The sequence below is a fragment of the Bufo gargarizans genome, chromosome 6, assembly GCF_014858855.1.
Source record: "Bufo gargarizans isolate SCDJY-AF-19 chromosome 6, ASM1485885v1, whole genome shotgun sequence".
NCBI classification, from domain to species: Eukaryota; Metazoa; Chordata; class Amphibia; order Anura; family Bufonidae; genus Bufo; species Bufo gargarizans.
This window is the reverse complement of record NC_058085.1, coordinates 132494529-132566617: the sequence shown is the minus strand read 5'-3', so window position 1 is coordinate 132566617 and position 72089 is coordinate 132494529. Positions and strand designations below refer to the sequence as shown.

The following is a 72089-nucleotide window of genomic DNA, read 5'->3' as shown; positions in this document are numbered from 1 at the left end:
TCTCACAACTGTGATGATACAGCTGAATATTGTACTATTATATTACTATACATATTTACTATGGTGTTCTATTATAGCACTATATTATATCCAACTTTCAGCTTTATGCTATACAATGATAGTTCTACATTGTATACATAGCAGCATATTACAGTAAATTGTCAGCTCTTTGGTGTATTGTTTTAAAAATATATCGTATTCATCTTTCAGCTGTATTCTGTACTATTATAGCACTACATTGCATTTCTCATACAGCACATACTGTTCTATTATAACACTTATGTATCAATTATTCTGCTCTATAGTGTACTATTATACAGTCCTGATCCAAAGTTTAAGACCACTTCAAAAATGGCAAAAAATCCTATTTTACATTGTTGGATCTTAACAAGGTTCCAAGTAGAGCTTCAACATGCAACAAGAAGAAATGGGAGTGAGACAAAACATTTTTTTAGCATTCAATTAATTGAAAATAACGAATAAACTGAAACAGGCTGTTTTTCAGCTGATCCAAATTTTAGGACCACATGCCTTTAAAAGGCCAATCTGTGCAAAGATGTGGATTTATTGTCATTTTCTGTCAGGTAGTCACACGTTGTGATGGCAAAGGCAAAAAAACTCTCCCTTTTTGAACGTGGTCGGGTTGTTGAACTGCATAAGCAGGGTCTCTCACAGCACGCCATCGCTGCTGAGGTGGGACGCAGTAAGACAGCCATTTAGAATTTCTTAAATGATCCTGAGAGTTATGGAACAAAAAAGTAAAGTGGAAGACCCCAAAAAATTTCAACAGCACTGAGCCGGAGGATCCAATTGGCTGTCCGTCAAGACACTGGACGATCCTCAACCCAAATTAAGGTCCTTACTGGAGCTGACTGCAGCCTCATAACCATCAGACGGCAACTGAGACTGAAGGGCTTCAAAAACAAAAAACGTCTTCAAAGACCTCGTCTCCTTGAACGCCACAGAACTGCTCGTTTGGACTTTGCAAGAGAGCACCAAACATGGGATATTCAAGGGTGGAAGAAAGTTTTATTCTCTGATGATATTTTTTTTTTACCTTGATGGTCCTGATGGTTTCCAATGTTACTGGCATGACAAGCAGATCCCACCTGAGATGCTTTCTACGTGCCACAGTGGAGGGGGCGCCATAATGGTCTGGGGTGCTTTTTCCTTCAGTGGCACAATGGAGCTTCAGGAAGTGCAGGGGCTATGTCCAGATGTTGCAGAGAGCTGGCTTCTCCTCTGTGTGGTCCTGGTATCTTATGTCTGGTTCAGACAGTCGTTGGTTTGAGGACCGAATTTTTCGCCCTCTAAGATACACCTGGGTTTTAGAGGAGGATAATAAGAAAAAAATATTTTCCATTACACCGCAGGTCAGACCAGCAATCAGACCCCAATGTTAATCAGACCTCAGCTCACACCCCTAATCAGACCCCCAATGTTAATCAGACCTCAGATCAGACCCCCATGTCAGACATCAGCCCCCATCCATCAGCCCCCCATGTCAGCCATCATGCAGCCATGTCAGCCATCATGCCGCCATGTCAGCCATTAGCCCCCATATCAGCCCCCATCCATCATGCCCCCATGTAAGCCATCAGCCCCCCATGTCACATTTCTCCCCCTCCATGTCAAATCACCCCCCTATGTCACATCAGCACTCCATGTCACATTTCTCACCCTCCATGTCACATTTTTCTGCCCTCCCCCAGGGTGCGCCTTAAGGCAGCCGCTTGGTCTGCCTTATGGTAGCACCGGCCCTGAGGACAACACAATGCCCGCAGGACAAGGGACTTCTTCTAGGAGAATAACATCACTCTTTTGGCCCATCCTGCATGTTCCCCTGATCTAAATCCAATTAAGAACCTTTAGGGATAGATGGCAAGGGAAGTTTACAAAAATGGACAACAGTTCCAGACAGTAGATGGCCTTCGTGCGGCCGTCTTCACCACTTGGAGAAATGTTCCCACTCACCTCATGGAAACGCTTGCATCAAGCATGCCGAAACGAATTTTTTAAGTGATAAACAATAACGGCGAAGCTACTCATTACTGAGTTCATGTTTGGAAGTTGGATTTCTGTTTTGGGGGGTTTCGTTTTTTTGTGAGGTGTGGTCCTAAACCTTTGATCAGCTGAAAAACAGTCTGTTTCAGTTTATTCGTTGTTTTCATTAAATTGAATGCTCAAAAAATGTTTTGTCTCGCTTCCATTTCTTCTTGTTGCATGTTGAAGCTCTACTTGGAGCCTTGTTAAGATCCAGCCATGCTAAATATGATTTTTTTGCCATTTTTCAACTGGTGTTAAACTTTTGATCAGGACTGTATTAGGATATTGTATCCATCATTCAGCTCTATAGTCTATTATATCACTATTCTGTGTACATCATATAGTGCGCAAGTAATGCACTATATTTTTTATATATCGTACAGCGCTATAGTTTACAGTTGCATCACTATCTTGTATCTATCATAAAGCTTTATAGTGTACTATTATAGCAGTATATTGAATCCATCATACAACGCTATAGTGCACTATTATAGAACTATATAGTATCCATCACATACCTCTCTAGTGTACTATTTTGGTACTATATTATATCCATCATGTATTGTTGATGTGTAGTGTTATAGCAATATATTGTATCCATCCTACAGTGCAGCATACTATTATAATTATAATGCATTCATCATTCAACTGTATAATGTAGTAATATAGCACTATATTGTATACATCTAACAATGCTGTAGTGTACTATAATATGTATTACTATATGCAACCATCACATAGCACTATAGTGTCTTGTTATTGCACTATATTGTATCCATCATATAGGTATGTGGTATGCTATTATATCCAGGGGCATAGCTAAAAGATCATGGGCCCTGGTGCAAGAGTTCAGCTTGGGCCCCCGTCCCTCAGTGCTTGTTGGCAAGGGGCAGGGGAGCACATAGCCTTCCTGCTGCCTTCTTTACCTAACCCCTTCCCTCCAGCCAGAGGTGTAAATTGACCAGTATGCACTTTCTATAGAGCCAGTGTCTTATGTAGCACAAGGGTACTTGGGGCCCCCTCAGGCTCCTGGGCCCGGTATCAACTGCTATCTCTGCACCCCCTATAGCTACACCCCTGATTATATCACTACTGTACATTGCATTTATCCCATACACTGCTATACTGCAGTATACTATTGTATCACCATATTTTATGTACTGATAAACATTAGATTTTCATATATTTTAGATTCATTACACACCAACTGAAGTAGTTCAAGCCTTTTATTGTTTTAATATTGATGATTTTGGCATACAGCTCATGAAAACCCAAAATTCCTATCTAAAAAAATTAGCATATCATGAAAAGGTTCTCTAAACAAGCTATTAACCTAATCATCTGAATCAACTAATTAACTCTAAACACCTGCAAAAGATTCCTGAGGCTTTTAAAAACTCCCAGCCTGGTTCATTACTCAAAACCGCAATCATGGGTAAGACTGCCGACCTGACTGCTGTCCAGAAGGCCATCATTGACACCCTCAAGCAAGAGGGTAAGACACAGAAAGAAATTTCTGAAGGAATAGGCTGTTCCCAGAGTGCTGTATCAAGGCACCTCAGTGGGAAGTCTGTGGGAAGGAAAAAGTGTGGCAGAAAACGCTGCACAACGAGAAGAGGTGACCGGACCCTGAGGAAGATTGTGGAGAAGGACCGATTCTAGACCTTGGGGGACCTGCGGAAGCAGTGGACTGAGTCTGGAGTAGAAACATCCAGCGCCACCGTGTACAGGCGTGTGCAGGAAATGGGCTACAGGTGCCGCATTCCCCAGGTCAAGCCACTTTTGAACCAGAAACAGCGGCAGAAGCGCCTGACCTGGGCTACAGAGAAGCAGCACTGGACTGTTGCTCAGTGGTCCAAAGTACAAGCAAATTTTGCATGTCATTCGGAAATCAAGGTGCCAGAGTCTGGAGGAAGACTGGGGAGAGGGAAATGCCAAAATGCCTGAAGTCCAGTGTCAAGTACCCACAGTCAGTGATGGTCTGGGGTGCCATGTCAGCTGCTGGTGTTGGTCCACTGTGTTTTATCAAGGGCAGGGTCAATGCAGCTAGCTATCAGGAGATTTTGGAGCACTTCATGCTTCCATCTGCTGAAAAGCTTTATGGAGATGAAGATTTCATTTTTCAGCACGACCTGGCACCTGCTCACAGTGCCAAAACCACTGGGAAATGGTTTACTGACCATGGTATTACTGTGCTCAATTGGCCTGCCAACTCTCCTGACCTGAACCCCATAGAGAATCTGTGGGATATTGGGAAGAGAAAGACCCAACACTCTGGATGAGCTTAAGGCCGCTATCGAAGCATCCTGGGCCTCCATAACACCTCAGCAGTACCACAGGCTGATTGCCTCCATGCCACGCCGCATTGAAGCAGTCATTTCTGCAAAAGGATTCCCGACCAAGTATTGAGTGCAGAACTGAACATAATTATTTGAAGGTTGACTTTTTTTGTATTAAAAACACTTTTCTTTTATTGGTTGGATGAAATATGCTAATTTTTTTAGATAGGAAATTTGGGTTTTCATGAGCTGTATGCCAAAATCATCAATATTAAAACAATAAAAGGCTTGAACTACTTCAGTTGGTGTGTAATGAATCTAAAATATATGAAAGTCTAATGTTTATCAGTACATTACAGAAAATAATGAACTTTATCACAATATGCAATTTTTTTAGAAGGACCTGTATATTGTCTTATCTTCCAACTCTCCATTGTACTATTATATTACTATATTGTATCCATGATACAGCTTTATTGTGCACTGTTCTAATACTATATTGTATTCATTATACAGCTCTATAATGTACTATTATATTACTATATTGTATCCATTATACAGCTCTATAATGTACTATTATGTTACTATATTGTATCCATTATACAGCTCTATAATGTACTATTATATTACTATATTGTATTCATGATACAGCTGCATAATGTACTATTATATTACTATATTGTATCCATGATACAGCTCTAGAATGCAATAATATATATCATTATATTCCATTGTTCATATAGCTTTATAGTGTACAATAATGGCAATATATTGTATACATGTGCTTTAATGCTCTATAACTATGACATATCATACATTACTACTGTTACCCTAGTTACCCACATACACAGAGATCACTAGATCAGCCGGCGATTGAGGTGGATCAGTGCCAGTGATTCATGTAGTAGATGGTCTCATTCATGCTGGTACAGGCACGCTCATACCCTGACACTCTGCACTCCAGAACACACACCGCATTGTTCTGCTGCTGTATATCCAGTGTAAGTGAGTGTGCTAATGGTTATTTTAAGTCTAATTTCCCATATCCCTCGAGTTACAGGAATAAGACTTCCACTTTCTGTTAGACTTTTGAGCAAATAAACACCTCATTGCACATCTGTATCTGCTTAAGACGACATCTGGCAGAGACAGCACAGGTGTAATGTGCCCATTTCCACAAAAGCATGGCTTCCCTACGCTAATGGGCATTCTATCATCTATCTTATACAGCCACAGACCTACATATCACTGAGCTTGGCCCTGGCACTGTCATAGAGAGAGTCTGACCTGCACAACAGGCACCTCAAGGGCGGAGAGATTATCTCCTCCAAGACATGAGAAACAGGCAATACAAGCAGTAGATCTCCTGTCAGGGACACTGGTATGAACCATTTGGCTTTTTTGGTACGGGCCTGCCCACCCCTATATCACGTTGTGGAGAATGTGCCAGCTTGTCTTTTTAGTATGGCTGACCATAGGTTGGATTTTGCCCTATGTAGCATTTCTTGTTGGCACTCGCCCATATGCAACCCTATTATGCAGGGTACAAATAAGTGCAGTTCCTAAGTAGCAGTGCAAAACAATGCTTAGTAAATAACACAATACAGTGTAAAAATTATAGCGACATACAGTGATCAAATAACAACGTCATACGTAATGCAAATTCATACCAGGTCCCATCAGCAGGACAGCTAATACACCCTGTACAACCGCACACACCACAGACCCTGATTATGAGTATTAGAAACAGTGAAGGTGGTAGAATATAGAAGCACCTTGAAAGGAGAAGGAGTTCTATAGGAGGACTTATACTACATCTGTACTAGATGCCAAGAGATAATATGTTGGGTTGTGTCCTGCCAGACAAACACTGGCGTAACTATAGGGGTCGCAGTGGTCGCAGTTGCGACAGGCCTCTAAGCCAGGGGGTCCCTTGCCAGTGGTACTGTACTTTTCCCTGTACTAGGGAATACTAGTGAGCACTTACATAATGGAAGCGCTCACTAGTCTGCAGGAGGAGGGGGAGAGAAGCGCTGTGAGTGCTGTTCAGTACTTACCGCTCCTCCTGCTCGCTCTTCTCAGGGCCGGCGCTGCTGTGTCCTGGCTGCCTGCAGCGTCAGGACGTACAGAGCGCACTCTGACCTGACACTGCAGGAGGTCAGGTGACTGCAGCGTGGGCCCTCGAGAATAGAAGACAGCCAGGACAAGGAGAATGGCTGCAGGTAAGTTACTTTACTATTTTACAGTCTGATCTGAGGTCTGATATGGAGGTATAATGGGGGGTCTGGAGAGGTCTACTGGGGGTCTGGAGTTGTCTATGGGGGCCTGGAGGTCTAACTGGGGGTGTCTGGAGGTCTGACTAGGGGGGTCAGTAGGTCTGACTGGGGGGGTAAGGAGGTCTGACTGGGTGTCTGGAGAGGTCTAATGGGGGTCTGAAGGTCTGATTGGGTGTCTGGAGGTCTACTGGGGGTCCGATATGGGTATCTGGAGGTCTAATGGGGGTCAGATATGGGGGACTAGAGGCCTAGTGGGAGTCTGGAGCTCTAATGGGGTATGGAGGTCTGATAAGGGGGTCTGGTATGAGGTCTGATGTGTGGGTCTGGAGGTCTGATATGGGGGTCTAGAGGTCTCATATGGGGGTCTAGAGGTCTAATGGGGGTCTTATATGGGGGTCTAGAGGTCTAATAAGGGTCTTATCTGAGGTCTGATATTGGGTCGGGGTCTGACATAGAGGTCTAAAGGGGGTTTGGTCTGAGATAGGAGGATCTCATTTAGGGTTTTATATGTGGGTCTAATCTAAAAAAAAAAATTTGTACTGACGCACTTTCTGTGTGGTACCAGTATTTTTAGGGGGACTTTTTCTACAGGAATGTATTGGGGAACACAGTGGACATAGTATTGGGGGTGGCAGGATGGAGTGTTGAGAAGGTGGGAGGATGATGGAAAAGTAGGAAAGTAAGATGTCTGTTTGTTAAACTCTGCAGAGACGAGGCGCAGCTGGAAGAAGTCACCATGGTGGTCTGGTCTGACAGGAGAAGAAGAGGAAAGAGAATATCTACATCAGAGAAGAGAAGTCACTGGATGTAAGAGGTACATATGTGGCGCTGTGTGACCCTGTATGTTCTGTAGCACTGTATGGAATGTTTTCCAAGTATGTCTGTCAAGGGGTTGTCCGCTTTTTTTTTTGTATGAGCGCTGCCTTCTCTGCTCTGTTTACCTGCTCATAACTGCAAATGCTGCGACGAGCAGGTGAACAGAGCAGAGAAAGCAGCTCTCATATGAGCCCTGCCCTCTCTTCAAACGGCTGATCGTTGGAGGACCCCGGCCGATCTAATATTGATGACCTATTCTGCGGATAGGTCATCAGTAGTAAAAAGAGGACAACCCCTTTAACATTAGGACTGGAGGGAACCGGTTAGGTTGAGAATTTGGCATGGGGGGCCATTTCAATATTTGCCTCGGCAACGGAAAAGCTAGGTTAGGGTGTTACATTTTGTAATAAAAAAAAGAGTAAAATTTGCAGACTTTGCATATGCTCCAAGTCTCGGTGATTTAAAGGATATATATGCCAAATTTCAAGAAGATGGGAAAATATTTAGAGGCTGCACACTTTGATCAGTTTTGTAAAAGTATGCAAAAAATAAGATTTTTCAATGTTAATTGCTTTTATTGGGAAAACTAGAAATCACAAACTTAAAATAATATTAAAACTAGACACAAGATTAATCGGTAGTATGATATTAATCAACTTTGAACGATGCAATCCCTTCTTTTATTAGCTTGGTGACGACTTTTCTGTGATGCCCGACTACCCTCAACAAGAATTGTTTTTGTTGTTTTTCCCTGACCGATCCGTTAAACTTTTTTATCAGAGCAATTCCTTTTTCTGCGGTATCATTGACCACCTTAAGAGCGTTCACATGGCTTCTTAGAGAATGATTGCAGTATTCTGTCACGTTGTGGATCCCAAACAATTCCAAGAACGTCTTTGTTTTATTAGTAACGAAATGGCTCAGGTCTTTTCCTTCAAAAGCTTGGTTTTTACCCTCTAATCGTTTCATTTCCTTTTACTTTGCAGGTTTGGTTTCTAAATTTTTTGTCATATTTTCCTTAACAGCCTGAGTAATAAGTTTGTCCAAAAAAACAATCCTACGTTTGTTTCTGACAGATACCAAAGGTGTCTCTTAGCAACTGTCAGAGCACTTTTTTTACGTCTGCATGTGGGTAAGTGAAGAAGCTGTAGCATATCCAAATCATTCTTTGGAGCCCATCGACTTACAATTGCCTCGTGCAAAAAGTTAACATATATGAGGCTGACAAAATGTGCAACCCGTTTCATTCCTTTCAATTCTCGTTGAGGAGTATTCAACTGTTTAGTGAAGAGGACAATTTTAGGTGCATATATTTCCTTTGCCATCTGCTTGATTCAGAGCCCCTGGGATCCTGAAACTGAAGTCGCTTTTAGACCAACCTCCTAGGTGCAGGAGTGAGAGTAGTAATAAAAGTGATCAATGTGTGCAACCCCTAAATATTATCCAATCTTCTTGAAAATAAACAGTACAGACCAAAAGTTTGGACATACCTTCTCATTCAAAGAGTTTTCTTCATTTTCATGACTATGAAAATTGTAGATACAAAAAACAAAATGGCTGCACACCATTATATATGCAAACAATAGAGCTAAGAAATGGGGGTCATTCTAGATAAAAGTGGTACAATACCAACTATAAATGAGTAATGGAAGCTCTTAGCGCACATACGTGTCGGGCCCACCTACCAAGCGTCAAGGTGGCTTCCGCAGATGGGTCCCTATCACTAAATATACTGCCTCACTTTGGACTTACTAAAGCCTCCAATATTCAGGGCTGTGTAGGAACCAGCTACAAAAGTACTCTGCTCAGAAGTCCCAGGTAGATGGGCGTGTCCAGTCTAAAAGGGGTGCCACCCCCAATATATTGCAAGAAAATTTAGACTAAAACCTTCAGAATCACAGGTGCATATCCATGAAGCAAACATAATTACAAAGTGGTACAATACCGACTATAAATGAGTAATGGAAGCTCTTAGCGCACATAATGGTGTGCAGCCATTTTGTTTTTTGTAATTACGTTTGCTTCATGGATATGCACCTGTGATTCTGAAGGTTTTAGTCTAAATTTTCTTGCAATATATTGGGGGTGGCACCCCTTTTAGACTGGACACGCCCATCTACCTGGGACTTCTGAGCAGAGTACTTTTGTAGCTGGGTCCTACACAGCCCTGAATATTGGAGGTTTTAGTAAGTCCAAAATGAGGCAGTATCTTTAGTGATAGGGACCCATCTGCGGAAGCCACCTTGACACTTGGTAGGTGGGCCCGACACGTATGTGCGCTAAGAGCTTCCATTACTCATTTATAGTCGGTATTGTACCACTTTTATCTAGAATGACCCCCATTTCTTAGCTCTGATGTTTGCATATAATGGTGTGCAGCCATTTAGTTTTTTGTAATTATGTTTGCTTCATGGATATGCACCTGTGATTCTGAAGGTTTTAGTCTTTGAAAATTGTAGATTCACACTGAAGGCATCAAAACTATGAATTAACACATGTGGAATTATATACATAACAAAAAAGTGTGAAACAACTGAAAATATGTCATATTCTAGGTTCTTCAAAGTAGCCACCTTTTGCTTTGATTACTGCTTTGCACACTCTTGGCATTCTCTTGATGAGCTTCAAGAGGTAGTCACCTGAAATGGTTTTCACTTCACAGGTCTGCCCTGTCAGGTTTAATAAGTGGGATTTCTTGCCTTATAAATGGGGTTGGGACCATCAGTTGCGTTGTGGAGAAGTCAGGTGGATACACAGCTGATAGTCCTACTGAATAGACTGTTAGAATTTGTATTATGGCAAGAAAAAAGCAGCTAAGTAAAGAAAAACGAGTGGCCATCATTACTTTAAGAAATGAAGGTCAGTCAGTCCGAAAAATGGGGAAAACTTTGAAAGTGTCACCAGCCTCAGAAACAGCAGGTTAACAGCAGCTCAGATTAGAGACCATGTCAATGCCACACAGAGTTCTAGCAGCAGACACATCTCTAGAACAACTGTTAAGAGGAGACTGTGTGAATCAGGCCTTCATGGTAGAATATCTAGGAAACCACTGCTAAGGACAGGCAACAAGCAGAAGAGACTTGTTAAAGAACACAAGGAATGGACATTAGACCAGTGGAAATCTGTGCTTTGGTCTGATGAGTCCGAATTTGAGATCTTTGGTTCCAACCGCCTTTGTACGACGCAGAAAAGGTGAACGGATGGACTCTACATGCCTGGTTCCCACCGTGAAGCATGGAGGAGGAGGTGTGATGGTGTGGGGGTGCTTTGCTGGTGACACTGTTGGGGATTTATTCAAAATTGAAGGCATACTGAACCAGCATGGCTACCACAGCATCTTGCAGTGGCATGCTATTCCATCCGGTTTGCGTTTAGTTGGACCACCATTTATTTTTCAACAGGACAATGACCCCAAACACACCTCCAGGCTGTGTAAGGGCTATTTGACCATGAAGGAGAGTGATGGGGTGCTGCGCCAGATGACCTGGCCTCCACAGTCACCGGACCTGAACCCAATCGAGATGGTTTAGGGTGAGCTGGACCGCAGAGTGAAGGCAAAAGGGCCAACAAGTGCTAAGCATCTCTGGGAACTCCTTCAAGACTGTTTGAAGACCATTTCAGGTGACTACCTCTTGAAGCTCATCAAGAGAATGCCAAGAGTATGCAAAAAGCAGTAATCAAATAGGTGGCTACTTTGAAGAACCTAGAATATGACATATCTTCAATTGTTTCACACTTTTTTGTTATGTATATAATTCCACATGTGTTAATTCATAGTTTTGATGCCTTCAGTGTGAATCTACAATTTTCATAGTCATGAAAATAAAGAAAACTCTTTGAATGAGAAGGTGTGTCCAAACTTTTGATCTGTACTGTATATCTTTTACATCACTGAGACTCGGGGCATAAGCAAAGTCATATGACAATTACATCTTTGGAAAAATGAAACACCCTAGGAGGTGCACCAACGCACAGTGAAGGGGGGCCCAAGCTGAACTCTTGCACCAGGGCCCATGAGCCTTTAGCTACGCCCCTAGGGGGATCTGAAAACATGGAGCTATGTTTTATGGTAATGAGTCGTGCAGTAACTAACTTGCACTGTGTAAGTTGAAATGCAAACTATCTGATTAAGAAGATGTAAGTGGTACCAGTTACTGCTACTGGATATAAGCTTCATAATAAGCACTGGTCAGCTGAAGGCACCAGAATAGACCAGGTGTGGTCAAACTGAGCCTTAAAATGGAGGAGTATTGTGAAATGTACTGTACATGGGCATGTATTCAGCACTTGCTGAGGACCATGAATGGAGATCGCAAAAAGGGACACCAATCAATCACAATGTCCTCAAATATATTGTGGGGGGAATGGCAGGGACCTCCAGTGTAGAATAGAAATTTCCCTCTGGATTTTAGCTTACAGTTCTTCAATAGGTCATCTTTTTATCTTTTTGTCTTCTTCCAGTGGAAAAAGGGAATGGGTATGTTGAATCCCAATACTCCCAATCCATTTCCCCCAAATATCTGCAGTCTGGGCTGTTCTTCATATACTCAGGAGAGTACTCCAAGGTTAGCAAGTCCAGACAACATTTATTTTAGAGATTGAGTAGATGACCAATATTGCTGCCACAAAGTGATCCTAATAGAAAATAGACACTTCAAAGGTGGTCACGTCCTTTTAAATGCTTCTGCAGGATCTTATGGTTGAAAAATAGTATTCATTTTGACCAAACTGAATAATACCAAACCCTTCATATACTATAATTTGTTAACTAGAAAACGTCTTCTGGCTGTCGTTCTATTGACTGATTACTTATTTAAAGGGTGACTGTCATGTTTTCATCCAAAAAATCAATTTTAGCATATGTTACTGCTGCAGCAGCATTATGCATAAAGCAATCTTTAGGTTACATACCACTGTTTTTCTTAAGTTTTTCCCTTAGTTTACAATATGAGGACCTTCTCAAGATGGCTCCTCTGACAGTTCTCTGAGGTCAAACCTGCTTTCCCTCACTTCCCATACACACTTGCTGTAGCCAGCAGCTTCCTGCCAGCCAATCAGATTGGAATACTGAGAGACACGCCTCCTCACTCTGAAGCCTAATGCAGGCATGCAGCGTGAAGGACCGCCCCTCCGTCTTCTGTTTATACTAAAAGAAAGACAGACAAGCCTCAGCAATGGTCTTTTAAGGGAGCAGTGGAAAGGGACAGAGGACATTAATGAAAGCTGTTATTATAAGGTAATTACAGATCTTTTCACAATCATTGACAGACTAACTCAGGTATACATGCCTAGCTCTAATAAACTAGCAAATAAAAAAATATGACAGTTACCCTTTAAAGGGGTTAGGCAATGATTGATGTAACATCAGACATCATCTAGTACATGACAATTTATTTCTAACAAAGCTAGACCCAGCCCTGTACCTCACATGGATCCAGAGATCTCCCCATTCATTGCTCCAGTTGCTCTGCTAGTTTCTCTTCAGGCTGGAAGATCAGGGGGTGTGTCCTTTCTCAGGGGGCATATTCTTTCTGCTGCAGTATCTCTCCTGTCGTAGTTTCTAACAGAAGGCATGGCTGGTAGGGGTAGAGGGATGAAACTGATCATGTGTGACCACCTCAGTATGTAGACATGCAAATTACTATTCAGATTTAACACCAGGGGGCACCCTTACATGGGAAAGAGAATATTTCACAATTCAAGAATTTCTGTAACAGAAAGGAAAATACAAAAGTATCTAGTTTTTTATGCGGAATTATATTATAATAACAGTAAATGGTGACACAACCCCTTTAAATTAACTATATCTACTTGCATTGTTGTCAGCAAAGAAGCATACTCTTTCCTAAATTCCTTGTTTTTCAGGTTGTTGACTTATAGTTATAGGGGAAAGGATATCGCCTATAGGAGGACACTTTTTCACTGGTACTAACTTCTTACTTAAGACCCAGTCTCTAAAGTTGCAAGATGGTGGTAATTTTCAGGAGCATTTTTCTCTATTTCCTGTAATGTAGGTAGAGTTAAAATCCACATAAAATAGTACAGGAACAATTAGACAAGATTGCTTGCAGTAGTAGTAGTGGCAATAGTAGTAGTAGTAGTAGTAGTAGTAGTAGTGCAGTACAAGGTTGAGTCTGCTTTTTTCCAAGAACAGCACCCCTTTTGTCTTTAGGTCACGACTGGTAGTGCAGCTCGGCACTACTTATTTGAATAGGGGAGAGCTGCACTACCAGACATATTGTATGCGGAGCTGTTTCTGAAAAAGTAGCCCCTTACTAGAGAACTGCTAGTAAGTTAAAAGGTGTACATTCTACCGCAGCAGGTGGGTGTCTGTATACATAGCCTGCAGCATCCCTGCCGCTCCAGCTAAATATGTTTCCCACATGGCAGAGGAACGCCTCAGAAGAAAGCCAGCAGTGTATGGGTTAAACCTGCCCCTGGGAGAATTCCTTACTGATGTGAATTCCTCCTGTACTGTGTACTCCTCCCTCTGCAGTGACATAATGTAATGGCCTTTTAACCATTTCCCTCCTCTAGACGCTGATCATTCGTAAGCTACCATCACACTAACACAAAATTTTTACCTTTCGAAAAGGCTGCAAAACCCAGCAAGACCAGCCTCGTAGTTTTATATACTGATTTATGGCCCATTACTTGTATTAGTGCATGTTAAAAACAGATGTGAACTTTTGCAATTTCCTAGTGATTGTGGTTCACGAGGTCCCACTAGAAGCAACCATGGCGTGCCTAGATGGGTTCCCTAATGCAGTGGTCTCCAACCTGTGGCTCAGCAGCTGGTGCTAACGTACCCTGACATCAGTAAAGGGCCCCCGCCTATCATGTGGTATTTACAATACTGTACTGGTATCCTCGGTGCCAGATCGGCTTCTAGGTCCCTGAAGCCCAAGGCCCAGGAGTGACTTCTATGTCTGCCCCACTATGCAGATGTAGTTACCATGTTCTGTATTGGTCCTTGATGACCACCATGATCACTATCAGATCATCAGTGTCACTCACATTCAGTCATAGATTGTTACATTGTTATTTCTTTGTTTAATGGCACAGTCATTAATGAAAGGGGTTCTCCAGGACAACTCTCAGAACCCCACCGATCAGCTAAGTGAAGGGGTCTCTTCCCCTTCATTGTTTGCCAGGAATAGCTCCATACTTTTTGTAGTGGATGTGCCTGGTATTACAGCTCAGAGCGACTCGGGGTCTGATTCATGTGAGACTGAGATGTAATGTCATCAATTTCTTAGTCTTCATTCAAAGTTGATTCTGAAATGGAAGAGGCAGATACATGCCACCAGCCCAGTGCTGATGAGGATCAAAGGACAGAAACAGATCTGGCCAGGGATGGACGTCTCTGGTTAAAGAGGTTTTCCGAGATTTTGATACTGATGACCTATCCTGATTAGGTCCTAAAATCCATGCAATCCATTTGTCCCTGAATCAAGTACTTATCGCGCCCTGCACACTGTCTTCAAAATAGGTGCAAAATAGGAAGATAGGGCTTTGTAACCTTTTGAGCTTATTTGTAAAGCATTTGAGACATTTTACATTTTTACACCACTCACTCGTTTTAAAAAGTGGATGGAAAAGTGGGCTTTGTTGGCTACGTTAATGAGTTTCAATCCAGAATCATTACTGCAAATTTTTAAAAAGCTGCAAAAAAAAAGTGCAATCTCACTCCAGTGGGGTAGTGCGGTCGGAAAACTGAAGTAACATCTCTGGACAAAAGTGCCAACTTTAGAGATGCAAGAAATGTATCAATGTGCAACATGTGATAAATCTGTTGCAACTAACTTCAAGGTTCACTCATGATAAATTCCCCCTTCATCTCCTCTGTGCCCAGGAGGTCCACAAGATGCAAACAGATCTGTCCATGAAAGAGTATCCCTGGGTCAATAGTTAGACTTTCTGTCCACAGATGGATGTCTCTGGAAATAATGCCTGAGTCATGTATATAGTGCTGTGTAGGGGATGTTTTTTGGGACTTTTTACAAAACTTTTTGATGGAGTTCTCCAAATACCTAAAACATCACAGAGCAAAATGGACGATGGTGTCAAGACTGAAGGTTCTAACCTTAGGTCAAATTAGTTACCCCTAGATACTAAATAAACCTTGATTATTATAGGGATGGAGTGAGTGGCAACTTGTGGGAACTACAACTCACAGCATACCCATGAATAGGAAGAGACAAGATACATAGAGGCTAAAAATGTAATACAGCTGAGCACTGCAGTCATTTTTGAAAACTGTATTTCTTTGTAAAGATCATATTGTGATGGAAAGTTGTACTTCTGAGAAGTTCCATTGTTCACATCACGCACTTTCTAGCATAGCTCCACATCATCTAGGTGCTTCAGGCAGGTGGCACTAACGTTGAGAGTGAGTCCTTACAGGGCATACATGCTGTGGATAAGTCATTGGTGTAGAAAACTTGCAAGTCATTGGAAATGTAATTAAAGGTAGATATTTGGTGCTAAGTATTTAAAAACAAAGTCTGATTAAGGATAGGTTCACACAGAGTTTTGCTGCAGTTTTCAAGAGCCATAAGAAGTCATATACACCGTATATGTTTATTCACAAACAGATGGACGATAGATGATTGATAGATAGATAATAGATAGATAGATAGATAGATAGATAGATAGATAGATAGATATGAGAAAGGTATGAGAGAGATAGATAGATAGATAGATAGATAGATAGATAGATAGAATATACAGATAGATGGATAGATAGATGGATAGATAGATAGATAGATAGATAGATAGATAGATAGATAGATAGATAGATAGATATGAGATAGATAATAGATAGATATGAGATAGATAGATAGATAGATAGATAGATAGATAGATAGATAATAGATAGATATGAGATAGATAGATAGATAGATAGATAGATTGATTGATATGAGATAGATAGATAGATAGATAGATAGATAGATAGATATGAGATAGATATGAGATAGATGGATAGATATGAGATAGATGGATAGATAGATAGATAGATAGATAGATAGATAGATAGATAGATATGAGATAGATAATAGATTGGATGAGCCCATTGTGTAGATGGGAATCATTGGAAAATAAAAGGCAAATTTTGTAGCTGAACATGCGGAGGAAATACATTTGATTCACAAGTAATTACATACACAGGAGATCAAATGAATTAATGGATAGATAGATAGATAGATAGATAGATAGATTGATATGAGATAGGATAGATAGATAGATAGATAGATTGATATGAGATAGGATAGATAGATAGATAGATAGATAGATAGATAGATAGATAGAATAGATAGATTGATATGAGATAGATAGATAGATAGATAGAGTAGAATAGACATTCCTTCCTCCAGTCTGGGCAGTCAGACTGCTAGTGGTGAGGTGGCAATGTCTGTTTTCTGCTTCTACATATAGAAGAGAATGCATTCTTTTCTTTGCTGTCATACTTCAAAAATTAAAGACACATCTCTGCCCTGGACAGCCTCCAGCTGCAAAAAAATCACAGGGAGGGCCAGGGAAATAATCGTGCAACGTGTCTGTGTGGATGTGTGGGGCTGGACCTAGTTTGACTTGGATGGGATTTCTGGGCTGTGCTGTGGTTCCAATTACACTTTATATTATCACACAATAGTCATAGCTGAGGACACCATCCCCCCAGTACAACGTGTCAGTCAGAGGGGGAGGAAGATCTGTCCAGCTAGCATTTTATTTCAATTATATTATCTATCTATCTATTATCTATCTATTATATATCTACCTATTATCTATCTATTATCGATCTCTAATACTTCTAATATACTTTATTAACATTTTCCTTGTGAAGTTCCGGTGTCTATAGCGCTGTGGAATCCGTACATTCATGCACACTGACATGTCTATAGATTTCCCTGTGGGACCACAGTGAGCAATGTACAGGCAGGAGCCCATCACTGCTCCTTCCTGTGCCAGTCCCACTCTGCTAAAGTCTAGCATAGCACATCCGATGTGCTATGCCAGGCTTTAGTTGAGAAGGGCACAGCCGAAGCAGTGATGTGCTATGCCAGGCTTTAGTTGAGCAGGCACAGCCGAAGCAGTGATGTGCTATGCCAGGCTTTAGTGGAGCGGGCACAGCAGGAGCAGCAATGTGCTATGCCAGGCTTTAGTGGAGCGGGCACAGCAGGAGCAGCAATGTGCTATGCCAGGCTTTAGTGGAGCGGGCACAGCAGGAGCAGCAATGTGCTATGCCAGGCTTTAGTGGAGTGGGCACAGCAGGAGCAGCAATGTGCTATGCCAGGCTTTAGTGGAGCAGGCACAGCAGGAGCAGTGATGTGCTATGCCAGGCTTTAGTGGAGTGGGCACAGCAGGAGCAGCAATGTGTTATGCCAGGCTTTAGTGGAGTGTGCACAGCAGGAGCAGCAATATGCTATGCCAGGCTTTAGTGGAGCGGGCACAGCAGGAGCACCAATGTGCTATGCGAGGCTTTAGTGGAGCAGGCACAGCAGGAGCAGTGATGTGCTATGCCAGGCTTTAGTGGAGCGGGCACAGCAGGAGCAGCAATGTGGTATGCCAGGCTTTAGTGGAGCAGGCACAGCAGGAGCAGTGATGTGCTATGCCAGGCTTTAGTGGAGCAGGCACAGCAGGAGCAGCGATGTGCTATGCCAGGCTTTAGTGGAGCAGGCACAGCAGGAGCAGCAATGTGCTATGCCAGGCTTTAGTGGAGTGGGCACAGCAGGAGCAGCAATGTGCTATGCCAGGCTTTAGTGGAGTGTGCACAGCAGGAGCAGCAATATGCTATGCCAGGCTTTAGTGGAGCGGGCACAGCAGGAGCACCAATGTGCTATGCGAGGCTTTAGTGGAGCAGGCACAGCAGGAGCACCAATGTGCTATGCGAGGCTTTAGTGGAGCAGGCACAGCAGGAGCAGTGATGTGCTATGCCAGGCTTTAGTGGAGTGGGCACAGCAGGAGCAGCAATGTGGTATGCCAAGCTTTAGTGGAGCGGGCACAGCAGGAGCAGCAATGTGCTATGCCAGGCTTTAGTGGAGCAGGCACAGCAGGAGCAGCGATGTGCTATGCCAGGCTTTAGTGGAGTGGGCACAGCAGGAGCAGCAATGTGCTATGCCAGGCTTTAGTGGAGTGGGCACAGCAGGAGCAGTGATGTGCTATGCCAGGCTTTAGTGGACCGGCACAGCAGGAGCAGCAATGTGCTATGCCAGGCTTTAATGGAGCGGGCACAGCAGGAGCAGCAATGTGCTATGCCAGGCTTTAGTGGAGTGGGCACAGCAGGAGCAGTGATGTGCTATGCCAGGCTTTAGTGGAGTGGGCACAGCAGGAGCAGCAATGTGCTATGCCAGGCTTTAGTGGAGTGGGCACAGCAGGAGCAGCAATGTGTTATGCCAGGCTTTAGTGGAGTGTGCACAGCAGGAGCAGCAATATGCTATGCCAGGCTTTAGTGGAGCGGGCACAGCAGGAGCACCAATGTGCTATGCGAGGCTTTAGTGGAGCAGGCACAGCAGGAGCAGTGATGTGCTATGCCAGGCTTTAGTGGAGCGGGCACAGCAGGAGCAGCAATGTGGTATGCCAGGCTTTAGTGGAGCAGGCACAGCAGGAGCAGTGATGTGCTATGCCAGGCTTTAGTGGAGCAGGCACAGCAGGAGCAGCGATGTGCTATGCCAGGCTTTAGTGGAGCAGGCACAGCAGGAGCAGCAATGTGCTATGCCAGGCTTTAGTGGAGTGGGCACAGCAGGAGCAGCAATGTGCTATGCCAGGCTTTAGTGGAGTGTGCACAGCAGGAGCAGCAATATGCTATGCCAGGCTTTAGTGGAGCGGGCACAGCAGGAGCACCAATGTGCTATGCGAGGCTTTAGTGGAGCAGGCACAGCAGGAGCAGTGATGTGCTATGCCAGGCTTTAGTGGAGTGGGCACAGCAGGAGCAGCAATGTGGTATGCCAAGCTTTAGTGGAGCGGGCACACCAGGAGCAGCAATGTGCTATGCCAGGCTTTAGTGGAGCAGGCACAGCAGGAGCAGCGATGTGCTATGCCAGGCTTTAGTGGAGTGGGCACAGCAGGAGCAGCAATGTGCTATGCCAGGCTTTAGTGGAGTGGGCACAGCAGGAGCAGTGATGTGCTATGCCAGGCTTTAGTGGACCGGCACAGCAGGAGCAGCAATGTGCTATGCCAGGCTTTAATGGAGCGGGCACAGCAGGAGCAGCAATGTGCTATGCCAGGCTTTAGTGGAGTGGGCACAGCAGGAGCAGTGATGTGCTATGCCAGGCTTTAGTGGAGTGGGCACAGCAGGAGCAGCAATGTGCTATGCCAGGCTTTAGTGGAGTGGGCACAGCAGGAGCAGCAATATGCTATGCCAGGCTTTAGTGGACCGGCACAGCAGGAGCAGCAATGTGCTATGCCCGGCTTTAATGGAGCGGGCACAGCAGGAGCAGCAATGTGCTATGCCAGGCTTTAGTGGAGTGGGCACAGCAGGAGCAGTGATGTGCTATGCCAGACTTTAGTGGAGTGGGCACAGCAGGAGCAGCAATGTGCTATGCCAGGCTTTAGTGGAGTGGGCACAGCAGGAGCAGCAATATGCTATGCCAGGCTTTAGTGGAGTGGGCACAGCAGGAGCACCAATGTGCTATGCGAGGCTTTAGTGGAGCAGGCACAGCAGGAGCAGCAATGTGGTATGCCAAGCTTTAGTGGAGCAGGCACAGCAGGAGCAGCAATGTGGTATGCCAAGCTTTAGTGGAGTGGGCACAGCAGGAGCAGCGATGTGCTATGCCAGGCTTTTAGAAAGCGAGGGCAGGCAGGATCCCTGCCTAGCACATTGCTTCTCCTGCCTGCCCCACTGCACTTAAGCCTGGCATAGAGCACCAAATGTGCTATGCATGTGCTATGCCAGTCTTTAGCAGAGTGGGGTTGGCACCGGCAGAAGCAGAGAGGCGTGCTCTTGCCAGTACATCGCTCAGTCAGGCCCCTGCGCCTGCAGCACAGTGGTATTTGTACACCAGTCACTGGTGACATGTCAATGGTGCACAAGTGGATGGAGTTGAAAGCAGTATAGACACCTGAACTTCACGTGCCTATTTTGCAAATAAAACATCAAAAAAAGTATATTAGAAATATTAATTTTATGATATATACAATTGGTTTTGATAAGGTATATACAAATATGCTGCATAGGTAAGTACTAGGAGGGAGTACAGGGTGAGATAATTAGGGTACACTTAAATTAGTCTGGGTTCTTCTTTTTGAAAATCATTCATATTGTTTTGAAAACCCATGTTCTTATACCCTGTTAGAGAATTCATAGCTAAATCGAGGGGTCCTCATCTCATGGCCATGGTTGAGAGCGGTTATACAGCGCATCTCTTGCTCTGGAGGACCTGTCCTGGCCTGATACACAGACAGCCCATTGATTTGATTGGACACTGTCACGATTACTTTCCCCTGTGGAGGCGCTGTGTGGCCTCCTCAATTGCCATATGTACTGGCAATTGACATTTAAGCAGGCCTAACCTGGATTTACCAACAAACAGAATTTTGATGGTGTAATGCTAGTGTTCAATTTCACACTAAAATATTTATCAGCAAACGTTTGCAATTTCATGTTTTTTGTTTGTGGTTCACAACATACAAAAGGTTGGGGACTTGCGGTATAGAGCATGTCATGTGCCCCCCAACACCAATAGGCCCCAGGAGCAAAACTAGTGAGATTCATGAGAACCACTGGTGTTGGAACAAATTCCATCTCAGATGGACTTTTTACTAGCATTATGCAAAAAAAAAAAAAAAGCTGACAATTTATATTACTGTTTATCCTACAAAATGTGGCTTGGTTTGGATCTCCATCATCGTTGGTAGCTATGATATCCTGTCCATTGATGGGACACTAATATTACCAGAAAATTGCAAGGAATTTTATAAAATATCACATCCCCCTACTCCATGTAGAGTTAGAATGGTCCACAAGAGGACATTGTTTGATGGACCTATGCTCTGCACAATATTGAAGACCAGCCACAACAGAGCTTCCAAGGGACAATCCGATGCTCTTGGGGTCCAGATGTATGATCTGTGTGTTCAAGCATAATACTACAGGTTACAGCACAAAAAATTGGGGTTTAATGTTCTAGATGTGCTGATGGGCAAACCCTTCGAACAATTTAGTCTGTTGGGCACAATGTCCCCCCGGTTTGACTTACTCAGTGTCACACTCAAAATATGCCAGAAAGCTGAGATGTAGGTCATGTTTGGTGGGTTCCATAGGCAGTGACTTATGATTTGCCTGGGCCTAATGTTCATATTGAAGAAATATGATGTTTATTTTGACAGTTTGACCCCGTACAGCTGCTATTTTTGATATTGGGGTTAATAGCCGCCATACATAAGGCCATCATCCTCCATGCACAGAACGAACCAAGCAAGTTCTCCAGACATAAACAATGTAAAGAAAGTTCCAGCACTTGTAAATCGTTCCGTTGCTTCGTAACAAATTACAGCATGTAGACACCACCTTACACCACCGCACATCTGACGCGTTTCAAACTGTAGCGTTCTTAGTCGTAACCGTTATGACTAAGAACGCTACAGTTCGAAACGCGTCAATTGTAAGGTGGTGTCCACATGCTGTAATTTGTTACCGGAAATAAAGATGAAGCAACAAGATGATTTTCAAGTGTTGGAACTTTCTTTACATTGTTTAACCCTTTTTTATGAATGGCGGCTGCCATGTTAAATACTCAGCAGACATACCTAATAAAAATATATTTATCCAGACCACATTATACAAGTCTACCTGGGTGGCCTCATAATGGGGCAACTAACCCCACAGACATCCTCCTTAATTTGGACACTGATTGCCACGCCTCCTGACACCACCCAGATGATTATGCCACAGAAGCCACTTCCAGCCAACCATTTTCCAATCACTAAACCAACGTCTCAAACCCCAAAATCCATCAGCAAGTGAATGACCCCAAATAATTTTTTTAAATAAAATTCTAAAACACCAAACAAATTATTCTATATCGCCCAGAAATGCAGACGGTTCATAAAGGAGTCACTGGCGGATAAACATACACTTCTCCCTATAATTGCTGCCTGGAGAAAAGAAATGACATATTTCATATATCATTATGAAGTGTCCAACGTGGCTCTTCTTAAACAGAAACAAATGTGAGACACTGCCAAAAAAAAAAAAAAAAAAAAAAACTGAGAAGGAAAAGAGCAAGATTTTCTATGGATTGTTTTAAAACAGAATAGACAAATGTAGCAAATCTGACTTGGTCTTTCAGGTGGTTTTTGATGCTACCTGTGCTGAAGGTTAACCAGCACTCCTGTAGAACACTAAACAGTGTGTCAATTAATAAAATCAGCTCTGCTTCATCTGGTATATTTATTTGAATGTTTTAGTTGTAGTATATGGGGGAAAAAACATTTTAAAATATACCAAAAACATTGTTGGCCAAAATGATCCCAAGTATAATTCTAAATAAAAACCTATAACTACACATTGACCTGTCATTTATAGGTTCCTATTGTTATATAGTGAGCTTTGTATGTACATAGTACCGGTATACTGTTGCAGTGGAATTTATATGATTGTTAGCTCCTTGTTTGCAGTTTTTAACTTCTTTTCTTACTGAAATAAATCTTCAGACATGATGCTGCTATAATACAAGGTGTGCCAAGCGACTAAACTCAGCTCTGCTTTATCTGACAAACTCAGCCCTGCTGCATATAAACTTTCACATTGACAATGAAAAGGCAAGAATTAACTGGAGAATCCTAAGTAGGACCAGTGCAAGTCAATGCCACCACTAAGAAGTGGAGACAGTAATGTTGCCGGTATAGGAACCCCAATTTTAAGTTCTTCATTAAGTACAATGTGAAAGACAAAGTATCTTGTCTATGCTAAGAAAGACTAAGCTAGAATAAGACTCCTCGGGCTTCTGCACAGGGAGGAGCTGCCTTTGTTTGAAGTCCTTTTTTTTTCCTTTGGAGTCTATGTATGAGATTGGTATTGGTTAAAGGGCTGGACCAATGTTCCAACCTTAAAAAAAAGGAGAGAGTGCAAGATCCCAGGACCCCACCTCTCAAAGTGTAGGATAGATATAAAAGGGGACCCTATCCAGCTGGGATACAGTAGGAAGTTTCTGCTGGGGTCTGCACAGGAGATATACCACTAAACCTACCCCTGTATGACTAGGAACTAAGAAGATCTAGACAGGACCACAGAGAGTCTACATGTCTAATATCTAGACATGTTCAGCTTTGTGGATACAAGACTACTGCTAGTCATAGCAGCAACCATCCTAGCAGCAAAATGTCAAGGAGAAGATGATGGTGAGTGCAACTCTTATTAGCTACTCAAGTTTTGCATTGTCGTTTACATCACCAAGGACGGGTGCACCTAAAATGTCCACTTGATAGATGATACTGCTAAATGTCATAGTCATAAACACAAGTTTTGGATGTAAGCAACCTGTTCAGATATTTTAGATCCTGGTGCAATCCTGGGAGTTGTAGTTCTGCAGTTTTCCCAGAGCTACAGGTGCTAAGATACTTCTCAGAAGTTAATATTAGCAGTGATGAATATTAGTTCAGAATTGTAAATGAGAAATGATATTTAATGCATTGAGTGTTTGATAGGTTAAATGTATGTGGGGTCTGTGAAGGTGATGGGAGGGACTTGAGGGGTGGGCTTCTTCTTTATCCTCTTTTCCTGTATGAGTTAATGCATTATTTTTATTGAAAACATATTATCTCATGAGTTCCTTGAGTGTCCTGCTTGGAAATTGGGCTTGGGGGGATAGAAAGCTGCATCTGGCTTTCATTACATTCTGTTAACCTCATCAGGCGGGTGGAGGCGGGGGGGGGGGGGGTGTCTGGATAATAAAACATGGTAAGGAGTGATTCATTTGGGAACATTAACAGATTCCAGTATATAAAAGTCTAGACATAACTTCAGAACTTCAGCATCAGGATGCTAACTTAACATACTGGTCCAACATACTACTCTGCTGCCACCTGGTGGCAACTATGAGAACTTCAGGCAAGATGCAAAATCTACTGTCCTGTTAAACGAATCATAAGTGTTAATCATTTTACTGTTACCATTTCTTTATTTATTTGAATTTACCAATGGTAATTCACTGGTAATTCTGAAATGGAATGATGACATACAAAGCCTCATTTTTTTAATTCTTTTTCTTGTTTTTAATTTTATTAGTGTTTCATGGCATTATAAATTACTGCTCCCTAGTGGCAATAGGATGTATTACAATGACATGAATGGGTGTGGTTCAAAAAAAAAAAAAGTTTTGCAACTATTGTTTAATGGCCGCATGGGGTTTCTAAGTCATTATAGGATAGTTTTACGTCATTATATTTATGTATTATGTATTGTTAGATATTTTGTTTGCTATAATTTTTTAATATATATATATATATATATATATACACGTGTGTGTGTATAAATATATATATACATATATATACAATGTGTGTGTGTGTGTGTGTGAATATATATATATATATATATACATACACACATTTATATATATATTTTTCTTGAATTTTTATATTTTAACATTTGGATGTTTTTTTGTAACATGAGGCCATAAATGTATACATGTCACTTCTTTTCTGCCCCCTATTAACATTCCACTTGTACCTGAACATGTCTAATCCTGTACATCCCCATCTGCTTGAAGGCCACAGGTTCCGCCTCCAGCACAGGATCTCACCACCAGCCTCTACTCCCACCCAGAACATTTTCACCTTCTCAGATTCCCTTATTCCTCCTCCTTCTTCTCCTCCCTCTCAGTGCAAAATTATCCCCCTCTTTTGTCCCTCATGGAACAGTTATGATGCACATTGGTTTGGAAAAGACCCTAGCCTGGAAAACACAGATCTATTCCAAATATTTTGTTCTCCTTTCTCCTCCCACCCTCAGTATTTTTGGCAGCATACACCCTTGTCACTGAGCCTGGTTGATGGGAACCAGATGATTTTTTTTTTCTTCTGCTTCTTGCTTTTAATCCAGATGTGGTTGAAAAAGCCCAGCTGGACCCCCACCCCCACCACCCCCCCCGCCCCCCCCCCCCCCCCCCCCCCCCACACACACACACACACATCTGTATGTGAGATGAGTCAGGGACAGGACTCATCTCGGGTTAATTTGCATATGTATCAAATCAGGTTTTTTCCACAATAAAAGCACACAGATCTATGGGGACTGGTTATTGTGGATGTGCTAGCAGCGATCTAGCAACCAATGTCCTCAGCTCTATACCCTAAATTCCGGTGACAGGTTCCCTTTAACATGGTTGCTATAGATATGCTTCTTCACAGGTCAGATTTTATACTGACATTAGATGGTCAACTACTGATGTGTTCCACACTAGATGCAATATCTAAAATGGTTCTTAATTGATGTAATAAACCCTATGTTATGTTTTTGCAGCCAGCAATTCTGAATGTATCCATCGAGGTACTTATTATGGTGACAGAGAAGTATGGAAACCTGAACCCTGCTTGATCTGCGTATGCGACCACGGAAATGTTCTTTGTGATAATGTGACGTGTGAAGAGTCAGATGTCCCCTGCACAAATTCAGAAGTCCCATTCGGAGAATGCTGTGCAGTTTGCCATGACTATGACGGTAAGCAATTAAAGAAGATCTACTTTGTTTTTCAATGCATTGATATGAGGGGTTGTGGCCAATGTCGTGGCTTGAAGAACAGTAGACATTAGAACTTAAGACACCATCATTTGATTTTATTACAGACTTCTCCAATATATTAAAAGCAACAAAAAAAACATTATATACCCCTAGCTTGCTTGTATGTGCATAGCTGATAAATAGTATCTGAACTTTTTCTCTCTCTCTCTATCCAACAGTCCCACAATCTCAAGTTGAGGTGAGTCATGCTTTGGAGAACATCTGATGTATAATCTTCCATGTATTAACTCTTCTTGATTTATATTTGCATTGTTTTCCTAAACTTTCTAAATTTTCTTTACCAGGGTCCCAAGGGAGAGACCGGACTACAAGGAGAGAGGGTAAGTGTCAGAGTTTCGGCCTAGATTTTATAGCTGACCCTATCTTGCATCTCCTATAGACAACAATTGATGTATGTAATAAGCTGATGATCTTAATGACAAGGTTGAGGAACCTTGCCCTTTAAGCAGGTCCTTACCTGTAGGAGAGTCTAATTCTCTTAAGAAATCCCAAATGCACAGCTTAGAATTTCTATCATTCTATCAGTTACTTCATTCTGTCCAGACTCGTACCCTAAGACATTCCAGACTTTATGGGACAATAACTATGAGTAATTGGTTTTTCTGTTTACGGATGCTTGCTCTGTGATATCTTATTGCCTTCTAGTAATTAGGCACTTATGTTTTTTTTTTTGTTTTTTTTTTCAAAGGGCCCACCTGGCCCACCTGGCAGAGATGGCATTCCTGGACAACCTGGACTCCCAGGTCCCCCTGGTCCAGCTGGCCTTGGCAGCGGAGTAAGTGCTCCACTAGATCATACATTTTTATCTCCATTTTGGCAGACTAATGTTCAAGTCTAACTAAAGTATCTTTGTTTCTCCTCTACAGAACTTTGCTTCTCAAATGTCTTATGGTTATGATGAGAAATCTGCTGGTATCTCCATGCCTGGCCCAATGGTAAGAAGCCACCTGATTTCATTTCACAGTTGGCATGATAGAAACATGGAACATCTAGAATAAAGGAATGCCATAGGTTGCTCCATGGCACATTAAAGTATAGGTAGCTCCAATATTTTGTAGCTTATTTATACTGAAATCCAATAATAGAGTTTTTGGTATTTGAGGAGATGTAAACTCAACTTCTTTTTCTTTTCTTTTAGGGTCCAATGGGTCCCCGTGGTCCCCCTGGTCCTTCTGGCTCACCTGTAAGTATCTTCAGTTTATAGCTACACATTGCTGGTAGGCCTCATGCCACCAATGCTCTTTGAGCAGAACAGTGTGTAGAAATGATCTAACCTTGTACCATTTTTACTTCCACAGGGACCTCAAGGTTTCCAAGGACCCCCTGGTGAACCCGGTGAACCTGGTGCTTCTGTAAGTATATATTCACCCTTTAGACTTTGTGCCAAATTTTTGGATAAAATGGAAAAGGCTGTTTCCTCCTAAATCCTATGTGGCAAAATGGTACAAATCTAATGAGCCTCTTAATATACTTTGTTCCCAGTTGTATGCAATATGGCACTAAGGTAGATACTCATTTACTGTTTAGGCCTTATACACAGAAAGCCAGTAAGGCCCTAGTCCCACCAACTTTCATAATCAATGGTTGTACTGAAAACAGTATAAACCCCAATGGTGACCTTGCATTTATTTTGGGTTATATCTGCATTGAGATAGACCGAGATAGATTATGAAGGCCAACCTGACATACTGTAGAGCCCCTGCCATAGACAGTGTTGAAAAATCTTTGTATTAAGTGGACAACTAGATTTTATATGCCCAGTGGGATAGCACTTGAGCATAAAAATAAAAGTTTTACCCCTCTCTTTTAGGGTGCTATGGGACCCCGTGGACCCCCAGGACCTCCAGGAAAGAACGGTGAAGATGTAAGTATTGGAAACTTAAAAGGCCAATTTATTTTATTTGTATCCAAATAGGAGAGAAGGCACATTATAATTTGGAGGCATGCAACAGGCTTATGCATCTTTGTATAGTTTCATATTATAATGTCATTCAGAACTTGACTCAAATAATATTATTTGCTAAAGCTATAATGGCATCAGTGTAGTCCATGCATGAAGATCTTGCTCTTCTGCTGCTTGGCTCAGGTCTAAACCATGGGCTACATGATTACTATTAGTTATGTATCATAAGATCACAATGTAATGCTACTACCTCACAACCAATGTGACCTGCAAGTTAAGCAAGCGACATTATATTCGCAGAAATCCAAACCTGCTGGATTTCTACACTATCACATTCAAAATCATTAGGTGCAACTGGCAGCACAACAAGTTATTATGTAGCCCTAGCTAAAGTGTCACATTTTTGCATTCTAATATTCTAAACAAAAACATGTTCAAGTCTAAATCACTAGCTAAACTTTAAGAGGCCTTGAGTATTTTAGTACAAGGATAATGAATATACCAGGGAAGGATAACAAATTGGATCCACTGGTAGAATTTTGTAGGTTTCCTTTGTCAATAACTTGACATTTTTTTCCAATAGGGTGAAGCTGGCAAACCTGGCCGCCCTGGTGAGCGTGGACCCTCAGGCCCACAGGTAAGATTATTATACTATTATCATCATACTCCTTAAGGATTAAAATATAGCAACTTAAAGGTCTTCACTGGAGTTAACACGATAGTATGTGCACAAGTTCAAACTTCTGAGATATATCCATTCATAACAATATAATTCCTATAATTGTGAGATTAATTTAGTGTCTCTATTGGACATTATCCATTGGTTGTTAAGACACCATTAAGTCACTTGGGAGACATTATCCTATTTTCACTGTCTGCTGTTCTTCTGTACCTAATATTCTACCAATTACATTTTAGGGTGCTCGTGGTCTTCCAGGAACTGCTGGTCTTCCAGGAATGAAGGGACACAGAGTGAGTTCAATATGAAACCATCATCCAGATGCTTCATTGTCCTTTAAAACTAGTGCAAGATCTTACAATTCTTCTCCTTACATAGGGTTTCAACGGTCTTGATGGTGCCAAGGGTGATACTGGTCCTGCTGGCCCTAAGGTAGGATTATGCTTACATAGCAGCATGAGTAATGGCAGTATGGCCAAAGTCTTGAATATGGTGACCTAAATTAGTTCCATATCTGCTTTAGGGAGAACCTGGTGCCGCTGGTGAGAATGGAGCTCCCGGACAAGCGGTAAGTAGTATTTTTGGGAATAAGGAATAGGGAAGTTGATGGTGTTAGGGTTGTCAGGGCAACACAACTCAGATAATCAGGATATATGTCTCTTATCTGTATAGATAGAACACAGGTAATGGGTGACTGACCAGGCCATTAGTGGATCACTAGGTCCCAACAGCAATATGTTTTCTCTTATGTCCTAAATCTATACAGGACAAAAGTATTTGGTGATGATAAAAAAAATGCTTAGGTTAAATGGGAAATAGTAGAAAACAAGGTAACATCAGGTCGTATGGTCCAATAGATAGGGAATTTTGTTGTATCATTTATGGTTGGATTTTAATCTTGTCTTCTTGTTCAGGGTCCTCGTGGTCTCCCTGGTGAGAGAGGTCGCCCTGGCCCCTCTGGCCCAGCTGTAAGTACATTACATCTTCCCCTACAAAATCCTGATGTTGTACTCAAGAATTATCTAAGTGGTATTAATGGGAACCATTCCTTCTCTTCTGTAGGGTGCTCGTGGTAATGATGGCGCTCCTGGTGCTGCTGGTCCTCCTGTAAGTAGTCTTGGATAACTTTGAATAAATTTTATGATAGTCTTCATTTTTACAAATCTCACAGGAGCTAAGATCAAGCGTATGCGCTTATGCGCTTGTTTTGGTGTATCAGTCTCAGGACTCGGCCTCAGCAGTTACCACTGTTGAACAATTTCAGCACTTGACATGGAAGCAAATGTCCTCTACTGTGACTCACCAATGTATTTTTTTTTTCTACTAGGGTCCCACTGGCCCAAGTGGATCCCCTGGATTCCCTGGTGGTGTTGGCCCCAAGGTAAGAGTTCATACACCTGCAGATAACACAATAAAGGTATCAAATTTGAATCCATGTGTTATATAAAAGTTATATATACATTGCAGGTAGATTGTTAATTGAACTGAATAGTATACAGATTGAACTGAAGCCCAGTAGTGTACATCCCCCATATCCACCAATAATTATGGTCGTTATATGAAAAGTGGACACACTTGTCACATTATCCACATTTTAGAACACTAGATTTATGCACCACAGTGACCCATATTCTTTATCTCACAGGGTGATGCTGGTCCCCAAGGATCTCGGGGTTCTGATGGTCCACAAGGTGCTCGTGGTGAACCTGGTTCTCCTGGCCCAGCTGGTGCTTCTGGCCCTGCTGTAAGTGTCACTGGCATCTTCATACTAAAGATTCTGGAAACATCATCTGGAATACACTATTGACTAATGTGTTCTTTATTTTAGGGAAACCCTGGTACTGATGGTCAACCTGGTGCCAAAGGTGCCACTGTAAGTTTCCATAATAATGTATCAAGTTGTATCCCTCAGTAGAACCCACCTATAAATCTGTAGTATTGTCTACTCATCATTTTAATCTTTTACTACATCTTCCATATATTCTTGCTCTCACTAATAAGCTATGTTTCTTTCAATAATATAGGGTGCTCCTGGTATTGCTGGTGCTCCTGGTTTCCCTGGTGCCCGTGGTGCTCCCGGACCTCAGGGCCCTGGTGGTGCTCCTGGTCCCAAAGGTAACAATGTAAGTATAAAACTAAATATATGTCACCTTTTTAGCCTTTGGAATACATCTTCTGAAAAAGTCAGTTTTGTTACACGTATTTGCAATCACTTTGATTGTCTGTGCATAATTACATTAGTCTTGCATAAATGCTAAAGATAGCCTCTAATTTTAGTATAAGATCTAGGTTAATTCTGTTAAACATTGTCTAAAGTATTACATTATCTCTATTCTAGGGAGAACCTGGTGCCTCTGGAAACAAGGGCGAGCCTGGTGCTAAAGGAGAACCTGTAAGTATCTTGTTGATTTTATTTTGAACTGGTATCATGGGGGGAAACAAAATTCTCACCTTAATAATCTTCTTCAGGGCCCCGCTGGTGTTCAAGGACCCCCAGGTCCCTCTGGTGAAGAAGGAAAGAGAGGATCCCGTGGAGAACCCGGACCTGCTGGAGGTCCTGGACCTGCTGGCGAACGTGTAAGTGACTCACAAATTCTTCCAGGGCAATTTCACCATTTCATTTAGGACTTTGGTGACCCGATGTGAAAAATATATACTGACCTTTTCACATTCATTTACATATTTTCTCAGTTGATTCTCTATAGCATGTAAGTCCTACAAAAAGATTAGTATATAACCTACTATATGAGGCCAACAAAAAGATTAGTATGTAACTGGGAAATGTCTACCATGAAATTTCATTCTGAATCAACCCTTAGCAACTTTAATTGTAGGCACATACATCTGAATGCTTAGCATGTAAATAGCATCTATTTCTGGGTCATCATACCAAACAAGTATCAGTTGGTCTTCTGTGCTTTTATATATGCACAGTATATTGCAAAAATCACTTACACAAGATAATAATTGAGTCACTATTGTGGTATTCCACAATATATATTCCAGTTATATGAGATCAGACAACTACTATTAGTCTATCCTTTGGTTAAGAGAAGCCTAAAAATAAACATATCTTCAGAGTTACAGCCAAAAACGGTGGTCATTCCAATAGAAAGTATTGAAAGAAGTAATTTCTTAGGTGGGCCACTACAAGGTTACATGAAAGTGACATCATGTAAGTAATTTAGTGATGTCACTAGTTTCTGCTGAAATGATTGTCTTTATTTTATAAATATTGATCCAACCCACAAAGTTGCTACCTACCTTCATATGTCAATTTAAGAACAAGAATCTCAAATCCTGCTCACTCTTTAGCTTAACGGGGTCTTGCTAAAATGATTTATCACATATCCATAGGATAGGCAATAACTATCAGAGTGTTCCATTCAATTGTATTGGGCTGATATAGACAGCACACTGCCAGGCCAAGTGAATGGCGCGGTGGACAAACATGCATGTTAATGCTCCAATTCACAGAAAGGATCCAGCGAATCCTCAGGGAATCCAACATTCAGATACCCAATGATCTTGTATTTTTCACCTGCCCTGTAGATAGAATGATAAATAATTTTTGTGGGAATGATAGCATACACCTAATGTCATACAACTACTCAACTACTAATATTATTGTCTGAATATATAGATGTTCTTCAGATGAGATATTATATCCTTGGCCATTTACTTATAGCTTATTATACTCATTAAAGAGTAATGACCATATACATACAAGATAGGATAATGCCCATCTTGTCAATATTACTTCATGAAATTGGAGTAAAAAAATTATTGAATGATTGGCATGACTTGGTGGATCTCGGGCATTGTTTTGTAAAATAAAGGCCTACCATTAGATTGTGTCCTTTAATCAATCTTAATTATTTTGCATACCCTTTCAGGAAGGCTTGTTTGACTTTGTCTCTTTCCTTAACAGGGTGCCCCTGGTAGCCGTGGTTTCCCTGGTGCTGATGGTGCTTCTGGACCCAAGGTGAGACTTCTACTCCGTGGTCAACTTAATGTTGACATTCTTTGTGGTTATTACAGAAATGTATTTACTTTGAATGTACCACATGAAGGGACATATAAGACTCCATTGACAGTTGACTATCAACTACTATTACACATTGTATATGTTTGCTATACAATGTTCACTTGTTGCAGACATGATATTTTACTACTGTACTCTACTATAGCCAAATTCTAGACTCTTTAAATGACCTAAACATTTATTCCTTATCTAATCTAGGGTCCCCCTGGTGAGCGTGGTTCCGTCGGCCCTGCTGGTCCCAAAGGATCTGCTGGTGAATCTGGTCGCCCTGGTGAGCCTGGTCTTCCCGGTGCTAAGGTGAGAGATTATACCAGTACAAAAAGCCAGTATGGTCTCATATTAATAGAATAAATATATGAGTCTCAGTTTACCTGTAATTACAACTTAATCTCTCTATTCTATCATTATAGGGTCTAACTGGTAGCCCTGGTAGCCCTGGCCCTGATGGCAAGACTGGCCCTGCTGTAAGTTGCTATCCTTGCCTTCCATAATTTAATCTACCCTAGCTATACTTAACAATTATTGTGTTCAAACTTGTGATTTATTTTCCCTCCATGATATAGGGAGCCCCTGGTCAAGATGGTCGCCCTGGACCTCCTGGCCCACCTGGTGCTAGAGGCCAGTCTGGTGTAATGGGATTCCCTGGACCTAAAGGCGCTGCTGTAAGTGATTTTTTACATTTTATTATTGAGTTCCTTTCTTCACAGTTCTGACTGTTCTGTATAACATGCTTAATATATTTTGTTACTTCCATAGGGTGAGCCTGGAAAGTCTGGTGAGAGAGGTGTTGCTGGTCCTCCTGGTGCAGTTGTAAGTATCCTGATTGTTGTCCAATTATGGGCATAGTGAGTTGTCGTAAAACATAAACAAAATCAATAGTCAAACACAGAAATTGGACATGCTCATACAGTATCCCAGATATATCATCAAAGTTTACAGCTACTACCATCTCTATGGGAGCTTTGTACACATATCACTTTACCAATTAAGAGTAATTCTTAAGTATCTGCAGATATTATAAGTAAGTACCTACCCACACCATATATCAGTAACATATTAGGGGTCAGGCCAATTTTGCAAATAAATTAACTGAACAGTGGGTTGATATTCATAGATAGGTCTTCATTAATAATGAATTGTCCTGCCTCTTTTAGGGTGCCTCTGGCAAAGATGGTGAAGTTGGTGCTCAAGGTCCCCCTGGCCCTTCTGTAAGTATTATCATTTTTCACAAATGCTTACCACTATCCACTGAGTATTTGCTTCACAGTAGATGCAACCAGTGCTTCTATTCTTTTGTAGGGCCCCGCTGGAGAGAGAGGAGAACAAGGCCCCGCTGGTGCTCCTGGATTCCAAGTAAGTCATTTTTTTCATGATTCATAGTTACTAACTATCCTTAATTTCCAGGTCGGGAATGTATATGCACTGATTTTCATCACAGCCTTACATAAGAGCAGAGGTAGCACAACCTTATTTGCTCTTTGTGGTGGATGGTAATCATGTTTTGACCACTATCAGTAGTCATGAAATGATGGCAGTACCATGCAACCAATTTAGTTCAAAGTAATAGTCCTGGATATTATTATTTAGTTATTGACAACTATCTTGTACAATACACTTAACTATTGTAGCCATTCAGAAGAAACACAATATTTCAACTGTCATTTCAATTTGGTAGGGTCTTCCCGGATCTCCAGGTGCTCCTGGTGAGAGTGGCAAGCCCGGTGAACAGGTGAGGATATATATGCAAGATAACTGTTTTAAATATATATATATATATATATATATAGTTACATTGAGGATTAATATCAATCCTTTTCATCATAGGGTGTTCCTGGAGATGTTGGTCCTTCCGGTCCTGCTGGCCCAAGAGTAAGTATACATAAATGTCCAGCCATTGACTTTGTAACATCAAATAGTCAGCCCTTTGCTACTTGGTTATTGCAAAGAAATGGGTTAGTCTAGAATAGTAGGGTGCTATACCTGACTACCAAATATGCATTTTCTTCTTCTGCAGTGGAACATTTAGGTTCTGATTAGTAATACTAGGATATTCCTAGTATATAAATGTATGAACTCTAGTAAGACAGTCTAGTTCAGTGGTGGTGGACCTAGAGCACGGGTGCCAGAGGCAGCACTCAGAGCCTTCTCTGTGTGCACCCGCACCCTGGAAAAAGTCTATGGTGTACCAATATGCCTTAGGCTTTTCCTGCCATTTATCAGCGCAGGGCGTACTATGAACAGCACAGGCAGCGCATTGAATGTAGGCAGGTTATTATAGCTAAATGATGAAGTACATGGAACATATACTATATTGGACTGGAATATTCAGGTTAAATTGTCATGTTGGCACTTTGTGATAAATGACTGGGTTTTGGGTTGCAGATTGGGCACTTGATCTCTGAAAGGTTTACAATAACTGCTCTAGTTGGTACTTCAACTAAAAACAATTATTGTGTATGTATTATGCCTGCCATGATGACATGATTGTTAAATTTGAACATATGCTGATTATTCAACTAGGGTGAAAGAGGTTTCCCTGGTGAACGTGGTGCTCAAGGTCCTCCTGGCCCTCAGGGACCCCGTGGTTCTAATGGAGCTCCTGGTAACGATGGTGCTAAGGTGAGTTTACCTTCTCATGACCACAAATGGAAGGGAACAATTGCATCTTTATAGGGTTCAATAGTGGTTGGTTTGAAGGTAGCAGGACTCTACTTGTTGATAGTTATAGCAATTGTAGACATTTTTAGATACATAGTTGATGAGGTTAAAAAAAGACATAGGTCCATTAAGTCCAAAGTATAAGGCAGGATTCACATCTGCACTGTGAACTCCAGCACTCTGATCCTGTTACTATATCCAGCATCTATGTAAGCTTTCGGCTGGACAAAAAAATACTACATGCATTTTGTGTCCAGCTGAAACATACATGCCGAAAAACATCCGGATCCGCACCAAATCCCATTACAGTGAATGGGGATCCAGCAGTGCATGCCAGAACAGACTGCTGGAGTTTACTGAGCAGATGTGAACTCGGCCTAATCCTAATGTGTTGATACAGAGAAAAACAAAACCCCTCATGAGATGGCTACCAATTACCTCATATTTAGAGGAAAATTTCTTCCCAACTCAAAATATGGCAGTAAGAATAAATCCCTAGATCTACCAAATCTGGAGGATTCATTCGTTTTATGTAAAAACATAAAATGAAATTTGAAACATTAAAGGGATTGCCTCATCAAAAACATTGGTTGGATATCACTAGACTATGCCAGCGATATCAGATAGGTACAAGTCCCACTTCTATGTTCAGAATGGGACCCTTCAAGTTAGCGGAGAGAAGCTGTGCATGCACAGCTAATCTCCATTCAGTTCTGAAAATAGAGATAAGTTCGGGGCTCAGAGGTGGGACCCGCACCTATCTCACTTTGGTGGCATATCCTAGTGATATGCCTTCAAATTCCCAGATTACGAACCCCTTTAAAGACAAAACATTCAGATATCTTAGTGTGGAATATCAGAAAACCATTAAATGTTGTCAGACATGGGTAGTTTAGGCAGTTTACCTGATTTTAATGAGACATCCTGTTGACAAATGCTTAGCTCCTCATGTTTTCTTATCTTTTCCATATAGGGTGAAGCTGGTGCTCCAGGTTCTCCTGGTGGTCAAGGACCTGCTGGTCTTCAAGGAATGCCCGGTGAGCGTGGTTCTGCAGGTCTGCCTGGTGCTAAGGGTGACAGAGTAAGTTCAAATCCATGGTTAATGTCTACAATAAAATTTGAATATTGTAATTTTTTTATTTAATGATGTTTTCCTGTTCTTTCTACTATTCCATCTCTTATGTTGTTTCTAGCCTTTGTGATTGTCAATTTCATCTCTTAGAATAAAGTATCACATTATACTGTATTTCTCAATCCTTGAATTTCTCCACTACTCCTTTATGCAGGGTGATCAAGGAACTAAAGGAAGCGATGGTGCCCCTGGTAAAGATGGAGTTAGAGGTCTGACTGGCCCCATTGGTCCACCTGGCCCAGGTGGTGCTCCTGGTGACAAAGTAAGTGGTTTCTAACTAGGTGGCTACATAGAGTTTATCATGGCCAAAAACTGATATAAAAGGGCTTCAACCATCTCATTAAGTGATGACATATTGATAGTATATGTCATCCCTTAATGATTTGAGGAGATCCTGGGAATGAAAGGGACACAGCACTAGTAGCACTGCATCCCCTTCTAATTTTCCATGTTTCTGGACAAAAAGTTGGTCTGCCCTACAGATTACCACCAAACCAATTTTTTCACCATGGTATATTTCCTATAATTAAATAATTTTAATATTAAGGATATACACCACCTATCCTGTGTCCATTATTGGGTTCCACCAGTGGACCATAGTTATACTATTCAAAATTCACCACTGAAAATGACCACTTATTCTTCTGTACAGGGTGAAGCTGGTCCTGCTGGCCCTTCTGGCCCCACTGGTGCCCGTGGTGCTCCCGTAAGTATCTTCTTCAAATATCATTTCACCACCATTTTCAAGATCAAGCACACAATGTCCTATGCCAATGGTCTACTTATTTCTATCATAGGGTGAACGTGGTGAGACTGGTCCTCCTGGCCCTGCTGGATTCGCTGGTCCTCCTGTGAGTATTCTAGATTTATTTCTGTTCTTGCACACATCAAAATATTATTGCCACCATTGTCAGCAGATAGATACTCTTACTTACTTCAAGACCCACCAAGCGTTCACAATTTTATGCAAACTAATTTGCTAGATATTATTATATCTTTGGTAGTACTTATATCATAGGTCCTAACCTCATCTGTTAATTGTCATTGTCAAATTATTGCGGCCTAAAGGTTTGGCCCTTCCTCAGAACTGATACTAAATTAAATTAGTCAACCGCCTATTAGGATAACTGCTTGCATACAAACCAAGTGACAGCCACAGAAATGTAGACTTTACCAAGCTACTACTTATTGCTACTAGTTATCTGTACTTGTCTCTTTTTAGGGTGCTGATGGTCAACCTGGTGCCAAGGGTGAACAGGGAGATACTGGTCCCAAAGGTGATGCTGGTCCTCCAGGCCCTGCTGGTCCCACTGGTGCTCCCGGCCCTGCTGTAAGTTCATGTGTAGATCCATAAATCAGATGAAGTAATTATTATCCATAATATCTGTAAATTAATGCCAATATGTGTGCTTTTCTTTATTCAGGGTGCAATTGGTGCTCCTGGTGCCAAAGGTGCTCGTGGTACTGCTGGACCTCCTGTAAGTTTGAGTATTCCTTAAATCCATTGATAATTTTTTTTTTAACTCAACAGTTCTCTGATCTGTAAAAATACATACTGGGGTTAGGTATTGGGTTCAATATAATATTTTAGCCACTAATAATTTGTTTTAACCAAATTTCCTGATCTGTGACTTTCCTTTTTGTAGGGTGCTACTGGTTTCCCTGGTGCTGCTGGACGTGTTGGACCCCCTGGCCCCTCTGTAAGTATCCCCTTTGGGCTCTTTACCCGCATTTAACAACTACATATAGAAATGGATACATAAATGTTACAAATGTCTATGGACCTCACAAACACTGTATACTGTAGCACTAGTGATACAAAGGATGTGGACATGCTTCAAAGTACCTTTCTCATCTTTAGGGCAATGCTGGACCTCCCGGCCCATCAGGCCCCTCTGGAAAGGAAGGACAAAAAGGACCCCGTGGTGAGACTGGCCCAGCTGGACGTTCTGGTGAACCTGGAGCTGCTGGACCTCCTGGACCTCCTGGCGAGAAAGGTTCTCCTGGTAGCGATGGCCCTGCTGTAAGTATATTTTAAATGTACTTTCTGCCCTTATTTATGATGCAACAAAAATGAAGGCCTTCGTGGAAACTTGGAAAGTACTACAGGTTTTTTCCTAAGGTGTACCTACCCCTCAGTGTACCATATATGCCCTTCCATAAAGTACCAACATGGGCCAGACCATAATGCGTAGTGATATATGTAAAAATTAATAGTTTTTTTCTTTGGTGGCATTGTTCAAATACATATTTCTAAAACTTACCTGATTTTGACTTTGTAGGGTGCCCCTGGTATTCCCGGACCTCAAGGTATTGCTGGAACCCGTGGTACCGTTGGTCTTCCAGGACAGAGAGGAGAAAGAGGTTTCCCTGGTCTTCCTGGACCCAATGTGAGTATTATATTGACATAGAATGAAACACATCAATAGTACATTAAGATTTTCATTTCTTGTTAGACCAGAACATGGGCAGTGATTCTCCATGTTATTGTACATAACATATATGAAAACTTACAGTGCTTCGAAATTAATATATTCTATGAAAAATGGAGACAACATTTCAGACATAGTATCTCGCAGTATAATTGTAACTCATTTTACAATAAAGCATAGAGAAATACAAGGTTATAACCCTCACAACACACACCATAATTGAATAGATACCTACACACACATCATTGAGGGCTATGTAATATTACTTATTTAATTTCTTCTCTCTTTTACCTTACGTTTTAGGGTGAACCTGGCAAACAAGGTCCAGGTGGTCCAAGTGGTGAACGTGGTCCCCCAGGTCCTTCTGGCCCACCAGGCTTAGCTGGACCTCCTGGTGAATCTGGTCGTGAAGTAAGTATTACATAATATCAGTTAATTTAAGCATTTCTAGAATGAACACTCTTACATCTCCACCAACATCCTCTGTACTATTTCTTGTCCATTGATCCCCTAATTCAGTATTTGCCACTGTATGATAAGTTTAGTAAAGTTCCACCTAGAATCATATAGAAATCAGGAACGCTGGGCACTACAGTCAATACCACACAGTCAATCTGTTTAATGAAAACCCACTCTGACTTAGTCAGTATACATAAGAAGGTTTCAGTAGTAAAAAAAAAATGCAGTTCACCACATAACATCGCTAGCCTGGACAGTTGATAAGAGCCACCAAAAATGAAGAGCTGTCTCTTCTTCAGAGTTGTCATAATTATACCAAGAACCATGGAGAAAAAAATGACTTAGCTTCTACTGGTCCAAACATATAGTCTGTTCTTCAACTTTAGGGCTCTCCTGGAAATGAAGGTGCCCCTGGTCGTGACGGTTCTGCTGGAGCCAAGGTAAATATCACCAATATAGCAATATTTAGTTTAGTTAACTTTGTGTGATAAAAATGGTGCCCTAACTTAATCATTTCTTCCCCTACAGGGTGACCGTGGTGAGTCTGGACCTGCTGGTCCTCCTGGCGCTCCTGGTGCCCCTGGTGCTCCTGGCCCAGCTGGCCCTGCTGGAAAGAATGGCGATCGTGGTGAGACTGTGAGTATGCCCTTTATTGGACTCCCAATAAACTTCCAACTTACATACTATTTAGGTAGTGCTACCTATATTGACGGACTACTGGTGCTAGTTTATGTTTTGGTCATTTGTAATACATACATTTTAGAAGTAGGCCATATATGTATTGATTAGGCCACAGAATGTATTACTTGTTAAGAGGGTGCCCTGTTACAGATGTAGTATGAGAGCCTAGGAATTTCAAGGTGCATCTATAAATCTAAGAGCATTAATTTGACAATGGTTATTGGTTACAAAAATTGCCATCTTATTATTAAAAGTTGCTAAATGTAGCTCAGTTTACATCTCTGTAATGTGTTGTTTCCCTTCCTGTTTTAATACTAATTGCCCTTAAAGGAGTTATTCAAGTTTTTAAAACTGATGGCCCATCCTTAGGATAAAACATCAATTTTAGATTGATGCAGGTCCGATTCTTAACAATTTCCCTGATCAGCAATTTGTAGGGTTTACAGTGCCCAGGCGAGAGCTGCAGCCCCTTCAAACAGATTACCTGCAGGGTGCTGAGAGTCAGAACATCACCGATTTCATATTGAACATCCCAGTAGTAGTTATGTTGCACCTATAATCCATTCAATTCAGGCCCATTCATTACATGTCGGGAAGGATTTCAACCCACAAAGTCAAGCAACACTATTCTCATATAATGTCATGCAGTCTGCTACCCAGACGTAAAAATATAATGCTTGATGTCAAGCTTTGAAGATTCTAACTCACTAGATATATCCCTGATTTCTTTGTGTTTTTCTTTCTTAGGGTCCCGCTGGTCCTGCTGGTCCCGCTGGCCCTGCTGGTGTTCGTGGTCCTTCTGTAAGTAGTCCTTCTCTGTCCACCAGCTATTATATTTAGCACTTTTCATACACACATTTCTGATCGCCAATATTTGTCTATATTTTCTATTTTTAGGGACCCCAAGGCGCACGTGGAGACAAGGGTGAGGCTGGTGAACAAGGAGAAAGAGGCATGAAGGGACACAGAGGATTCAACGGTATTCCAGGACAACCTGGTCCACCTGTAAGTATAGGATACATTTCAGAGTTTATTACAGCTAATCCTTTCTAAGTCTTAAACCCTGTAGCTAGTGTTTCATTTACTTATAACCAATCTCTGTTTCAGGGACACTCTGGTGAACAAGGTCCTTCTGGAGCTAGCGGTCCCGCTGGTCCAAGAGTAAGTATTATTTTCTAGCACTTCACCATCAGCACAGGAAATATAATCTGTGATGGCAAGATATGTGCTATGTACTTAAAGTTCATATGATTAACTGTATGGCTTATAAATTGTAGGGTCCACCTGGAGCTTCTGGCAACCCTGGAAAGGATGGTGCTAATGGTCTGCCTGGTCCCGTTGGTCCTCCTGGTCCACGTGGTCGTACTGGTGATGTTGGTCCTGCTGTGAGTATCCTTATTTCTTTCTTAACTGTAGTCAAATTATAATGGTCATACAATTTTCCCTTGACTAAAACTTTCTTGACTCCTGTAACATATTCTAGGGTCCCCCTGGACCTGCTGGTGCCCCTGGTCCTCCTGGCCCCCCAAGTGGTGGATTTGATTTCAGCTTCATGCCCCAGCCACCTCAGGAGAAATCTCACTACCGTGCTGATGATGCCAACGTTATGCGTGACCGAGATCTTGAGGTAGACACCACCCTAAAGAGCCTCAGCAAACAGATTGAAAACATCCGCAGTCCAGAGGGTACCAGAAAGAACCCTGCCCGCACCTGCCGTGACCTGAAGATGTGCCATTCTGACTGGAAGAGCGGTAAGTCTAGAAACTAACCATATATACATGTATCTTGACCTATCATATGCATATATTCTCTGAGAAAAAGTTTTTTTTTCTTATTTCATATTAGTATATTTATAATTTTTTGACACAGGTGAATACTGGATTGACCCCAACCAAGGCTGCACTCTTGATGCCATCAAGGTCTTCTGCAACATGGAGACTGGAGAGACCTGTGTGTATCCCACTCAATCCACAGTTCCACAAAAGAACTGGTACACTAGCATGAACGCACGTGATAAGAAGCATGTCTGGTTCGGAGAGACAATGAGTGAAGGATTCCAGGTAAGTAGGAGCATAATACAATTCAATGGATTATAGTAGGCCCATAAAATGTGTTCTAAAACAATGGTACACCAATCAAGAAGCATAATAACCCTATATAACTTTCCTATTCATAGTTTGAATACGGCAGCGAGGGATCTGACCCAGCTGATGTTGCCATCCAACTTACCTTCCTCCGTCTCATGGCCACTGAAGCTTCTCAGAACATCACCTACCACTGCAAGAACAGCGTGGCTTACATGGACCAAGAAACTGGCAACCTAAAGAAGGCCCTTCTCCTCCAAGGCTCCAACGAAATTGAAATCAGAGCAGAGGGCAACAGCCGCTTCACATACAGTGTCACAGAGGATGGTTGCACGGTAAGTAAAAGTCTGAGAGGACTTTTACTTACTTGTGTCAAAGAATTCTAAAATGTTATCCATTCTATTCCTGAAACTAGTATTCTGTTGGATTCATTACACTATATTATTACCTTGTACTACACCCGGTTCTATCTGAACATCCTATGTTATTTGCTTCTATAATATACTAATGATCCTTATTTCTTCCACAGCAACACACAGGAGAATGGGACAAGACCGTCATTGCATACCAGACATCAAAGACATCACGTCTGCCCATCATTGATGTTGCACCCATGGATATTGGAGCTGCCGACCAGGAATTCGGAATTGAGATCGGGCCAGTCTGCTTCGTGTAAAAACAAAAGACAAATTCCAGGACAGGAGAATATCTCATGCGGACTTGAAATTGTTGTTCCTCTCATCTCTAAAACTTTTCTTGTTTCCATAAGCATTACACGAAAAAACAAACAGATAGCCATGCTTTGAAGAACATCTCTCAAAGGACAGACCATGCCCGTGTAGTTGTGTTCACGGGATGGAGATTTATCACCTCTCCCAATATCTGTGCCCCTGCTTATATTGGCCTTCCCAGAACCCTGAAGATGTCCTTTTCCCTTTGGAAAACAAAAGGAAATTATGACTGTCCTCGGATTTGAGATGATGAGATTGTTGGATCAATGATCCTAAAGTGAAGAGGAGTAAACAAGATCAATTCATGTAATGCACCTTTTTTTAAGAAAATGATTTTTTTTTTGTTTTTCATTTGTTCAGGTGGCAAAAAAATAAATATGAAAAAATTAAATTGAAGGTGTGTGGAGAGTGTTTTGGCATCATGAAAGACTTGGGTTTTGTCCTCTGGGTGTGAGTGTCTCCTTTCACTTCTTCTCCATCATTTCTTGAAGTTTCTTCTCCATGCTAAGCATCATCCTTATCATACTGAAGGCCCCATAAATGGTTCTTCCAGTATTATAAGGGTGAACAGTGTAGAGTATTAATGTGTGTTTTTATTTCCTGAGACTACCTCACTGTTTTTTCTCATTCATTTGGTGCTAAGGTCTCACTGCGTCTTTAATGGTCTTCTCCACAATAGCTTCAGTTTTCGGTGCTAAGCAATAGAAGGGATCTATTGTCCATATTTATCCCCTGACCCTGCCTCAATTAAAGGTGCTATTTTCTTCCCGTCTTATCTCTTTTAAACCCATTTCCCGTGAACACAAGGTCAAAAGGTCCTGTCTGTATTGGTGTAATTCTCACCTTTTTGTTTTGCTTCGTCCTCTTTGTCTTGACCATTGCTTCTTCTTGTTTTCCTCCTTCCTTCTTCTTTTCCAACTTTTTGTCCAAACCAAAACTAGACAGTGATACTATGGGGTTTGAACTGAAAAAAAAAAACAAGCAAACGGATCTGTACCTGTTTTGTAATTGTATAATAATTTGAGATGTTTTAATTATTTTGATTGCTGAAATAAAGCATGTGATATGGTCCAAAACAGTCAATGTGATGGTCCTTCTCTGTCCAATACTGAAAATTACCCCATGAACTCTAAACTGATTATAGATGTAGCAACTGAAAGTAAGGAAGTGATAAGAGATAATATTAATCTACTGAGAGTTTACTTATGACTTATACATCTTAAGTAGTCAAGGGAAAAGTTTTTCAAATACTCAGTGCATTTGGAAATTTTTCAGACCCTTTCATTTTTTTACATTTTGTTATATTGCAGCCTTGTGCTAAAATAAAAAATATAACGTTTTCCCCTAACAATTTGCACTCAATCCCCCTAATTGATAAAGTGAAAACAAAATTATAGAAATATTTTCAAATTTATTACAAAGGAAAAAATAAAATTTCACATGCACATAAGTATTCCGAAACTTTGTGATGACACTTGAAATTTAGCTTTGGGGATCTCATATTTCTGTTAATCTTCTTTGAGATGTTTCTACACCTTGATTGAAGTCCACCTGTGGTAAATTCAGTTTATTGGGCATGATTTGGAAAGACACACCACTGTCTATATAAGGTCTCACAGCTGAAAAATTCAGAGCAAAAACCAAGGCACAAGGAGGAAAAGACTGCCTGTAGAGCCCAGAGGCATGAGTGTGGATGCACAGGTCTGGAGAAGGATATAAAAATGTCTGTGGCACTGAATGGAGGAAGTTTGGAACAACTAGGTCTCTTCCTAGAGCTGGCTGCTCCACCAAACTAATTAATGGGTGGGAGAAGGGCCTTAGTAAAAGAGATGACCAAATACCCAATGGTCAGCTCCAAAGATCCTGTGTAAAGATAGGAGAAACTTCTATAAAGGTCAACCATCACTGCAGCATTCTAGCATTCCATCTGGGCTTTATTGAAAAGGGACCAGAAAGAAGCCTCTCATCAGTAAAAGACACATGAAAAAATAGAAACCATGATTGAACTTTTTGACTTCAATTCTAAGCATCATGTTTAGAGAAAATCAGACACTGTCCGAAACCATCCCTACACTTAAGAATGGTGGTAACATCCTGTAGTGGAGGTGTGTTTCACTGGCTGGGACAAGGAGACTAGTTCACCTTCAAACAAGGCAATGATTCTAAGCACAGAGCCAAAACAACACAGGAGTGGCTTAGGGACAACTTTGTGAATGTCCTTGAGTGGCCCAGCCAGAGCCTTGTCTTTAACCCAATTGATCATCTCTGGAGAGACCTGAAAATGGCTGTCCACCGATAGTTCCCATCCATCCTGGCAGAGCTTGAGAGGATCTGCAATAAAGAATGGCAAGAAATCCCAGAATTCAGGTGTGCAAACATAACCATAACCATGAAGACTAGAGGCTGTAATCGCCGCCAAAGGTGTTTCAACTAAGTCCTGAGTAAAGGGTCTGGATACTTATGCAATATTTTCATTTTATATTTTCAATAAATTAGCAAAGATTTCTAAAATTCTGTTTTCACTTTCTCATTATAAGGTATTGACTGCAGAACAATGGTGAAAAAGTAGAAGTTTTTTTTATTAAGGCTGCAACATAACAAAATGTGAAAAGTAAAAGAGTCTGAAGACTTTCTGAATGCACTGTAGACTAAATGGTCATCTGATGTTTTATGTTCAATCTTGGGATGTCAGTGTCCATCAAGAAAATGGCATTACTCTCTATTCCCCTGGCACCATTGAGAAAAACTGAGCTATCACCAGAAATGCCACCGTTTCAATGGACTTGAAATCAACAAGCAGATATAACAATATTGCTCTCAAGAGAATCAACTCCAAAAAATAGAAGCCATCATTCACTCCTTGGCTTTGTGAAAGATATTAAAAGGTTTTCCGGGAATTAGATATTGATGACTTATACTCAGGTCATCAATATGAGATCAGTGGGGGTCTGACTCTCAGCACCCACCAGCACTGAAAATTGTACTGTGGACAGAAGGCTCAATCCACTGTGTAGATTATGGCACTGGCATACTGCATTTTAGCCAGTCAAGGCCACTACACAGTGGAGTGAACCTTCTGCTTCCAGCTCCACCCACTGTAAAGTTTCCAGCACCAGTAGCTTCTCAAAACAGCTGACTGGTAAAGGTGCCAGGTGTCAGACCCCACCGATTTGATATTGATGACCTATTCTGAAGAGTCCCAGAACACCCAATTAAGTAGGTTCAGTCTGCAAGACTTTATAGATCGTCTTTAGATTTACATAATGATATGTCATGGCCATAAACAAAAGTTAATAAATTGCAGGTTTATATAGCTGAATGCCAATAATTTGCCATTAAATTAACAGTATGCTAAAGATTCTATGCTCATGAAGGCATTATCTTTCTGCTGCAAGTAGTTTCCATTCCAGTTTGTTTAGAATCAGAGGAAGACAAGAAACCGCTCCCTATTCATCCTTGATAATCTGAATGTTTAAAGGGTTTCTGTCACCCTAATTTTGGCTATTAAACAGGCTGACATTATAGGTGTGAAAATGTCGCCTGAATTTAATTCTGCATTTCTCTTATTTAAGTATACCCCTGTTTTTGTGTAATTTTAACTTTTATTATATGCAAATGAGCCTCTAGAAGCAGGGGAGTAGTTGAAATGAGGTGGGCGAACGGAGCCTCTAGGAGCAGGTGCAATGCCACCCCTGCTCCTAGAGGCTCATTTGCATATACAGGGAGTGCAGAATTATTAGGCAAGTTGTATTTTTGAGGATTCATTTTATTATTGAACAACAACCATGTTCTCAATGAACCCAAAAAACTCATTAATATCAAAGCTGAATATTTTTGGAAGTAGTTTTTAGTTTTAGCTATTTTAGGGGGATATCTGTGTGTGCAGGTGACTATTACTGTGCATAATTATTAGGCAACTTAACAAAAAACAAATATATACCCATTTCAATTATTTATTTTTACCAGTGAAACCAATATAACATCTCAACATTCACAAATATACATTTCTGACATTCAAAAACAAAACAAAAACAAATCAGTGACCAATATAGCCACCTTTCTTTGCAAGGACACTCAAAAGCCTGCCATCCATGGATTCTGTCAGTGTTTTGATCTGTTCACCATCAACCCTGCGTGCAGCAGCAACCACAGCCTCCCAGACACTGTTCAGAGAGGTGTACTGTTTTCCCTCCTTGTAAATCTCACATTTGATGATGGACCACAGGTTCTCAATGGGGTTCAGATCAGGTGAACAAGGAGGCCATGTCATTAGATTTTCTTCTTTTATACCCTTTCTTGCCAGCCACGCTGTGGAGTACATGGACGCGTGTGATGGAGCATTGTCCTGCATGAAAATCATGTTTTTCTTGAAGGATGCAGACTTCTTCCTGTACCATTGCTTGAAGAAGGTGTCTTCCAGAAACTGGCAGTAGGACTGGGAGTTGAGCTTGACTCCATCCTCAACCCAAAAAGGCCCCACAAGCTCCCCTCCACCTTGCTGGCGTCTGAGTCGGACTGGAGCTCTCTGCCCTTTACCAATCCAGCCACGGGCCCATCCATCTGGCCCATCAAGACTCACTCTCATTTCATCAGTCCATAAAACCTTAGAAAAATCAGTCTTGAGATATTTCTTGGCCCAGCCTTGACGTTTCAGCTTGTGTGTCTTGTTCAGTGGTGGTCGTCTTTCAGCCTTTCTTACCTTGGCCATGTCTCTGAGTATTGCACACCTTGTGCTTTTGGGCACTCCAGTGATGTTGCAGCTCTGAAATATGGCCAAACTGGTGGCAAGTGGCATCTTGGCAGCTGCACGCTCGACTTTTCTCAGTTCATGGGCAGTTATTTTGCGCCTTGGTTTTTCCACACGCTTCTTGCGACCCTGTTGACTATTTTGATTGTTCGATGATCACGCTTCAGAAGCTTTGCAATTTTAAGAGTGCTGCATCCCTCTGCAAGATATCTCACTATTTTTGACTTTTCTGAGCCTGTCAAGTCCTTCTTTTGACCCATTTGGCCAAAGGAAAGGAAGTTGCCTAATAATTATGCACACCTGATATAGGGTGTTGATGTCATTAGACCACACCCCTTCTCATTACAGAGATGCACATCACCTAATATGCTTAATTGGTAGTAGGCTTTCGAGCCTATACAGCTTGGAGTAAGACAACATGCATAAAGAGGATGATGTGGTCAAAATACTAATTTGCCTAATAATTCTGCACTCCCTGTAATAAAAGGTAAAATTACACGAAAAGGGGGGCATACTTAAATAAAAGAAATGCAGAGTTAAATTCAGGTGACATTTTCACATCTCTAATGTCAGCCTGTTTAACCACCTCCCGACCGCTGTACGCACGGATGCGTCCGGGAGGTGGTTGATTTATTCCTCCTGGACGCATCCGTGCGTCATCTCGCGAGACGCGAGATTTCGGTCACAGCCGGCCCGCGCATGCGCATCGCGGGCCGGCATTTCGTCAAGGAGCATTTCGTCAGCAACCTGCCAGCCAATGATCGCGGCTGTCAGGTTGCTGATTTAAAAAAAAAAACAATGACAAGCCAGATAGCAGATCATATTTGTAAATATGATCTGTTATATGGCTGGCCTGCACCTCTGCTGGTCGTTTTCGTCGGTTGGATCCAGCAGAGGAGCAGGCTACACAGTGAGTACACCAAACACCTCATACTAGCCCCAGATCACCCCCCTGAACCCCAATTAACCCTTTGATCGCCCCTGTCAATCACTAGTGAAAGGAAAAAAGTGATCAGTGCAAACTGTCACTTTTTTTTTTCACTGGTATTGACCATTAGGTTTTAGGTATAGTTTAGGCCCCTTAGTTAGGTAGTTTAGGGATCAGTTAGCGCCCAGCCCACCGCACCGCAGTCCGTTATTCGCTGATTAGCGTATCGCTAATCAGCATTTGTACTTTTATAGTATCTGGAAGTGATCAAAACTGATCACGGTCAGATCTATAATTGTATAAGTGTCACTTTAGTTCGCCCTCCACCCAAAACGCAGTGTTTGCCCGATCAGGCCTGATTGGTCGCCCACACGTGCGTTCACCCACGCCCGCCCCACCGCAGTGACAAAAAATTATTTTTTTTGATCACTGCACATTCACTTTACACTCGCTGCGGCGATAAAAAAATCAGTTTTGATATTTTTATCAACCGCAGCGGCCTCCGGTACTTCGCTAGCCTCCCATTTGTAAGACAGGCTTGCTTTTTTTTCTTGGGTAGTCTCAGGGAATACCCCTAAATTTAGTTGCCCAAATGTCAAACAGGGGGTATTCTTCTGAAGAGGCCTACAGGCTTCTGACCCAGTCGGATGAGGAATGGGAATCCTCATCTGATGAATCTAGCGGGTCAGAATACGAACCTGTAGAAAGCAGTGGCTCTCTGACCCAAAGTTCGGACGAGAAGGCTGAGGTCCCTGATAGCACCAGGCGTACCCGGCCCCGTGTCGCTAGACCGCAGGTTGCGCAGGATCCGCTTCAAGAGCAGCAGAGTGGGGCTGGTGCTGTCGGATTACGTGGTGAGGCATACACCAGCAGCGCAGCCCTTCCTGGACCTAGTACCAGCACTGCCGTAGAACATGGTGAAGTAGCGAGCACCAGAAGGGCAGTTGAAGCTGGTACGGTGGCACGAGCAGTAGTGACCCCGTCGCAGCCACCGCAAAGACATGCCCGTAGAGCCCCTCGAATCCCTGAGGTGCTGGCAAACCCTGATTGGCAGTCCCCAACTTCAGCCGCACCAGTAGTTCCCCTTTCACCGCCCAGTCTGGAGTTCGGGTTGAGACAGCTCAGATCGGTTCGGCCCTGGGATTTTTTGAGCTGTTCTTGACTGCGGAGCTCTTAGACTTAGTTGTGGCAGAAACAAATCGGTATGCCACACAATTTATAACCGCTAACCCGGGAAGCTTTTATGCCCAGCCTTTCCGGTGGACACCATTCCAAGTTTCCGAAATTAAAATCTTTTTGGGCCTTCTCCTCAACATGGGTCTAACTAAAAAGCATGAATTGCGGTCATATTGGTCCACGAACCCAATTCATCACATGCCCATGTTCTCTGCTGCTATGTCCAGGACACGATTTGAGACCATCCTGCGTTTCCTGCACTTTAGTGATAACAGCACCTCCCGTCCCAGAGGCCACCCTGCTTTTGACCGGCTCCACAAAATTAGGCCCCTCATAGACCATTTCAACCTGAAATTTGCAGATTTGTATACCCCTGAGCAAAACATCTGCGTAGACGAGTCCCTGATACATTTTACCGGGCGCCTTGGCTTCAAACAATACATCCCAAGCAAGCGCGCCCGGTATGGGGTCAAATTGTATAAGCTCTGTGAAAGGGCCACAGGCTATACCCACAAATTTCGGATCTATGAGGGAAAAGATCAGACCCTGGAGCCGGTCGGTTGCCCTGACTACCTGGGGAGCAGTGGGAAGATAGTCTGGGACTTGGTGTCACCCTTATTCGGCAAGGGGTACCATCTTTATGTGGACAATTTCTACACAAGTGTGGCCCTCTTTAGGCATTTGTTTCTAGAACGGATTGGCGCCTGTGGTACCGCGCGAACTAGTCACGCGGGCTTCCCCCAACGGCTCGTTAGCACCCGTCTTGCAAGGGGGCAGACGACCGCACTGTGTAACGAAGAACTGCTCGCGGTGAAATGGAGAGACAAGCGTGACGTTTACATGCTCTCCTCCATTCACGCAGACACGACAATACAAATTGAGCGAGCAACCCGTGTCATTGAAAAGCCCCTCTCAGTCCACGACTATAACCTTCACATGGGAGGGGTGGACTTCAATGACCAGATGTTGTCTCTGTATTTAGTTTCCCGCAGAACCAGACGCTGGTATAAGAAGGTGTCTGTATATTTAATTCAATTGGCTCTGTATAATAGTTTTGTTCTCTACAGTAAGGCTGGGAGAACACGGTCCTTCCTCAAATTTCAGGAAGAGATCATCGAGAACCTCCTGTACCCAGGAGGTTCCGTGGCCCCATCCACCAGTGTAGTTAGCCGTCTACACGAGCGACATTTCCCCAATGTCGTTGCTGGTACCTCAACCCAACTGTCACCCTGAAAAAGATGTCGTGTCTGTAGCAGGAGTGGAATAAGGCGTGACACCCGCTATTTCTGTCCTGACTGTCCTGACCACCTGCCCTATTTCCGGAAGTACCACACACAGGTACACCTAGCATAGAGATCATCTCACCAGGACAGGCACACAGGGCTATTAGGGCCCATTCACTCACACAGCTGCTGCAAATGTCTCCTTTCACCTGGGACAAAGTGCATAGCGCACTTCGCCACATCTTTGTTCTATAAAGGTAAAAAAAAAAAAAAAAAAACACCAGTAAGCAAAAAGGTTATGTTTAGTTCAAAAAGTGAAAGTTTATATGTTCTGTTCCAAAGTTAATAAAATTATTGCGTTGCGGCCTGGTTTTTTCTTTTTTTTTTTTTTTACCTTCCAGGTGGACCAACCGATCGACTAGCTGCAGCACTGATGTGCATTCTGACAGAAGCATTGCGCTGCTGTCAGATTACACGCAAGTCGATGTATGCGGCGCTGCAAGAAGAGATTTCTACTCTGCAGTAACAGATACGTTTGCCAAGGCATACGAGCTGAGGAGGAGGCGTCGTTCCTATGTTATGGCAAACACTTTGTATATAAAAAAAAAATAATAATAATTCCCGGCAATGATTTATTCATCAACATCGATTGTTGTGAATGGAGAAATCTGGTTTGCCAGGGCATACGAGCTAAGTGGGTATGGATGTTGGGCGGAGCTCCTATGTCCTGGCAGACGCCTTTCCCCTCCTTTTTTTTTTTTTGGCAGAGATTTTTTCATCCACATTGATCGATGCGAATGAAGAAATCTGTGCCGTTCATTTTTTTCTTTCAGCCCAGAGGCTGAACGGAAAAAAAAATCTCATTACCTGTATGCTCAATATAAGGAGACTAGCAGAAACTCCTAATGCTGGCCATACATGTAATGATTGCGGAGACCCTCAAATGCCAGGGCAGTACAAACACCCCACAACTGACCCCATTTTAGAAAGAAAACACCCCAAGGTATTTGCTGAGGGGCATATTGAGTCCATGAAAGATTTAAATTTTTGTCCCAAGTTAGCGGAAAGTGAGACTTTGTGAGAAAAAAAAAAAACTATTTCCGCTAACTTATGCAAAAAATAAAAAATTCTATGCACTCGCCAGGCCCCTCATTGAATACCTTGGGGTGTCTTCTTTCCAAAGTGGGGTCACATGTGGGGTATTTATACTGCCCTGGCTTTTTAGGGGCCCTAAAGCGTGAGAAGAAGTCTGGGATCCAAATGTCTAAAAATGCCCTCCTAAAAGGAATTTGGGCACCTTTGCGCATCTAGGCTGCAAAAAAGTGTCACACATGTGGTATCGCCGTACTCAGGAGAAGTTGGGGAATGTGTTTTGTGGTGTCATTTTAACTATACCCATGCTGGGTGAGATAAATATCTTGGTCAAATGCCAACTTTGTATAACAAAATGGGAAAAGTTGTCTTTTGCCAAGATATTTCTCTCACCCAGCATGGTTATATGTAAAATGACACCCCAAAACACATTCCCCAACTTCTCCTGAGTACGGCGATACCAGATGTGTGACACTTTTTTGCAGCCTAGGTGGGCAAAGGGACCCACATTCCAAAGTGCACCTTTCGGATTTCACCGGTCATTTTTTACAGATTTTGATTGCAAACTACTTCTCACACATTTGGGCCCCTAAATTGCCAGGGCAGTATAGCTACGCCACAAGTGACCCCATTTTGGAAAGAAGACACCCCAGGCGAGTTCCTAGAATTTTTTATTTTTTGTCGCAAGTTAGTGGAATATGAGACTTTGTAAGGAAAAAAGAAAAAAAAAATCATAATTTTCCGCTAACTTGTGACAAAAAATAAAAAATTCTAGGAACTCGCCGTGCCCCTCACGGAATACCTTGGGGTGTCTTCTTTCCAAAATGGGGTCACTTGTGGCGTAGTTATACTGCCCTGGCAATTTAGGGGCCCAAATGTGTGAGAAGTACTTTGCAATCAAAATGTGTAAAAAATGGCCTGCAAAATCCGAAAGGTGCACTTTGGAATATGTGCCCCTTTTCCCACCTTGGCTGCAAAAAAGTGTCACACATCTGGTATTGCCGTACTCAGGAGAAGTTGGGGAATGTGTTTTGGGGTGTCATTTTACATATAACCATGCTGGGTGAGAAAAATATCTTGGCAAAAGACAACTTTTCCAAAAAATTTTATACAAAGTTGGCATTTGACCAAGATATTTATCTCACCCAGCATGGGTATATGTAAAATGACACCCCAAAACACATTCCCCAGCTTCTCCTGAGTACGGCGATACCAGATGTGTGACACTTTTTTGCAGCCAAGGTGGGCAAAGGGGCACATATTCCAAAGTGCACCTTTCGGATTTTGCAGGCCATTTTTTACACATTTTGATTGCAAAGTACTTCTCACACATTTGGGCCCCTAAATTGCCAGGGCAGTATAACTACGCCACAAGTGACCCCATTTTGGAAAGAAGACACCCCAAGGTATTCCGTGAGAGGCATGGCGAGTTCCTAGAATTTTTTATTTTTTGTCGCAAGTTAGTGGAATATGAGACTTTGTAAGAAGAAAAAAATAAATCATCATTTTCCGCTAACTTGTGACAAAAAATAAAAAGTTCTATGAACTCACTATGCCCATCAGCGAATACCTTAGGGTGTCTACTTTCCGAAATGGGGTCATTTGTGGGGTTTTTCTACTGTTTGGGCATTGTAGAACCTCAGGAAACATGACAGGTGCTCAGAAAGTCAGAGCTGATTCAAAAAGCGGAAATTCACATTTTTGTACCATAGTGTGTAAACGCTATAACTTTTACCCAAACCATTTTTTTTTGCCCAAACATTTTTTTTTTATCAAAGACATGTAGAACAATAAATTTTGCAAAAAATGTATATATGGATGTCGTTTTTTTTGCAAAATTTTACAGCTGAAAGTGAAAAATGTCATTTTTTTGCAAAAAAATCGTTACATTTTGATTAATAACAAAAAAAGTAAAAATGTCAGCAGCAATGAAATACCACCAAATGAAAGCTCTATTAGTGAGAAGAAAAGGAGGTCAAATTCATTTGGGTGGTAAGTTGCATGACCGAGCGATAAACGGTGAAAGTAGTGTAGTGCAGAAGTGTAAAAAGTGACCTGGTCATTAAGAGGGTTTTAGCTAGCGGGGTTGAAGTGGTTAATAGAGAAAATTGGGGTGACAGAAACCCTTTAGATTTGAGTGACCCATATGCCAGTTGTTTACTTGGGACCTTCATTAAGTAGGTTCAGTCTGCAAGACTTTACAGATCAAATTCTTTAGATTTACATAATGATATGTCATGACCATAACAGTTCATTTATCATAGGGGTAGGCAACCTCCAGCAGTCCAGCTGTTCTGAAACTACAACTCCCAGCACACATACGTACTCTGCTCTTCTCCAAAATCCAATACAAATGAATGGAGCATGCTGGGAACTGGAGTTTCACTGCAGCTGGAGTGCCAAAGGTTGCTGAAGCCTGATTTATCAGATCAGATAGATCTACTAGTTATTATGGGTCAAGTAGATTTAAGACCACCAATCTTGCAGATAACAACCCCATGTTCCCCTTTTACCCACAGTACATGTTTGCAGAGGCAGAGATGCTTTACAAGGACCATGCAAAAAATAGATACTATAATACAACTAAGTGATCAGACCAGTATTTATTACAGGTGTGCTCTACTGACCACAACCCCCAACCCCTCCCAATGAAGATCATCGTCGGACATCTTACGTTGCATCCTACTCGTTTTATTTCCTACTATTTATACCCAACCAAGGGCAACATCTCTATAGAGTTTGTATGTTCTCCAATACTCCAAAACATACTAAAGATATTTTTGGGATTACCACCATTGAGTTTCAGTGGTGCTCCATATGGAACCTCCCACCACGATCTGAATAGAGTTTTGTTTTGATGGCTCTGTCATAGACATTCTGCAGTGAAAATCCTTGAATACCACTATAGATTAATAATAGGTGGAGGTGTGAACTCATGGACTCCACCATTGGAATCTTTTAATGTGTCTCAAAAACATGCTAGAAGATCACAATACTATAATGGTATATGTAATAAAGATCAAGCCAACCCTCACACTTATCAATATAATACACCACAACTAGTAATTCAGTAAAACAGTCGAAAGATGTTAAAGTGGCCGCCTGCCCACTAGAAGAGGGGGCAATATTACAAGAATAGCTGGCCGATCTTGAGGATGGTAAACGGCAAGTTTTTTTCTGTAAAAAATCTTCAAATAAAGATTAAATATTTCTTTGAAGTATCACATCTGCAGCTCTGTCCATCTTTTTCTGCAGCAGCTTTTCTCCGTCTGATCCCTTCTCTCCTTTCAATCCCACAGCAATCTTCCAGAGAGAGATTACAGAGGCCCCATGCTACAATCACACTGCTGATTAGAGATGCAGAACAGGGAATTAAACTCGTTCGAATTATTGTGGAAGGGGCCATCTATGAACGTCAAAGGGATCCCTGTTAATATAGGAGGCTATGGGCAAATATCTTTTACGGTCAGCCTGAGCCAACTGCCCATGTATAAAAATAACTTCAGGGGTACAAAGAGCCTTAAACAACAGAACATACTGTAGTAAAAGCTAAATTCATGTGAAGGTTTGGTTAAAGTGTAACTGCCATTTTCCTTTTCTTCTAATTTGTAGGGACAATGATAGGGAACATTGCCCATCCACTGAGAGATGCTGGGCAGACAGGGAGTTGCTGATTTACAACATATAGGGCTTGTATATACTATCAATCAGCTACTCCCTGTATCTCCTCCTCAATAGCCAGTGCTGACCTGCCCTGCATCTCTCGGTGGCTGGTTAGTTACTCAGCACACCAGAAATACTAAAGAATTATTCGCTGTCAGCGATGGCCACGCTTATCAGTGTCAATATAGCAGAAGGGCAGAGCAAATATATATGCATAGTACAGATGTTCATTTCTAGAAATATATACGAGCCAGCAGGGAGAGAAAAAGAATTAACCCCAGCAATTTTCACAGTGAGCGCAGCTCTGTAGTGTGTAGACGGACATGCATTAGCAACGCTCATTTAGAGAGAAATTTCAGGGCAATTTTTCTCAAATAAATGTACAGGTTCTCTGAATAAAGTATATTAGAAAAATGTTCCCCATCACTGTTCCTACACATTAGAAGGAAAAAAGGGCAGTTACACTGCCCCCGAATTTGTGCAATTACATCAGAAAAAGGCCATCTATTACCACCTCGGTTATATTTTAGCCCAAAGTTCAAACATAATAAATCAAATTTCTATATATTATACCTGACATGAGGGTAAGTCTAAACATAGCAGAATTTTTTAAAAATATTTGTTGCAAATCCATAACAATTCCATAGTTAAACAAACATTCGCTGGTGTTGTACTAGAAACTGCTGTGGATGTACAGTGCAGAATCAACACCACAACTCTAAAGCAAATCTGCCTTGTCTGAACATGACCTTATAATGACACATCATAATGCAGGGGTATAAACAGGGTTGCATGTAAGGGTTTCAGGCCTTACCAAGGATGTTGTTAGCCCCTTAATGGTGTGTGTGACACCTCAGTCTAACAGCATCATAGTGCACTGCCCCTTTTACATGGGTCGACAGAGCAGTAGTTTATACTCAATCATTGCCCACATTTTAGCTGAATTTACATGCAGCAATCATTGCTGCTGTATGGGGATAAACAATCACTACTATGATCATTCATCCCCAGACAGTTTTAGTGTTTTTCATCAGAACATTGCCCTGTATAATTAAAGATGCGCTGCTGACAAGTGACAATATTCTTTGCCCCATAATTGATCAGGTCAGTCCGCAAACAAGAATTTGTTTGTTTGTCTGCTGACTGCCAGCCCATGAGGCATCAATGTTGGCAGCAATGAAGATGGAAGTAGCTACACCACACTGTTTCCTTCTCTTGTATGATCCTGCACAGTCTGCACATAGAACACAGATTATGATATCTCTTTCTGCAAGTTCTGAAAGCCACTGCATAGCATACTAAGTGGTGGCTGACTGGTCTCGGTCACAGGTCTTCCCTTTTATGAAAACCAGGCTTTCATCAGGATGCAGGATCTATTTGGCTACTTCTCACCTACATGTCAGGCCTCAACCTCTCTGCAGCGCTCAGTTGCCTCTTTGCTCTATCCTTAATGGTTAATGCCACTCACCTCTACTGGTAGCTAACTACATGCAGAAATCTGCAGCACTTCCCAGGTCACACCCTCAGAAATGTATCTCATGCACCACGAGGTCTACCTGCACTCATATATCCCTAGGGCCTGTGATAACCCTTTCCAGCGTACCCAATTTGCCATTATATACAGTTCATATTACAGACCACACAGTCCAACTTTCACAATAAACAGTGTGCTTACATTAAAATGCCAATTGACATCCTGCCCAAGGTTGATGACCTCAAAAGTATTTGTAAACCACCACAGGTTACCCCTGTAGCATCCTAAATACATATCCCACCATACCTCTGTAGTCACAGGACCCTTTATCCACAGTAGTGCATATCCGATCTGGGGATCACCTTGCTGGCTTATCCCAGCAGTTTAAAGGCACATTACATGACCTATCGCATAGAATCCCAACATGGCGAATTATGATGAGTGCAAGCTGCATGGCACATATAACTGTCATGAGATGTGATAACATGCATAAAAGTAATACATTTGCAATACTAGTGTGTCCTTAGCAATAATATAAAATAAAAAGGTTGGCACTCTCTATCCGGCTCTGTATGGATCGATCACATAACTATATAATATATGTAAAATATTGTTTTATTGTGATTGAGATCTCACTTATAAAAATAGAAACAAATGACTAAATAAATAAAATAAATACTGTACAATCGTTAAAATCACATATAATTCCACTTGCAAATATAGATTTATATCTGAATAGCCACACTTTTCTTATCATTATAGGTGAAGAGAAATAGAGATTAGTTGTTTGATTACTGTGTCAGTAATGGTTCTCTCACTAGATTACTGTGCCGACAATAGTTCTCTTACTTTCAATATCAGGAATCACAGTATAGTTAATATTGTCTGTTCCAGCAGAAATATTCAGAGTGTGACAATGAACTAAAATGTAGTTCACAGTATGAACTTTTAAACTGAAGTTTGTTAAATAGGTTATTTGCGTAACATCAATGAACAGTTTGTATACTGTGTTACCAATGAGTCATGTTTGTCCTTAGCAATAGTCACATAGCAGTTCAACAGTTTAACGTATGGGGTACTGCCACTGCAAAAGGATCAATGGTAACCCACAGCAACATAAAAAGGAAGGAAAACTGTATACTTTGCAAAAATAACAATGCTATTTTCAACCTCCTGATATTGGAGCATGTTTAAGTGTTGCAGAGGGTGTACAGATGTTGCAGTCATAGCCAGGCCCTTGTACCCGAGAGGCCCCAAAGGCTCCCCTGAACATAAGAAGTATAAATCAGTGTTTCTCTACTTTTCAAAAGTTTCAATCGAGTATCTCTATAAAGCATTCAGAGCCTCTGTCAGCATTTCCATCAGATACGACAGGAGAACAGCACAGACCTGTTTGTCCAGAAGCAGGTCAGAGGTAACTGAAAAGTGAAGAGAAATCTCAGAATAGATAACCTGTCTAGAAGTACTTATCGATGCTACGGTATCCTTGTATTGACTCCAGTGCCTGGGCATTCTAACACTTTGGCCCGCTGTGAGAAATACTCACACCCCAAGATGGATTCTGTGGACATGTACTGTACATACAGCAACCTGTTCAAAAAAGGTGCAGCGTTTGCCTCCTGCTAGGGGGAACCAGCTAGCTTTACAAGAAGTATTACACCCTATGCCTGGATGCTTATGTGCAGTCCTGTAACAGACCTGTAACATCTGTGAAAGTGCATTCTGTGTACCAGCTGCCAGTCCATTGCATGCTAAGAACTGATCTGTTTGTTTTCAAATTCTTCAGCAAAGAACTGTTCTGTTGACCCAATTGCCTCCTCATTGCTTCCTGTGCTACTAGACTGAAAAGTGTTGGCATCACGAACCAGGACCCTGCCTTGCACCTCAAAACCTGCAACACCAAGGTCACCTCAACCATTATCAGGGAGGAGAACCCCAGAAACCAGAGTGTGCTCCAAAGGGCATCACTGCACAGGCCCATAGAGTGTCAGAACTGTGAGTACTACTAATACTCCCATCCGACCACCCACACTCACACACACCCCTGAGGCACACTGCTATGTGCATGCTATAAACAAAAATAACCCACAATGTTCTGCCACTTGTAGGAACTGTTACCTCCATTGTTCTGAGCATCCGCCAACCGGCTTACAATGGCCCTATATTATCTGCCACAGCCATCAATACTGCAGATTGAATCCTCCCTCAACCTCCACACGCCTAGTACCCTTTTATTACTAGCACAAGGCTCTAACCAGAGGACTCCTCTCTATACTCTAATACAGGTCTGACAATTACTTTGCAGCCTGCTGGCCCAGGAGGGTGGTGGGCATCCCATAGCTGAGAATCATTGTTTGACACCTATGGACACGGTTACAAGTACACCCTGAGGCTGGGGGGCATACACCCCCCTCCCCTGGTGTACACATTACGCAGGTTGAGAACCACTGGTATAAATGGCACAAACTTTAGTAGGTGAAGGGCCCTTGTTACAGATTCTGCATGGGATCCCTGGAGATTCAACTTATGCTTTAGCTGCTGGAGTCTCATCCTCCTTCTGTGCCTTTCTGTGACATAAATATTAGGTGAGAGAGAATAACCATGGAAAAGTTTTAGAGGATCATTTCCATATAAAGCTTTGTGAGTACTAAACCTTTAGTATTCATGAGTGGACAAGTACCTTATAAAGCTAATATAGCTAATTGAGATTATATTCTCATTTATATACTTTATAAAGCTACTGTTTTTGTACTGTAAGGAGAGAATTATAGACATGTAAGCTGCAGTACACAGTGGAAAAGTGTTTCCCTACCTAAATACAAGGGCCATGTGTGTTTGCAGTATTATAAGGGAGGAGGGAGGCAGAGCATATGCACAGCATTCCTTGTCTCCCTTAAACTCTGCCTGGTATGAAGAACATGGTATAATGGGGGCATTGTACCCTGAGCTCCACCCCTGTGATGACACCTGATGAGAAGGCTAAAAAACACTCACATTCTGACCATTTGAGATTAGCCAAGGCCAGGAAAGGAAGCACAGAAGAAGGGTCTTACACAGCAAAGAATACAAAGATAAGACCCACTGTACAGGACAAGGCATCCAGAAGACCCATCACATGGATGGTACAGAACTTGTGCTGACCTGTATGCAGGACCCACGCCATGGGATAAATAAAAACAGCATTCATAGAATCTTTTACCGGAACCTAGGCATCCACGTGGCCATGGATGTTTTGCACAGATTGTATAGAACCAGGATCTATATCATGGATTATAGAAAATTAGTTGCACACTGGATGGAAGAGGAATTATACAGAACCAAACATCTTGTCTATGTGATCCACTGAATGAGTGATGGACAAGCAAGCAAATACTACTAGACTTGGGATGTGGACTGTAAAGACCATTATATAAGAACCAAATGGAAATGGATATGATGAATCTATCAATAAAAGTTTAAGATCTTTTTGGAGTAGAACCTTCAAAGATGAAAACCTTCATATCTGCAAAACAGTGTGTGAGGATGGTCATTATTATGTTTCTACTGGTCATCAAGAAGAGAGAACATGGTGTAAAGGGTTTGAGCTTTCCAGATTTCTACTCAAGCTACTATATGTGCATTTGGATCATATTCCTGTCAGAGGCTTCTGTTGTCAACCAACATCCCACAATGCATTGTGGTAAAAGAATGGCCCTCCCATCAGTAACAATGGAAGCCAGCAATCCATCTCTGAAGTCCACAGCTTTGTAGCTATAGGTATAGCTATAGCATATTATTAGTAATATTCTTCAGTAATTGTAATTTCCAAAGGTCTAGATGGAAAGCAGGTGCCAAAGGTAAGTTTCTACAATCATTCGGCAGCTTTCTATGTAAACACTGGACTCCTAATTATCAGCTGAATGATAAGAAATAGGCTTTTCTGGCACACTGCAGCTTCTTTACTGCCCACCGACAGCATCACATGTCTATGGTACAGTCTCTAGTACTGCAAGTTAGCCTTGTTCTCAAGCTTCTTACCCAAGCTGCAGAACCAAATATGGCTGCATGTGTATAGACATACTGTCTTAGCTACTACAGTGAAGGGTCTATGGTGCTTCCGCGAGAGCTGCTAACCATTTTTCTGCTCATTGGTGAAAACACCACCAAAGATAGGCCATTTATGTGGGTTCCCAAAAAAGCTCTTTTAACTATTTAACTTATAGTCTAGACATCTAGATTGTTGGAAGCTATGGATAACTTTGAAAAACTGATGATGCTGTGTAATGTCAGGCCACGATGAATACTTATCAGAAAGTGTAAATTGTGGTGAATCATATTTAAAGAATGATTAATGCAGTAGTACCTCAACTTCCAATTGTCAAAGCCAATATTACACTGTGCAACAATTAGGAGATTTGCCTAGGATTACAAAAAAAGTTTTTTTTTTTTCAAAAACAGAAAGGTTGGGTTTAGAGAAGTGCTGTCACTCTGGTAGGTGTCAGGACTTGCTAGAAGTTGTAGTTTGACAACTACAGGAGTAACATAGGTTGGAACCACTGTTCAAGAGAAACTTAGTTCTATAGTCCCTATAAAACTAGAGAAAGGGTCTATAGATTTTCATGATAATGTGCCACAAGTGTTGTTGCCCCATTCACCATTGAAACCTTTTTTCATATTCCAGATCCCTTTAAGAAAAGTAACTTTTCATTGTAGTGAAGACCTTAATCCCCGGTTAGTTTCCTGGTTATGCATTAGTTAAAAATTAACGCACTAGTTTGGATGCTGAGCATATTTTAGACTGTTAATGTTGGACATTCTCCAATTGAGAACTTTAGACTGAAGCTTTCTAAATAAAAAGGCTTTTTGTTGTATTTGACTGAGAGCACACTGTGTATGCCTGGGAGGGAGTGGGGGTCTATAAAAACAGGAAGCAGTGGGGGAGGCAGGGTTGGAGAGAGCAAAGGCCAGTAAGACTAGAAGGAGAGAGGAAGGATGAGAGTATCTGGAGACTTGAAGAAGAAGGATTTGTGCACAGACATAGGGAATCCTGGTAAGATGTAATGTATAGCGGCTTAGGTTATGAGACTAAAGAGAAAGATAAAAAAAAATGTGAAATAGATGGATAAAGATAAATTCTAAGTGTAGGAAGGGAATGGGGTCTTCAGAGACATGGGGAGGATCTAGGAGACATCTATCAGGGTTAATTTAGAGTAGTAGTCTCCAACTTGTGGCTCCCCTGCTGTTGCAAGACTACAACTCCCAGTATGGGCTGGAAGCCTGACAAAAGTGATCAACATGAAGAAAGGGAGTAGGGTCTGCAGAAGCAGGAGAAGGATCTAGGAAGGAGGAGACAAACATGTGGTCTAGAGCAGTGATCTTCTGTAGCTTCCTGCTATCGCAAAACTTTCAGCATAGTCTGACAGCCTGGACATAGTGGTCTAGAAACAGAAAGGGAGTGAGGTCTAAAGAGACAAAAGAAGGATCCACTAGGAGATAAAAGTGTGGTGTATCTACAGCAGTAGTCTCCAACCGTGGCTCCTATGTTGTTGTAAAATTCCAACTTTCGGCATGCCCTGACAGCCTGTAAAAAGAGGTATTCATGTAGAAAGGGTGTAGAGTCTGCAAAGGTAGGAGAAGTGTCAAGTGGAAGACACTGATGCGGTGGGTGTAGAACAGAGGTCTCCAACCTTTGACTCTGCAGCTGTTGCAAAACTACAACTCCCAGCATTCCCTAACAGCCTGGAAAAAGAGGTTTATGTGCAGAATGGTAGTGAAGTATGCAGAAACAGGAGAAAGACATGTGAAAAGACATAGCTATGTTTGGTCTAGAGCAGTGATCTCTGTCATGTGATTTTCCAGTAGTTGCTAAAATACAACTTTAAGCATAACATCATTTAGCACAGTAGTAGTTTTATTGCCACAGGACCACTAATTTAAAGAAACAGGCCCTCTAATGCTAGTAGAATAAGTCCAGAAGCATCAGAAGTGGTCAACATAAGTTCTTGAGTGGGATGGTGTTACACAAATGAAGCAGGCTACAAATATTCTGTAACACCAAGGGATTCAAACAGCTAGCTGATGTGATTTGAAAAATAGTCAGGTAGAAAGATAAAGAAGGAAGGCTAGACAGGGAAATCGAGCCTACAGAGCCAACACGCAGACCAAACTACAAGAGCAATTACCAACAGAATACTGTGAAGTAAAGTGAACATAAATGGCCTGAAAAGATATCCCAATCACTGCACAATGAGAAGTCGAGACCACAACAATATATCGAAAAGATAAACCCAGAGAGCTGACCATGTTGGAAGTTGATTCAAGTCCTTGAGACAAGAGGATTAAGAAGAAATGAACGAGAACACCTTGTGAGGTATAGATACTAAAAACTGGAGCTACTACCTAAGGAAAACCGTTAGAACTGAAGAAACTGATGTGTGTATGCATGTGTGCGTGTAAAGTTATACATACAGTATAGATAATGTTTTTATGGTATATATTAGGGGCACAACATCCAGAAGCCGTGTAGTTGTTTTTCTTTTGAATCTAACGTCACCAAAGCGTTCTATTGTGATCTAACTTCACTAGAACCAGTGCTGTGGCCATAATACAAAGCCTAAAATGTGATCCACATCAAACAGACTCTTATGTAACCAGCCATACATGTACAGGTGAAACTAAAGAAAATTGAATATCGTGCAAAAGTTAATTTATTTAAGTAATGCTGAACCTGACTGAGAGACAATTTAAAGGCTCAGGAACTCTTTGCAGGTGTTATGGATTAATTAGCTGACTAGAGTGTGACACTTTGAGCCCAGAATAATGAACCTTTTCACAATATTCAGATTTTCTGAGATTGTGACTTTGGGGTTTCACAAGCTGTAAGCCATAATCATCCAAATTATACCAAATAAAGGCTTGAAATATCTCACTTTGCATGTAATGAGTCTCATATATTAGTTTCACCAATTAAGTTGTATTGAACTGTTGCACGATATTCTAATTTTTCGAGTTTCACCTGTATTATGTGTGAGTTCTACTAGCAGTAGTGCTTGGTCAAGGTAAATGATAGTGGACACCTCATATACCTTTACATGACCTTTCAACCAAATGTCAGATCAGAGGGTAATCCCTACCGTTCCCAAGGAGAAGCTGGCCCGAATGGTAAATAAAAATGGGAATTACAGAAGTATTCAAGTAAGACTATGTTCACATTTGTGCCAGAGGATTGATGGGAAAAAAGCACTGCATGCAGTTATTTTTTTCTGCTAAAATGATTACACTCTAGTCGATCCAAACAGATCCCATTATAAATCAAATGGGTCAGTCAGGCATCGTTAACATGAGTATGCAATAAAGATGTGAATGGAGCCTTAGAGCACTTGTAGGTTTCCAAAGATCCCACTCATTTCAGTGGAGCAGAATTTACACAGGCATTGTGGCTTCTCTATTGATGGAATCTCATTTATGAATCAGTGGAGGTCTTGGTTTCGGATCCCCCCTGATCTAAGACAATATGTGTGATTGACATCTGGGAGGGACTTTATGGTCTTCACATTAGCATTGAGCAAAAAGTGAATGGAGAAATGTAACTAAACAACTTGGATTTACATTTGTGAACATTGGTGTTTCTTAGTGCTAACATATCTCTAGCACTAATGGAGAGGCTTTCTCTCAACAGACTTTTATGGCATATGATAGGTGAGAATCTCACCACTGACAGTTGGGTCTGAGCAATCCCATTCCCGAGGATTAAGACTTCATCCACCAGTTTTTTATAGTTTGTTCATACTTAGGCAATCATCATTCAAATGGAATGATCATTACTTAATAAACGAAATTGTGAAATGTTACCCTCTCATGTGGTTTGTTCATATATTTAAAGGAACTCTCCTGGATGAACTACTGTATTACACCTAGAACAGGACCTGAGGGGGTGGTGCCTGACTACTTTATTTGGTATTATTTGAACCTCTGTAGATAGCTCCGCCCACTAAAGGGGTATTCCAGTTTATTTATTTGTTTATTTTATTTGTTTATGTAATAGGAAATTAAACAATTTTCTAATATACAAGCATTCAAAATTCTGCAAACATACCTTTCTTATAGTAGGCAGTTGACCCCCTATATGCAGTAGAATGGTATAGCCCTTGTATCATTCTTATGTAATGTATCCATGGCCTAACTGAAACCTGACATAAGTCATGTGACACTCTGCAGGTTACATTACCCCTGGCATTCAGTAAGTATCAGTGTTAAATGACAGACATGTGCTGGATCAGGACACAGGACACATCCATGTGATAACTAAATAGATCTAGTGGTGGAATCATGATTTTTTATTGTGGTCATTACAGTACCTACATCACTGTGCCCATTTGCGTGGATGCTTGTCTGTAGGTGATTTGTAAAATGGCTGCCTGTCTCTATGTGATGTTATCATGGTGTTAATAAAGTTTAATGCAAAAAAAATATAAAAAATACACATGGAGATCTGCTTCTACATAAAAATTGACATACATGATATTAAGAAGCTGCAGTTAGCAATACTGTATATATTGTACATGTTCTGCTTCTCAATACACTATTATTCATCGGTTAGCTACCTGGGCAGTTCATTGAAAGTCATGTCACATGACATAGGATCGTCCATGTTTAGTCCTATCCAATTCTCTTATGGATGCATTTTATTTTAGCGAGCGGATACTGCATAGATACAATAAAGGTCTGCGAGAAAACATTTAAATACAGTGGATATAAAAAGTCTACACACCCCTGTTAAAATGTTAGGTTTCTGTGCTGTAAAAAAATGAGACAAAGATACCGTATTTTTTGCTTTATAAGACGCACCTGATGATAAGACGCACCTAGGTTTTTGAGGAGGAAAATAAGAAAAAAATATTTTGAACCAAAAGGTGTGCTTTTGGTAGGTTTTGAACTAATGGTGGTCTGTGGCTGACGCACTGTTATGGGGATCTGTGGATGATGCACTGTTTTGGGGGATCTGTGGATGACACTGATGGGGGATCTGTGGATGATGCATTGTTATGGGGGATCTGTGGATGACACTGATGGGGGATCTGTGGATGACACTGATGGGGGATCTGTGGATGACACAGATGGGGGATCTGTGGATGACACAGATGGGGGATCTGTGGATGACACAGATGGGGATCTGTGAATGACACTGAGGGGGGATCTGTGAATGACACTGAGGGGGGATCTGTGAATGACACTGAGGGGGGATCTGTGAATGACACTGAGGGGGATCTGTGAATGACACTGTTGGGGGATCTGTGGATGACACTGATGGTGATGACACTGAGGGTGAATGACACTGAGGGGGGATCTGTGAATGACACTGAGGGGGGGGATCTGTGAATGACACTGAGGGGGGGATCTGTGAATGACACTGAGGGGGGGATCTGTGAATAACACTGTTGGGGGATCTGTGCATTACACTGATGGGGGATCTGTGGATGACACTTATGGGGCTCTGTGGATGACACTTATGTCATCCACAGATCCCCATAAGTGTCATCTACAGATCGCCCATCAGATGCATCAGTGTGGAGGGAGGAGGCGCGGACATTCATTGCGGGGCCCGGTGCAGTGACTCTACTCTAATACACCGGGCCCTGCAACTGTTAAACATTCAATCTGATCTACGGTATATCTAATTGTATATGCTCTGTACGGTACTTACTGTAGTAAGTATAGCATTAAGACGGCACAGACTGGCATCTCCCTTGGTCATGCGCCACCTGCCGCAGCTCCCTCCTCATGCGCCGCCTTCCCCAGCTCCTTCGGTCATGCGCCGCCGCCCCAGCTCCCTACTCATGCGCCGCCTGCCTGCTTATCTCGCTTTATGAATGAACAGGCAGGTGGCGCATGACAGAGGGAGCTGGGGCGGGCGGCGCATGAGGAGGGAGCTGGGGCGGGCGGCACATGAGGAGGGAGCTGCGGCGGGCGGCGCATGACCGAGGGAGATGCCGGTCGGCACCGTCTTAATGCTATACTTACGGTACTACAGTAAGTACCATACAATTAGATATACCATAGATCAGATTGAATGTTTAACAGTTGCGGGGCCCGGTGTATCAGAGTAGAGTCACTGCACCGGGCCCCGCCATGAGTGTCCCCGCCTCCTCCCTCCACACTGATACTTCGCTGGCCGCGCTGTGCAGCATAGCGGCCAGCGAAGTATTCGCTTTATAAGATGCACGGCCATTTCCCCCCACTTTTGGGGGGGAAAAAAGTGCATCTTATAAAGCGAAAAATACGGTAAATCATTTCAGAACTTTTTCCACCTTTAATGTGACCTATAAACTGTACCACTCAATTAAAAAACAAACTGAAATCTTTTAGGTGGAGGGAAGAAAACCCCCAAAAAAATAATAATGTGGTTGTTAAATAGGAGTCAGCATACACCTGCCATCATTTAAAGAGCCTCTGATTAACCCCAAATAAAGTTCAGCTGCTCCAGTTGGTCTTTCCTGAAATTTTCTTAGTTGCCATCTGACAGCAAAAGCCATGGATCCACAGAGAGCTTCCAAAGCATCAGAGGGATCTCATTGTTAGAAGGGTATCAGTCAGGAGAAGGGTACAAAAGAATTTCCAAGGCATTAGATATTCCAAGGAACACAGTGAAGACATGTCATCATCAAGTGGAGAAAATATGGCACAACAGTGACATTACCAAGAACTGGACGTCCCTCCAAAACTGATAAAAAGACGAGAAGAAAACTGGTCTGGGAGGCTACCAAGAGGCCTACAGCAACATTAAACGAGCTGCAGGAATATCTGGCAAATACTGGCTGTGTGGTACATGTATATAACCGACCATAAGGAGTGAGATGAATATAATGCAAATAAATCGAGTAATACTAGAGTAGTCCAAAAATCACATAATTTATTTGAAAATCACAAAAAAGGACACATGATCAGCACTGGTCACAAAAGGACAATAACCACAGGTTACAATACACATTAACCACTTAGCGCTACGCTAACGCCGAAAGGCGTCATCTCTGCAGCGCTCCCAGGCTATGCTAACGCCAATAGGCGTCATCTCGCGTGAGCCGAGATTTCCTGTGAACGCGCGCACGCAGGCGCGCGCGCTCACAGGAACGGAAGGTAAGCGAGTGGATCTCCAGCCTGCCAGCGGCGATCGCTCGCTGGCAGGCTGGAGATGTGATTTTTTTAACCCCTAACAGGTATATTAGACGCTGTTTTGATAACAGCGTCTAATATACCTGCTACCTGGTCCTCTGGTGGTCCCTTTTGTTAGGATCGACCACCAGAGGACACAGGCAGCTCAGTAAAGTAGCACCAAACACCACTACACTACACTACACCCCCCCCCTGTCACTTATTAACCCTTTATAAACCACTGATCAGCCCATATAGACTCCCTGATCACCCCCCTGTCATTGATCACCCCCCTGTCATTGATCACACCCCTGTAAGGCTCCATTCAGAGGTCCGTATGATTTTTACGGATCCACGGATACATGGATCGGATCCGCAAAACGCATACGGACGTCTGAATGGAGCCTTACAGGGGGGTGATCAATGACAAGGGGGTGATCACGCATATAGACTTCCTGATCACTTCCCTGTCATTGATCACCCCCCTGTCATTGATCACCCCCCTGTAAGGCTCCATTCAGACGTCCGTATGATTTTTACGGATCCACTGATACATGGATCGGATCCGCAAAACACATGCGGACGTCTGAATGGAGCCTTACAGGGGGGTGATCAATGACAGAGGAGTGATCACCCATATAGACTCCCTGATCACCTCCGTCATTGATCACCCCCCTGTAAGGCTCCATTCAGACGTCCGTATGATTTTTACGGATCCACGGATACATGGATCGGATCCGCAAAACACATACGGACGTCTGAATGGAGCCTTACAGGGGGGTGATCAGTGACAGGGGGGTGATCACCCCATATAGACTTCCTGATCACCCCCCTGCCATTGATCACCCCCCTGTCATTGATCACCCCCCTGTAAGGCTCCATTCAGACGCCCGTATGTGTTTTACGGATCCACGCATCCATGGATCGGATCCGTAAAACGCATACGGACGTCTGAATGGAGCCTTACAGGGGGGTGATCAGGGAGTCTATATGGGATGATCACCCCCCTGTAAGGCTCCATTCAGACGTCTGCATGTGTTTTACGGATCCACGCATCCATGGATCGGATCCGCAAAACGCATACGGACGTCTGAATGGAGCCTTACAGGAGGGTGATCAGTGACAGGGGGGTGATCACCTCATATACACTCCCTGATCACCCCCTGTCATTGATCACCCCCCTGTCATTGATCACCCCCCTGTAAGGCTCCATTCAGACGTCTGCATGTGTTTTACAGATCCACGCATCCATGGATCGGATCCGCAAAACGCATACGGACGTCTGAATGGAGCCTTACAGGGGGGTGATCAATGACAGGGGGGTGATCACCCCATATACACTCCCTGATCACCCCCCTGTCATTGATTACCACCATGTAAGGCTCCATTCAGACGTCCGTATGTGTTTTGCGGTTCCGATCTATGTATCCGTGGATCCGTAAAAAACATATGGACGTCTGAATGGAGCCTTTCAGAGGGGTGATCAATGACAGAGGGGTGATCAGTGACAGGGGGGTGATCACCCCATATACACTCCCTGATCACCCCCCTGTCATTGATCGCCCCCCTGTAAGGCTCCATTCAGAATTTTTTTTGGCCCAAGTTAGCGGAAATATTATTATTATTTTTTTCTTACAAAGTCTCATGTTCCACTAACTTGTGTCAAAAAATAAAATCTCACATGAACTCACCATACCCCTCACGGAATCCAAATGCGTAACATTTTTAGACATTTATATTCCAGACTTCTTTTCACGCTTTAGGGCCCCTAAAAAGCCAGGGCAGTATAAATACCCCACATGTGACCCCATTTCGGAAAGAAGACACCCCAAGGTATTCCGTGAGGGGCATATTGAGTCCATGAAAGATTGAAATTTTTGTCCTAAGTTAGCGGAAAGTGAGACTTTGTGAGAAAAAAACAAAAAAAAATCAATTTCCGCTAACTTATGCAAAAAAAATAAAAAATTCTATGAACTCGCCAGGCCCCTCATTGAATACCTTGGGGTGTCTTCTTTCCAAAATGGGGTCACATGTGGGGTATTTATACTGCCCTGGCATTTTAGGGGCCTGAAACCGTGAGAAGAAGTCTGGGATCCAAATGTCTAAAAATGCCCTCCTAAAAGGAATTTGGGCCCCTTTGCGCATCTAGGCTGCAAAAAAGTGTCACACATCTGGTATCGCCGTACTCGGGAGAAGTTGGGCAATGTGTTTTGAGGTGTCATTTTACATATACCCATGCTGGGTGAGAAAAATATCTTGGTCAAATGCCAACTTTGTATAAAAAAATGGGAAAAGTTGTCTTTTGCAGAGATATTTCTCTCACCCAGCATGGGTATATGTAAAATGACACCCCAAAACACATTCCCCAACTTCTCCTGAGTACGGCGATACCAGATGTGTGTCACTTTTTTGCCGCCTAGGTGGGCAAAGGGGCACACATTCCAAAGAGCACCTTTCGGATTTCACAGGTAATTTTTTACACATTTTGATTTCAAACTACTTACCACACATTAGGGCCCCTAGAATGCCAGGGCAGTATAACTACCCCACAAGTGACCCCATTTTGGAAAGAAGACACCCCAAGGTATTCCGTGAGGGGCATGGCGAGTTCCTATAATTTTTTATTTTTTGTCACAAGTTAGCGGAAAATGATGATTTTTTTTTAATTTTTTTTTCTTACAAAGTCTCATATTCCACTAACTTGTGACAAAAAATAAAAAATTCCAGGAACTCGCCATGCCCCTCACGGAATACCTTGGGGTGTCTTCTTTCCAAAATGGGGTCACTTGTGGGGTAGTTATACTGCCCTGGCAATTTAGGGGCCCTAATGTGTGCAAAGTAGTTTGAAATCAAAATCTGTAAAAAATGGCCGGTGAAATCCTAAAGGTGCTCTTTGGAATGTGGGCCCCTTTGCCCACCTAGGCTGCAAAAAAGTGTCACACATCTAGTATCGCCGTACTCAGGAGAAGTTGGGCAATGTGTTTTGGGGTGTCATTTTACATATACCCATGCTGGGTGAGATAAATATCTTGGTCAAATGCCAACTTTGTATAAAAAAATGGGAAAAGTTGTCTTTTGCCAAGATATTTCTCTCACCCAGCATGGGTATATGTAAAATGACACCCCAAAACACATTCCCCAACTTCTCCTGAGTACGGTGATACCAGATGTGTGTCACTTTTTTGCCGCCTAGGTGGGCAAAGGGGCACACATTCCAAAGAGCACCTTTCGGATTTCACAGGCCATTTTTTACACATTTTGATTTCAAACTACTAACCACACATTAGGGGCCCTAGAATGCCAGGGCAGTATAACTTCCCCACAAGTGACCCCATTTTGGAAAGAAGACACCCCAAGGTATTTCGTGATGGGCATAGTGAGTTCATGGAAGTTTTTATTTTTTGTCACAAGTTAGTGGAATATGAGACTTTGTAAGAAAAAAAATAAAAATAAAATAATCATCATTTTCCGCTAACTTGTGACAAAAAATAAAAAGTTCTATGAACTCACTATGCCCATCAGCGAATACCTTAGGGTGTCTACTTTCCGAAATGGGGTCATTTGTGGGGGGTTTCTACTGTCTGGGCATTGTAGAACCTCAGGAAACATGACAGGTGCTCAGAAAGTCAGAGCTGCTTCAAAAAGCGGAAATTCACATTTTTGTACCATAGTTTGTAAACGCTATAACTTTTACCC

The 72089-nt window shown here is 42.1% G+C and overlaps 1 protein-coding gene across 1 annotated transcript; it reads left to right on the top strand.

The window, feature by feature from the left end:
* Window positions 1-23545: 23545 nt before the first annotated feature.
* On the top strand, window positions 23546-44041 carry COL1A1 (collagen type I alpha 1 chain). Its single transcript, XM_044296317.1, has 51 exons — window positions 23546-23758; window positions 25881-26078; window positions 26318-26337; window positions 26444-26479; window positions 26848-26934; window positions 27026-27094; window positions 27298-27342; window positions 27458-27511; window positions 27970-28023; window positions 28646-28699; window positions 28981-29034; window positions 29120-29173; window positions 29265-29309; window positions 29656-29709; window positions 29804-29848; window positions 30069-30122; window positions 30387-30485; window positions 30570-30614; window positions 30766-30864; window positions 31080-31133; window positions 31211-31318; window positions 32673-32726; window positions 32985-33083; window positions 33197-33250; window positions 33350-33448; window positions 33543-33596; window positions 33941-33994; window positions 34086-34139; window positions 34462-34515; window positions 34611-34655; window positions 35307-35405; window positions 36418-36525; window positions 36731-36838; window positions 37229-37282; window positions 37374-37427; window positions 37799-37906; window positions 38001-38054; window positions 38223-38276; window positions 38438-38599; window positions 38859-38966; window positions 39312-39419; window positions 39854-39907; window positions 39996-40103; window positions 40896-40949; window positions 41046-41153; window positions 41256-41309; window positions 41426-41533; window positions 41632-41899; window positions 42018-42208; window positions 42325-42567; window positions 42762-44041. The coding sequence occupies exons 1-51, from the start codon at window positions 23677-23679 to the stop codon at window positions 42906-42908; spliced, it is 4329 nt and encodes a 1442-aa protein (XP_044152252.1). The 5' UTR covers window positions 23546-23676; the 3' UTR covers window positions 42909-44041.
* Window positions 44042-72089: the final 28048 nt, after the last annotated feature.

Bases quoted from the DNA above. Each gene is read 5' to 3' on its own strand.
- COL1A1 (XM_044296317.1), top strand. From the start codon at position 23,677: ATGTTCAGCTTTGTGGATACAAGACTACTGCTAGTCATAGCAGCAACC. The intron at 29,174-29,264 runs GTAGGATTATGC...TATCTGCTTTAG, and splicing joins CTGGTCCTGCTGGCCCTAAG to GGAGAACCTGGTGCCGCTGG. The intron at 33,251-33,349 runs GTAAGTTGCTAT...TCCATGATATAG, and splicing joins ATGGCAAGACTGGCCCTGCT to GGAGCCCCTGGTCAAGATGG.